This window comes from Cricetulus griseus, chromosome 6, assembly GCF_003668045.3.
Source record: "Cricetulus griseus strain 17A/GY chromosome 6, alternate assembly CriGri-PICRH-1.0, whole genome shotgun sequence".
Taxonomy (NCBI): Eukaryota; Metazoa; Chordata; class Mammalia; order Rodentia; family Cricetidae; genus Cricetulus; species Cricetulus griseus.
In genome coordinates, this window is record NC_048599.1 from 1458891 (window position 1) to 1511488 (window position 52598).

At 51.7% G+C, this 52598-nt stretch overlaps 1 protein-coding gene and 2 long non-coding RNA genes across 4 annotated transcripts; 2 read left to right on the plus strand and 1 right to left on the minus strand.

Moving 5' to 3' along the window:
* Positions 1-8225: 8225 nt before the first annotated feature.
* On the minus strand, positions 8226-27799 carry Slco4a1 (solute carrier organic anion transporter family member 4A1). Of its 2 annotated transcripts, none has more exons than XM_027419895.2 (12): positions 27646-27799; positions 17991-18887; positions 17031-17121; positions 15539-15660; positions 14990-15101; positions 11699-11853; positions 10760-10955; positions 10474-10639; positions 10209-10381; positions 9890-9954; positions 9362-9510; positions 8226-8957 (listed from the first exon to the last, which is right to left on the minus strand). In XM_027419895.2, exons 2-12 carry the CDS (start codon positions 18790-18792, stop codon positions 8817-8819), a joined length of 2172 nt encoding a protein of 723 aa, XP_027275696.1. In that variant the 5' UTR covers positions 18793-18887; positions 27646-27799; the 3' UTR covers positions 8226-8816. The 2 variants fall into 2 exon arrangements, with proteins under 2 accessions (XP_027275696.1, XP_027275695.1); XM_027419894.2 differs by having other exon boundaries at positions 17991-18849; positions 27646-27772.
* Positions 27800-40949: 13150 nt separating this feature from the next.
* On the plus strand, positions 40950-43426 carry LOC118239070. Its single transcript, XR_004770522.1, has 2 exons — positions 40950-41304; positions 42360-43426. It is a non-coding gene; the product is annotated as an uncharacterized LOC118239070 (long non-coding RNA).
* A 5039-nt stretch (positions 43427-48465) lies between these two features.
* Positions 48466-49788, plus strand: LOC118239069. Its single transcript, XR_004770521.1, has 2 exons — positions 48466-48589; positions 49168-49788. It is a non-coding gene; the product is annotated as an uncharacterized LOC118239069 (long non-coding RNA).
* The last annotated feature ends 2810 nt before the right edge of the window (positions 49789-52598 follow it).

The window sequence follows — 52598 nt, forward strand, 5'->3', positions numbered from 1 at the left end:
TGAGCAGGGTCAGGGAGAGTGGAGTTGATGGGTCAGAAGGTGTGTGGCCCGTGTGGTGTGTGGGTCGGATGGTGTGTGACCCGGATGGTGTGTGGCCCGGATGGTGTGTGGGTCGGATGGTGTGTGGCCCGGATGGTGTGTGGCCCGGATGGTGTGTGGGTCGGATGGTGTGTTGTGCAGGTTTAGGGTGCGCAGGGTCAGGGTTACACAGAGGTGGCGTTTTGGGTCACAGCTTGTAGGTGGGAACACACTTAGTCTGAGGAGCAGGAGTTTCTGGTTGGGGCTATGAGTAGGATGGCAGAGAAAACACTCTGGGTGCTGTCCCCTCCCCCTTTCTCCGCAATCCTGCCTGGATCATGGCAACTACGTGGCAAAGGTTCCTCAGTGGGGGGTGTGGTGGAGGGGTGTCCCTACGCCCAGGGGCCTCCTTCCCCCTCTGCCTTGCCCCTCTGTGATGCACTCCCCTCACGAGTCTCTCCTCCCTCTCCCCCTCCTTGCTGTTCAGCATGGCTGAGTTTTCGTCATTCCAGAGCTATAGAACATGACGTTCAGTCACAACTGTGGCATTAGTGGAGTCATAGACTGCTGCACGCCTCTCCACAGTCGACTGCCGTCCTCGGTAAACAGAGGGACGCGCCTGTCTCAGCTGCGAAGGGAGAAAAGGCTCATTTGAGCTGGTGCTTAGAGATAATGTCTTGTGAATAGCTATTTAACCATCACCTGTCATCCTAGCCAGGAAGCTGCACACAGGGGTGCAGGAGATTTATAGCTCGGTTTTCTCAGAAAGAGTCTGTGGGCGGCTCTGCTCGAGGACAGAGCCAGCTCTCCCCAGATGTGGGGGCTAAGATCACCCAGCCATACAGTGGGGCTCTGGACCCAGGAACTACCACCCACCCGGAAGGAAGGAAGGAAGGGAGAGCTCCCCCACCCTGCTCTCTTCCTAATTCTTCAGCTCAGAGGCCTTAGAACTTTCTCCATCACTACAGAGGGGAAGGAAGGAAGAGAAGGGGGGAGAATGAGGGGAGAGGAAGGAGAAGGGAGTGCCAGACAGGCTAGAGAGAAAGGGGGGGAGGGAGGGCAGAGGAGAGTAAGGAGAAAGGGGAAGAGGGGGGAGAGAGGCTCAGCTGGAGAGCCCCACCCAGAACTAGAGTGAATGAAAGCCTAGCCTCCAAGTCATAGCTCACCCTTGTTCAACCAGGGACCTGGGTGCTTCCCAGGTGAGGAACCGCATTTCCTCCAAAGCACAGGCTCAGTGGCCATGTGTGTTCTGGGCATTCATCATGACCCTGGCTAAAATCCAATTAGAGAACTATTTGCAAGGCACAAACTGTATGGTACATCTTTCTCTTCTTTCCTAACAGCAATCAAGACAAGAGCAATCAAACAAGAAAACAACCTGCTGCAGACACATGAAAAGGACAAAGGGGCTTGCACTGAGCTGCCCCGGAGACGGGCTCGCTGGCTCGCTGGGCTGCTGTCTGCCACACTGCACGCTCTGCCACACACCCTCCTGCTGGTCCATTTCCACTCACCATCCTCAATTCCCTGCTGGCCCCCCTCCCCTTCAATCCTCCTCTCACCCTGTCCCCTCTCCTCTCACCCCTAACACCCCACCCCACCAACCCCATTCTGACAAGTCTTTGTTTATATTAATACCATGGCTGAAAAACAAAAGGCTCCTGACTTCGGCTGCCCACTGGCCTACCTGTAGCTCTCTGTGAGAAATTAACAGCAATTGTGTTTCCTAGATGGGCATGGGGCGAGCAAGGTGCCCGGGGCTAATGAGGCCCCTAATTAGTGGCTCCCAGGTGTGGTAATTGCCCAGCAGTTGGGCTGCTGACAGTTAATCACCAAGGGCTCCTCAACTGCTCTCGTGGAACTAAAGATTCGGTGGATCTGGGGACAATGTGGGAGGTATACATCAGAGGCCTTGGCTTCGGTGACAATCTGGGGACCTGGATGCCTGAGACTCTCCTGAAGTGGTGGCTAGCTACCTACATTAGAAGCAGACAGTCTCAATCTGCTTGGAAATGTTGGTACCTAACCTGGAAGACGCTCACACAGTAGACAGAGTGTTTGGGAAGATTGAGGCTCCAAGAAGAGGCTACATGCCTGGCAAGCATCAGCTGATGCTAGTGTGGCCACCACAGGCTCACTGCTTTCTGTACCATTTCTTCCTCTATCAATCAAGGATGAAGATGTCTTTTGTTATTTAATAAAATCTGCATTCAATGGAAACCAGGCAACAGTGTTCTGCTCCAGTGAAGGCAGGACATGGTGTCATCCTTTTCTGGAAGTAGGGAAACTGAGGCAGGAGCAAAATGCCCACAATCCCATGGTCTGCCCAGAGACCATGAGGCCCTTGAATGATTGGCGGGTGTGTGTGGGGGAGCAGAGTATATGGGAAGTAATTACGCTTGGGAGAGAATGTGCCCTGATCTGGAACTGCCATCCTCAGCCTCTGTCTTCAATAAAGAGAGGAGGGGAAGGAGACAGGGAGGGAGGGAAAGAGAGACATTAAGAGGAGGCCTCATCAGTTTAGGCAGAGGAGGAAGCACTCAGTGTGGGCTCCTTCTGAGGAAGTTCCCAAGAGCCTGCGGTCTAAGGCCAACATAACTTGGAATAAATGATCAAGTTATGAATTAAACACAACAGAAATGTAATTACCACGGGAACCAGCTGAGAATAAAATAGATTATCCCTGTAACAGTCATTAAGTTGTTATCACATGAGCCCCTCTAATGTGTTGCTGATTAAAGTCAATCCTGGCACAAATGATCATCTCATGGGGTTGTACTCAGCTCATCTTGGGTCCTCACAGAGCTCCTGTGGATTGAAATCCTCTCCTGCTTGATTCATACGTGGCCTCTGGGGACCATGAACTTCCAGCTTCCACCCACAAACAGCCACCTAGTGGTCCTAGGATTGGGCAGGTCATGGCTGCATGGGCTCAGAGCTCTGTGTGAGATGTTGAAGTGGCCAGCACCTGTTTGCCAAACAGTTTCTCTGCAGTCCTGACCATGGTGTTATTAGCTGATGGCTCCTGGTCCCATACAACATCCAGTAAACACACATTGAGCACCTACTGCATGCCAGGCACTGTTGTAGATGAAAATAGAAGATTACAGATATCCCAGTTGAGGACACAACAGACACAGGAGCAGCATGCATTCTCTAGAAGGTGACACTTTGAAGAAAGTCTAAGTGGTCATACATAGCCCGGGGAGTCCAAACAGTAAGAAGTAAGCTGTGACTGTCCCCAGAATAATCTCAGATGGACAGAATCGCTGAGGGGGTGCCCTGGAGAGGCTGGAAGAACTTATGCAAAAGCCCTCTGGCAGGGGCCAAGAATGCATTGTGCAGACTGGCATGTGTATGTTTAGGCATTTGTATGCACACACCTCTGTGACTGTGTGCGTGGATATACATCTGTGTACATGCACCTGTGTGCCTATGTGCACATGCCTCTGTGTGTGTGTGTCCCCATTCAGAGCGATTCTGGAGGACATGGGCAAGCGTTCACACTAGGCTTGGTGGTCACTTCAGCAAGGGACAAGTGTGACATAATTTCTTAGAGAGCTCCTCCACTGGCTGAGGCAGAGCCTGAGTGGTAGAATGCTGTTCTCTTCCCATACATTCTCAGTCATAGCAATGGAGATGGGATCAGAGAGACACTCTGGACTTGCCTCACAATCAGGTGGCCTCCATTTCCCAGGGGTCCCTCACTCACTCTAGGAGTCACCATTGCTTGGAGGGCCTACAATATCTGCTTCTTCCCCAGCCAACCCTCTGCCTGTCTCAGGCTCCTCTTGACAGATGGCCTCACAGGCTGACGTGTGGCAGGGTTACTCACTGCAGGGCTGGCTGAGCCTGCAGAGCCGGTGGTGGTGTGATATTCTCTTAGCTCATTTTGATGTTCTGAAGCCTGGGAGTTCTCTGCCCATCGTTTCAAATTCTGTTTGTTGTGCCACTTAGGCATTTGTGCCCACAGCTGGTATAAGGAGTTGTTTCATGTCTATGGAAAACATCCCATATTCCAGATTTGCATAAGGCAATCGATTCAGCCATAACTGGAGCCCTTCCTCTTTAGTTTGGAACCAGAAGTCTATTCATCACTATAACGAAATACCAAAGGTTCCTAAGCTCATAATCTGGGGGTTCAAGATTCCGGTGAAGGCATAGACATGGACAGCAGATGGAAATGAGAGAAGCCTGGGTTAGAACAAGGGCTATTTTGGTTGCTTCTCAGGAAACAGGGTGTGAGTGGCGTGAGACTTGCTCCTTCCACCTCAACTCTCATGAAACCATAAAGGGCTGCAAGAGCACAGCCTAATTCTGCCAGTGACCTGAGGATCTTCCAGCAGTCACAATGGACCTTTGAGAGCCTCTCAGACCTCACTCCTGCTGCAGTGACGGGCCTGGTCCACCTAAGTACATGTGTACACTGCAGGGCTATAGGCAGTCTTGAGTTGTGGTGGTTCTGGGTACTGAGGTCTTGCACCTTCCTGTCCCTCTTGGCACTAACCATGATGGCCTTTGCCATATCTGCTCAGAGACCTCTGGGAGTCAGTGCTTCTCCAAAGAGAACCTGGGCACCATGGGGTAGGTGGTTTTTTTTTTTTTTTTTTTTTTTTAATAAGGTCACAGATTTCTGGGCCCGAGTCAGAGGCTCTAGAATGTGCACATGAGTAGCTCCTCAGGGAGATGATGTCCAAGCTTCCAGCTCCATGGAGCAGTCTTGGGCTAGAGCACCAAGCCACATATAAATGGTGTGTTCCATGCCAGGCCTCTGCTGGAGGAACAGGGACTGGCCAGCTGGGGAATGGGTGGAAGATGCTTAGTAGCTTCCCTTGGTCTCCATTGGGTTGGCATGGGGGCACAGAGGGCTTTATGCACCGGGAGATGGACCAGTGTGACAGAGATATGATATGCTGGCAATGTTAGCTTGGCATTTGATAGGGGCCTGACAGGCTAGGTCCATAGTGTGTACAGGCAGGCATGTTACCTCCAGGCATGCAGCTCCCAGGTGTGCAACCCTGGCATGCAGCTCTCCAGGTATACAGCCTCTGTGTGCATGGGACCTCTTCAATTCCATCTGGGGAGCTATGAACTAAGGAGACAGTTATCCCACCAGATGTCTGCTAACCAGGAAAGGGGAGGCATTGTCTGAGGCCTAAAGCATATTCTGCAATTGCTTATTTTTAACCAAATGTAAGAATAAAAGTAATATGACCTGACCACCATTGATCCTTCACCGGCATTTGCTACTTGAAAAGAGCCCCAGACTATAAACTCTGAAGCCTTCCTCAGAGCCTAGTATATCTCAAAGTCACAGGACACCTAATCCTGGGATGGAGCCTGCTTAATATGGTGCTCACTCTGATCCCTAGGATGTTGGAGGGTACCCAGGTGTGGGCTAGGCTGTTGTTGCCTTCTGACACATGCCTGTGCCACTCAGCAGGACTGTCACCTTGGAGCCTGTCTGCAGCAGTGTGTGTGAACACCAGAGAAAGGCCACCCGAACACCACAACTTTGACAGCCCAGCCTTGGTCTCCTGGAAAGATCTGTAGTCAGAAACGATCCTCCACCCTTGTTGACTCAGGAAAGGCAGGGTCTAGGAAGCTGCTGCCCCATAGTGTAGCCCTTTCTGATACCCGCTCAGCTCTGCCCACTTGTATGGAGGATTCTTGTCTGTGCTTTGTCTCTTTCCTTTGCTAAGCCAAAGTGTTGCCACCTGCAATGGATCTCTGATTACAGGGGGATCTGAGGACTCCAGGAAAGCCTGAGGGTACCCAGAGACCCCGAAAGCAAAGTAAAGTAACTTCAGAACTGCCTCTCAGGTCAGGGCCCTGAGGCTTCTGCCCTGATCTATGAATTTTCTCCCTTTGTGATGACTAGCAGGGCAGGACACATGGTCATCTTCAGTGGTCACAAGAACCATTGTATTCCACAGGTGTTCTGTTCTCTGGGTGCTAGCATGTGGGGATTTGCATGGCTTGAGCCACTGAAAGTCACATCCCTGAGGTCCTAGTGCCCTAATGGGATAGATCCTGGGGCTCTGTCTTGGGAAGGAAACCATGAGTGGAAAAGAGCTGGAATGGCCTGAGTCCTGGTAGCTTGGGGACCACCTGGAAGGGTACTGGTGGGATCTGGCCTCTGTCCCTGAATGGGTGATTCTTGAGTCTGCTCTCAGGTTAGACTCACCCACCCATCCTCAGTGTCCTCAGATGGTATATTTTCTGATTTGAGGTCACTCTGTACTTGGGTGACCACACACTAAGGGTGACAAGACATAACAGATAAAAATACACCCAGTTAACGGGAGTCTCCAGCAAGAACATCTTAGCTTATGTCTCATGAAAGGGCCACTCATCCATCTGATGGAATTTCTGCAGTGTCTCTTCTCTAGGTGGGGTCAGCTGAGTATCAGGGTCTCAGCTAACCACCCCCACCCCTGCACAGGAGATATAAAGGTGCCCAGAAAAGAGAGGAGTGAGGCATCCAGGCACACAGTCAGTCAGAAAACAGAGTGAGGCATCCAGACACACAGTCAGAAAAAGCCGATATGGACTTGGTCAGCTCCTCAGTAGGGTGTGCAGGGGTCGTCAGGTGTGAGGTCTGGCAAGAAGTCTATTCAGACCCCACTGTGAGTACCAGGTGGGCCCCTGAACTTGATGCAGGAGACGATATGAACACCTTTCTGAGACAGGTGACATGAAGTCTTCTGTGGAGGAGGGCATCAAGGCACAGAAAAGCCACGCAGGTTGTTTGGGGTCATACAGTCAGTGGGTGGGATTGCCGTGTGTTCGTGTTCCGAGGGCAAGGCTGTGGTGAGAAGTGTTTCACGGCTCAGCTGGTGGGAGCCAGCAGGTTCCAGGGAGGAAAGTCAGGTTGGCCCACCAGGGCATCTGCCTACACAAAGAGCCTCCCTGTCCTCATCATTCATAATCTCCTAGAGTGACTGATGGCCTTGGGAGCCCTGATGGCAGAGTTGGAGTGCCAGTGTGTGTGTATGTGTGTGTGTGTGTGTGTGTGTGTGTGTCCCTCTGTGTGTGTGTGTCCCTTTGTGTGTCTGTGTCCCTCTCTGTGTGTGTCCTTCTGTGTGTGTGTATTCGTCTGTGTGTGTGTGTATCCCTCTGTCTGTCTGTCTGTCTGTCTGTCTGTCTGTCTGTCTGTCTCGGTGTTGGTGTGACTCTGTGGTACTTTGTTCTCTTCCTAAATACCCATCATTTCTCTAGACAGGAATTCTGAGCAAGTCTGAGCTCCAGCCCCAAGGATTATGGGCTGTGACCTGCATGTCTAGGTGTGATAAGAAGGAAGGCAGAGTGTCCTTGGTCACAGTGGAGGTGCTTGCCTTTCAAAATGAAGCTCATGGGCTGGGGAGACAGCTCAAAGTTGGTAAAGTGCTTGCCCTGAAAACAAGAGGACCCGAGGTCAATCCCCAGCACCCAGGTGAAGAGCCAGACATGACCACACAGTTGAATCCCGGTGCTAGGGAAACAGAGGCAGGCAGGTCCCTAGTCTGCTTTGTGAGCTCCTGGCCAGTGAGAGACCTCGTCTCATGAAACAAACAAGGTGGATGGTGCTTGAGGGGTGACGCTGGAGGTTCTCCTCTGACCTCTACATGCATGCATACCCACACGAGTCTTCTCTCTAGCTGCCCCCCTTCAACACAGAGAGGTGTGTGAGACCCAAAACATAGCACATTGGTATTTTCTCAGCAAATGTGAGGGTCTTGGCCATGAGTTGGGACAGAGGCCCTGCGACCTTCATTTCTCTGGATTTGGGTTGTCAGCTGTGGAGTCCATCTGTGTTGTGTGCATGTCTCACACCTCTGCACTCAAACCATAATGCAACCTTCATGTTGCATGTGCTTGTGTCTGCACAGAGCTCACATGGCCACATACCTCATACCTTACTGATAGCAGTGTCTGGCCACCCTGTACTCAAACCCAAAGTTCACAAATGTGTCCTGAGTCCTCCAGGAAGTGAGGGAGGTTCAGAGGTCTGGGATGAAGCCTGTCTACGTGGGGCTAGGGGGAAGGAGCCTGCACCACTGTTGTCTTGCCTCTGGTCACAAAGGCAAAAGGGATGCTCCCTGGGAAGTGTTGTGGGCCCAGCCAATGCCTGGGACAGCCTATTGCTATGGAAACCTACATAAAAGATGGGCAGGCTGACCTGCCAAATCATAGACCCATAGAAATAACACACCACACAAAGATCATTACTTTAAATATTAAAATATATTATGAACACACTCTTAACCAAAAACATAGAAACACGTTGTCCACGAAATCTGTGTGGCACCTCAGATGGGATCACACCCTCACTGCAGTGTGCTCAGACGTGAGTCACATGATCAGGTACAAAACTAATTCCATAAACACTGTTCAGTGCAAAATGTAAGTCCAGACATAACGTTCGATTCAAGTTGCTCCTGCCTGGCGCAGAGGCCATCTGGCTCCAAGAACAGGCAGCAAGAGCAGATTCAAGCAAAGCATCAAGTAGCTGGCTCCACAGGATCATGCCACCCAGGGCACTGCTGCCCTGCACGGGGCTTTTCAGTAGACACAGGAAGTCAGGACCAGGTGACATTCCGTGCAATGTAGTGGTGCCTAGGAGACTCTAGGGCTTGGGAGTGTGTCTGGTTCCTATGTGACACACTCCTTCCTCCTTAGCATCTCAGAGACTGGGGCATCGCAAGACCCCAGAATGCAGTGCAAGGTTTTACAAGGTCCTCAGTGTTGCCGCCCTGTGAGGATGGGGTTAGGGTATCCGAGAACAGACCTCAGAAAGTGTGGAGGGGCTGGTGGTGTCAGACATTGCTCTGGAGCTGTTCTGTGGGGTTGTCGGAGGCTGAGGACTGGCTGGGCAGGGAAGTCTCCAGGCCATCTGAGGACACTGATGGAGACTTGTACAGGAAGTAGGCGGTGACAAAGAAGAGGAAGCCCAACACCTGTGGAGACAGGAGATGTTGTCCCTCGACAGCCTGGGGGCTGCTTTTTGTAGTACTCAGCCGTATTCTTTCTGGACCGAAGACACACATTTCCTGCATAGTTAGTCCCTCATGGGGAACCAGTACTTCAATTAGGGACTGAAAACTGCCATTTGGCTAAAGGTAGGGGTCAAGGCAAGGTGGAAAGACCTGGCACTGGCTGAACAGGGTCCCCCAGAAGACATGTACCAGCCCGGACCCTTGAAACTGTGAAGGACAACACAGCCTCTGGAAAGGTGACCTCAAGATGAGGTCACCTGGATTCAGGGTATCCATAACCCCGTGGCTGTGCCTTTGTAGGAGGATGATGGGGAAGAGAGTCGGTGGTGGCCAGAGTGGAGCCAGACCCCAGAAGGCCGTCTCACCTTGAAAGTGAGCCCTGCAATGAGCATGTAGCGACTCATGGCTTCGTTCCGGTACACAAAGCAGGAACCCTGGTGGCCACACTGGTCCTGCCACAGCAGGCAGGCCTTGTCAATCACCCAGCCAAAGGCAATGGGCCCTGGAATACTGCCTGCCAAAGGAGAGAGTTCACTTAGACCCTGATGGATGAAGAAAGAGTGAGCATAGGGGAAGAACTTTGCAAGGCCATACTGTCCACTAGTGTTCTCAGGGGGACAAAGGGGACTTAACTCTGAAGAGTTGGCATTGGGCAAGGAGTGCCATGGTTTCTCAAGAAGGCCCTTTTGTGTTGAGGCAAAGAAACCTACTGGGTAAAAGAATAAATGACAATGGGGCCCTCTAGTGGGCATTTAGGGAAAAGGTCCATCTCAGTGTGGCCATGGCCTCATGCCTGCATAGTAACACACAGCTTGGTGTGTGTTAGGAACTTCCAGGTTCCCTATTCGTGAACACACTGCACACCTGCACATGGCTTCCTCACCCCACAGTACCTAGTGTTCTCACGACAATCCATTGGATGCCCAGGGCAAAGGACCTTTGCTGATCACAGACACACCTGCAATGCAAACGGTAATGTCAGCCCCATGGGAGCTTGGCTGCAAACCTCACACCCCTACACCAGCAAGAGTCCTGGTCACATCGCCACCTCCCTAGGTGCCAAACACCTGGTTGGGGGACCAGAGACAGACAGCTCCAATGCCACTAGAACGAGACCCATTTCCTGGACCTGCTGCTACCCCAGGGCCCACCAGCATCTGCAGAGCGCCACCTGCTGGTACAGAAAGAGAAAATGTGGTGAGAGCTTCTTACCGTAGGGTAGCAGTCAGGGCTGGAATGCTGCTGAGGAATGTAAAGATAATTACAACGAACACGAGAGCCAGAAGGAGGGGCTTTCTCTGACAGGTGGAAGTGCACTTCCCTGCGGTAGCATTGCCCAAGCCAGAGGAAACATTCTGAAGGATACAGCTACAGCCTCGGTATATCTGGGGAGCCCAACAACAACGCTGATCATACAAGAAGGCAGAGGCTTCCCAGTCCCAGCCACAGCAGGGCAGTGGGCAGTGACCACACTCACCTTCTGGCCACTGGGGCCTGTCTCGGCACCCGCAGGGCAGCCCGCATAGCAGGGTGAGTAGTACATGGTACCATCTGAGCCACACAGGGGGCTGTAGTGCTCTTCCTGGCAACAGTAAATGGCGTTGCAAGCCGCCTTCAGGTCCAAGTGGCCTTCAGGCAGGGGGCTGCAGAAAGGGGGCATTAGATGGTGTGTTAGCAGGTGTGTGGACATTCTGGTATACTTCCCTGCCCCTCCCTACCAGTGCCAGCCCTCCTCAGGAATGTGGGACCTCTACTGAGCTCACCTCCCAACGTAGCTAGTTGTCACGCCTGCCATGGGCATGTTGGGACAGTGCGTGAGGAAGACAAAGAAGGCCAGGAGGCTTGTCAAGGTGCAGAACAGACAGAACCTGATGATCCCAGAGCCACGGAGCTTGAATCTGTTCACCAGGAAGCCACCCAGGAGGGTGCCACCACCTCCCGCTGGCACTACCAGGTATCCTGAAGAAGGAACTCAGTGAGGGCCCAAAAACCCTAGTCCTGTCATGCTGCATCATTACTGTGGACACTGAGGAAGGAGCACCATGGGTGTTTAGGGCTAGCTGTAGGGTGGGAACTCTGAGGCCACACAGGCCACCTGGAAGCCCAGAGCTCGATGACTAAGGCACATGGTGGCTAAACGAGGGGTGGGGGTGTCAGCACAGGAAAGTGCTGTGAAGATGTGCTCCCAAGAAAGGGAGGGAGCCACTAGGCCCAGTAAGGATGTGTCTGGGGAGAGTGGGGTTACCAGTGTGACACCCTCTCACTGCCCAGATGAGGAGATCTGCAGCTGATGTTCTCCATCCACACTGGCCACCACCCTAGGCTAAGCCCAGTGCTGACCAGTGCATGGGGCATCTCCAGCCAAGAGTGTGATCAGTAAGACCGAGTGCTGCCCTCAGCATAGGGAGGCCATGGGTGCAGTTTGAGCAAGGGCTCTAGATGGTACCCACTCTTGCAGTCCCTGCGAGGCCAGCCTGCCAGAGTCAAACTTAGATCCCCAAGACTCTGGGGCACCAGCTGCATGGCTCATGGGGATAGCCAGGCTCAACCTGTTTCTGTAATGGGTGGTGGGTAAAGCGGCTTGTGAGTAGGAGTTGACCCTGCCCTCCCTCTTGGAGCATTGTCCACTGGGAGTTTGAAGGCTGTGGCTAACATGCTCAGGAGACATAGCCCTCTCTGCCAAGGATGCACAGAATCCTTACCAAACAATGTGGCAGCCTCAGAGGCACTCAAGCTGAACTGGGCCTCGAAGAACTTGGGACCAAAGGTGGACATGCCGGCGATGAGTGTGGCTTCAGTGGCCCCTGCCAGGCAGAGCAGGATGAATGTGGGGTTTCTTAGGAGGAGCCAGATGGAGCTGGGTGAAAGGGGAACAGAAGCCAGAGGGTCAGAATGGGCCAGATTGTATATGCAAGGAACCTGCCATTCCTGAGGCTATTCACACACTAAGGGACCCTGGTTTTGAGAAGGCAGTGAAATGGTACCTACATCTACCCCAGAGACACCAGGAGGCTGGGTTTGGCAGGTAGTGAATCAATGGCCTCACTGTAAGCCTTTGGTACACCTAACCTCAAAGTTACTAAAACCAGTTACAGACCCTAGGCACTGCTATGGCTATCTCCAGTTTCAGTGTGGGGACAAGGAGACAGACCCCTAGTGAATGAAGACAGTAATCACCTCTGGTAGCCACTGCGGCAAAGTAGCAGAGGCTCTGAGTGAGAGTGATGACTAAGTTCAGGGCTAGACAGGCCTTGGAAGGGGACTATCAAGGGGTGGGGGTCGCCAAGGGGTAAGAGGTCACCAAGGTATAGAATAGAGATCTAGAAGGCACAGGAGTCATCAAAAGAGGTACAGACTCCTAATCACAAGCTCTGGGGAAAAGGGGCAGGCATCTGCATTTGGAAACAGGGACTTTCAAGGAGTCTCTAGTGGGTCTGACTAGTTCCCCTTCTCTTGGCCTGTACTTAGGGGACAGTGGCTATAGGAGTGATGGTAGGATTGGTGGTCACATGCAGTCTGCTAATTCCACAGGGACTCTTTGGCCTGGAGTCCTGAGAATCTAAGGCCCTAGCACTGCAACCCCTGGCTCTTTCCCTCCCCGTGCCATCCTATCCAGGACATGAAAGGTATCAGCCACACCAGCAGCCACATGGTGAGAAGGTGCCTGACTTGCCTTCCCAGGACCACATGGCAGAGCAGCCAGGGTGCGGCAGCACAGACCCCACCAGGGCAGCACACAGTGAGCAGTGATTCTAAAGGCACCGCCTACCTGCTGGCTGCAAGTCAGGCTTCAGCTTCCCTGAGGGTGTGGCTGGGCTATGTGCTGACTGGGGTTAAATGTGAGATATCACAGAAGAGTGGTTTGTGTGTAACACTACAAAGCCCCTGGGAACAGAGTCTGGGGGACACAGATGGCCATCACACAAGCGACCACAGTGCACCGATCTCAGTCCCAGGTGGCACAGGGGCAGGGCGTTCCTTTGAAGTCAGCTCATGGTGCAGTCACTACACTGTCTTCCACAGCAAAGCTGCTCCTAGAAGTTTGGGGGAGATGCTCAGCTCTCAGGGAGAGGATAACACTGCTGCTTGTCTGCTGTGCTGCATCTATCCTGCTCCTTTAGCTCATCAAGCTGGCGCCAGCTCCCTGCCTCCTGTGTGAGTGACCACCAAATATCACTGCCCACCCTCCCCACCACACACAGGAGTCAATCTCATTGACAGATCTAAACTGAAGAGATGACAGTCCCAGCAACAGCAAGGGAGGTCCACACAGCTTCACACTGCGCAAGGAGAGACATGGGCCAAAAGGTACATCTTGCTCTGAAGAGACGCCAGGATCGGCTCACAGCCCCGCCATCAGCAGGCTCCATGAGCCCCTCCCCCCCCTGCTTCCTAGACACGGACTAGAGATTGGGAGGTCAGACAGGCCCCAGTGAGATACTCACAGGATCTTTTCTAAGGTAGAACACACCCAATTCTTTTACATTTTACTTGTTAACTTGAGTTAATTGCTCAGCCCTGTGTTCTGAGAAAGGAAAGCTGGTGTGGAAGAACCTGGCCCCGACAGGGACCTACAGGCTCAGGGTGGTACCCCTCACAGCCCCTCCCCAGCTGGTGTATATCTGGTGTGGGATGGCCATGCACAGGCCCGTCCATTCCTAAGCTATTGCCTAGACCTGCTTAGCTTCAGGCTGTTGGTTGCCGAGGATAACGGTGGCTCTGCCACGCAGAACGTGTTACGCAAGGTGTCTAACCCCACTGCAGGTTGGTTGGCTGAGACTTTTGAGTTTGCCCTGAGAACTGGCCATGACTTCCACGCATTCTTGTGCTTGTTTAGTTCCAGTGCCTGGCTTTAGACACTAACCCTGGGCATGGACCTCTTAGTGTAGAATACTCAGTAAGAGGCTCGGGTTCCCCAGCTGCTGCAAAGCTCATGCCACGTTATGCTGTACCTGAGGGCTTGACACCAGACAGCTCTGCTGTTGGAGTGAGGAGAGACCAACTTTAAGACCAACTACTAGACCATGGTTAGTAGGCCCTCAGCCAGTTCAGCTGTGCCTGGGGCTCGGCCCTCTTAGGTAGGCAGAGCCTGGCTCTCCTAGGTGAGCAATTATAAGATACAAAGCCTGGGAGACCTTGCATCTCCACCTTCACCAGCCTCACTTTGTTCCTCTGGGCTCTCTGGGGGACTACCCTTGCCCTCCCTGTGTTAAGGACAGTCTGTGTAACTCAGTCCTACCCACAATAGCTCCACTCCCAAGCGGTCAGTTAGATGTTACCATTCATAAGATCAGTTGCAATATAAGTTGCAATATCAGTTGCAACATAAGAAGGAGTTGCAATGTGCCCTTAGGCCTATGGAAATCTCAGTTTTACAAGGAGGAGACAGTAAGTAGGTACCAGGAACTCCTAGAATCCACATTGTTCTCTAAGACCCCAGTAGCTCAGAGACTGTACCTTGATGCATAAAGACAGCAGAGCCAGGACAGACAGAAAAGGGAATGAAGGCAGAGAGCACGGAAAAGACCACGCCAGGGGAAGATAATGGTCAATGAGAGAGGAAAGAGTTGGAAGAGGCCTCTGCTCCTGTGGTTCTCGGTCCTAAGAGGTTCAGAATCCCACCTCCTTGGAGTTTCTGACAGCAAACGCATAGGTGATACCCAGTGAAAAGACAAGAGTGGTCTACACTGCCTGAGGGGCTCTCTGCGGAAGGCCTCAGGGCCTGCAGGCACACAGAGAGGCAAACCATTGGAAAGACATTTGCTCTGTGGGGCCTCCCACAGTGATTCTGCCCTCTACCAGGGGCTGTGCCTTCATCAGGGAGCTTGCTGCACCTGTCTCAGGGAGCTTGGTGGGCCAAGGATGGGATTCGGAGGCTGTGGATGGTGTATGGAGGGAGCACTGACCACCTGTGGGACCCATGGTACAGCACACACGTGTACACACACACACACACACACACACACACACACACACACACACACACTCCTTACAGGGGCAGGTCTCTGACAGTCTTGCCGAAAGCCGGATTGCTCACTGTTCTGTGGCTGTGGTCTTTCAGCTGCTGCTTTTCAGCTGCTCGCATAACAATGTAGCGCTGGGAGCCTGCAGGGATAGAGTCAGAAGACCGCTGCAGCCTCTTGAGGACACCACATACTCCATGGAGGCTGCCCCCCACCCCGACTCCTCTACCCCTCAAGGCCTGGGAACATGGCAGGCTGACACACATGCAGCGTTGCGGTCTAAGGCCTGAGGGTGTGGGCCAGGAAAGGTGAGGCTGTCATGTGACAGGATTGCAGCTATGAGAGCAGAGGGCCATGTGGGCCCAGCAGAGTGGAAATAAGGGGGGGGGGTCACTTCTGGTGGAGACACAGGAGGGGACAGCAGGTTTGCTTGCTCAGCCTTGCTCTCCACAGAGAGGGAAGACTGAGATGAAATATTCCACTCCTCATTAGCTGAAATGGCAGGGCAAAGGGAAAGGATGGGAAAGACTATATCCTGCCCCCCTGGATGGGACCTCTGTACCAGGGCAGGGAACTCACCTGGTAGCTGCCGGGGATAGCCAAGGATGGGGATGGCGATGAGGAATGCAGTGATCCCTGCTCCCACGAAGCCAATCCACCAGGCGCCAACCCACAGTGGGCTGTCAGTGGTCAGATCCGTCCTATTGGGAGAAGCGGTGGTCCTTGGATTACTGACCAGACACCCATGTCCTTTCCAGCACATGCATGGGGTAGCCTGCTCACTCCCCCTAGGATCTCTGTGCAAAGGGCAACAGAGGTCCCTGGGACTACAGCCATATGTTCACCTCTCCCTCAGACTGGAGAAGCCCTCTGATATGGCCATCCCCTTGGGGAGCAGCAGCTCCTCACTCAGACCCTGCCTGTTGGACCCAGGAAAGCGGCATCTGGGTCTCAGACTGAGACCTTGGGAGCAAGGTCCACTGGGGACAGGAGCTTCAAGAAACAGCTGGTGTCCCTCCCCACACCAGCTGGCATCCTCAGGGCCACAGAGCTCAGGGGACAAGGGCTCAGCTGGAGTTCACAGAGCTACCCACACAGGAACCATTAGGCTTCCGACTGCCATCTGCATAGGAGGAGAGAGGCGGGCTCTCAAATTGAACAGGAAAAGTGATGGGAAGAGAGCAACTGGCCAATGGGATTTCATTCTTGGGAAGAAAAGGGTGCAGGGAGAGAAGGGCTGGAGGGATGGCAGGATTAGGGGTGGGAAAAGGATGGAGGGAGGATTCTAGGCAGCAAGGCCAGGACAGCAGTATAAACCCTCTGCTCTGGTATAATAGGAAGCTGCCCCAAGACCTGGGATCATGCTCCCACCCCCATGTGCAGAGCCACTCGGAACCCAGAGCCCAAAGGGCACAACACATCCAGATCCGGGGACACGAGCCTTGACCTACCTCAGGCTCTGCATAGACCACGCACCCTTGACCCCATAGAATCAACCCAGGGCTAGAGGCAGCATTGTGAGAGGGCAGAGCACTAGAAACCTCGCTGGCGCCATCTGCAGAGAGAGTCCCAAGGTGGATTGGTGCCCAAGACCCAGCAGAGTCAGCAGGAAAACTCAACCAGAGCTGCCCTTCCACGGCAGGACACAGGACCAGGCCTCCCGCACAGCCTTACTGGACAGTAGTCATCGCAGGCCACCCCAGCCCCCGAGCTCTGTCTCCCTCCCTCCATCCCTCTCCCTCCTCACTCTCCCATTTACATTTACAAAAATTAGATACTAAAGATATAGACGCACGGCCTGTCACTGCAAGAGAAAAGCCTGAAGATACATGGCCAGGGCTTCAGAATCATGTGAACTGGAGCCCATCTCCCCTCCCTGTCTCCCACCTATCCCTGGTTATGTCCTTGAAGCCACCCAAAGACCCCGAGTCTCTCTTCATACCCCCAGTGCCTGTAGCCAAGAGTAGCCCAGTTTTTCCCTGCTCCAACCTCAAGTTGTGTAGACCTATCCGTTAGGGCCCACAGCCTCCCAGGCGCTGAGGGAGGATGGTGGATACACCCAGTTACTCACCGTTGGCTCACTTCTGTGTAAATATTCAGCATGGCTCCTCCAATCAGGTAGCCTGCTGCAGGTCCAAGGATGGCTGCTGTGTAAAAGATGGCTAGAAGGCAAACAGAGCATGCAGCCGTCACAAGACACCCAGTGGGCCCTCCTAAGAGATGCCTCCACCACGTTCCTGTGTCTACAGCCCCATTGTGGACCCCTTTCGGTCAGAGTGCATCTGTGTGGCCTGCAACTGGGAAGGCCATGTGGGCATCAACTTTTAAAGTGTCCCCTAAAAGTTCACTTTGGACATCGTTTGCACCCACTGTTTTGCATGGTGAGGGCAGTGTCCATGCAGAAGGAACATGAAAAGGCAGGCAGGTAAAGTAGGAGACTAAGGCCACTGGAGGGAGAGAGTTGAGCTTGCAATAATTGCTGAGCTGCTCCCTACAGCCCCCATCCCCAGCAGGAGCCTGAGTGGGGAGGGCATGAAATCCAAGGCCACCTGGGTGGACAGCCAGATTAGCAGCATTGCATGCAGTTGCCTTGAAGGCCACAGGCCGTGAAAAAAGACCTGTGAACTATTTCGTGGCTTTGCCTCAGTCTCAGCATTCCTGAATCTTACTTCCCAACTCATGAGGCCAGGCACAAGGAGCCAGGCTCTATTCCTCTCCACTTACCTTTGCACAGGCTCCTTCTAAACCACACACAGGCTCAATGCCAGCTAGCCCTGCCCTAGCCCTGCCTGGGGACTTGGGGCTCTCTGAGCAAGCTCTACCTAATGTTAGCATCCACTCTCCTGTCTTTGGAGATTCCCCCCCCCCCATGGCTATGCCACTTCAAGTTAGGGGCACCTGGGTCATATGACCAAGGGAGGGTCATAAGGTCACCTAGCCAGGCTCCCAGAAGGTTTCAACTTCATTCCACCAATGTCACCATCTGATCCCTTCTGCTACCCCTCCTGACTCCTTGGCAAGCCCCACTCACCGATATAGATGGGTGAATAGTTTGACTTGACATTCTCATCCAGGTAGGTGACACCAAGTGTGTAGAGAGGAGTGGCACCCACGCCGTGCAATAGCTGGCCCAGCATGAAGACCAGCCGGTAGCTGGACAGGCCTGAGTCCATACACTCCACATGACTCCCATTAGCCAGACACGCCCCTGTTCCCACCCCCACCCCCTCATCCATCTCCACCTCATAGCGGCCAGCAGTGAAATGGGGTAGTGCGAACACCAGGGAGCCAATTCCCAGGACCAGCACACCCCAGCCCAGCCAGCGCGGCTTGTGCCCATTGCCCCCAAAGTAGCTGACAAAGGTGAGGCAGAGACAAGCAGCAATGTCATAGGAGCTGGCGATGAGCCCACTCTGGTAGCTGTGCAGGTCGAAGCGCTGCTCAATGGAGGTGATGACCGTATTGATAAAGCCGTTCACTGTCATGCCCTGAAGGAAGGAGGCTGCACACAGGAAGAAGAGGAAGCCCTTGGGGGTGTTGAAGACCTGCAAGCACTTGGGAGTGAAGGCTCGCCAACCACACAGTGTGTTCTTTGGCCCCGCAGACATGTACTGCACCTCACGGGCTGTCTGGCTTCTCCGCTTCCCAACCTGGGGCTCGAACAGGGGTTGGCTGGAGGAGCCCAGGGGGCTGTGGGCAGAGCGCAGGGAGGCTGGGGACGCTCTGCTGCTGGGCGGAGTGTCACATCCACTGTCTGTAGCTGAGGATGCATTGGTGAGGAGGTGTTTCGGGAGAGAAAGGAAGGGCTTGTCTCCCATCACGTGCTGGGGCATCTCCAGCCTTGTGCAGAGGGCTTTGCAACGCAGCAGGTGAGATTCAGTAGAGGCAGCCTGATGAGACCAGAGAGTGTCCTGTCACTGGGTCTATTCTGTGAATAGAATTCCTCATTAGTGGACCTTTACCCCATCCCTAATCTGTTAAAATTCCTACATGAACACTTAGTTCCCACACAGTCCATCACTGGAATAAGGCTTCTCTCACTCGGAGTGGCCTCTGGCCAGCCCCTCACATCTTGCTTCTGACCACAGCCCTGCTGCCTGTGAGCCACACCTGACCTGGTCCCAGGGAATGGATTCCAGCAGACTTTGAAGGTGTGGCCACACCTGGGAACACTGGAGACAGAGCTAGGCTGGAAGCCACCAAGCAATGAGCAGAGCTGAGACATGGATGGGCCTATAGGCACCCTGTGTGCCCTGGCCTGCACTCCATCCTCCAAGGCTTTGCCTTGCCTGCTGGAGCTGTCCTCTGCTGCAGGAGCAGAAGTGCCTGATGGTTAGCCAGCAGTAATTCAGACCTGAACCACATGGCTGGTTCCAGAGTCCATATAGCACAACAGAGCCATCTTCTGGAGGACACTGTGACCCCCCACCCCACCCCCTGATTCCAGGCTGACTTTTACAAGTTGGCGTCAGTAGTTGTATTTTGAGGCTGTGAGCAGTAGAGATTCTACCATATACATTCCTGGTGTAATTGGTGCCAGTGACCGTGCCAACATTTCTCTACAAGCTGGTGTCCCTGCCTGGTAGAGACAGTGTCAGAGGAGAGCATCTGAGGCAGGGACAGTTTTCATGGTGTGGGAATAAGAGTCAAATCTTCCTTGGGCAGCCAGTGTAGCCAGGCCCCATGTAAACAGCAGAGTCACTTGCATATATGTGTGTATATGCACATATGTGCAGTGTAGAGACCAGAGACTGACATTGGGTGTCTTCCTCAATTAATTTCTATTCTTAAAATTGTATTATTTCAGCCGGACAATGGTGGTGCACGCTTTTAATCCCAGCACTCAGGAGGCAGAGGCAGGAGGATCTCCGTGAGTTCGAGACCAGCCTGGTCTATAAGAGCTAGCCCCAGGACAGTCTCCAAAGCCACAGAGAAAGCCTGTCTCGAACCCCCTCCCCCAAATATATTATTTACTATTGGGGACACACACACACAGATTGCATATGGCAGTCACAGGACAACTTGCTGGAGCCAGTTCTCTTTTTCCACTATGTAAGTCCTAGAGACTGAGTTCAGGTCATCAGACACGGTGGCAAGTGTCTCCACAGCCTAAGCTATGTCACCAGCTTACCACCTTATCTTTTACGACAGGGTGTCTTATGAAACCTAGAGCTCACAGTCTGGCTAAGATGATCTGGCGAAGAGAGTTGCCCAGCAAGTCCTAGAGATCTTTTCATGCAGGCTTCCCTGGGTCTGAGATTACCAGTGAGTGTCACTATGCTTGTCTTTTTACATACATAGTGGGGATCTGACTCAGGTCCTCACATTTGGGCAACAAGCTCTTTACAGCCTGAGTCATCTCCCTGTCTCAAAGCAAGTACATTTAGTCTACTTCTCAAATTGCAGTGGCACCGGACAGAGGAGGGACAAAGAGGATCAGGGTGGGTAGGACCAGGTAGAAGGTGAGAACGGCCACACTGCATGCCAGACTTGGAACCTGGGTTGACACAGAAAGCAGACAGGGGGAGCCAGAAGGAAAAGACTCAAGGTTGCCAAACTCAAGGTCACCAGAGTACTGTTTAGTTTTGCCTTTAATCCAGGCTGGCCTCATGCCCACTGTGTTCCCTCCACTCTATTCCTGGACAGCCGCTGGGGATTATCCAGGTGACGGGCAGATTGGTATACATTGGTGTAATGGAACTCAGATGGCAGTTTTTGTGGTCAGCAGCAGACAGCAGGAAAGAGAGGGATTTCCTTCCTGAAAATGAAGCCACCACAGAAGCATTCTAGGTGTCAGGTAGCACAAACCTCTCCATGGTTTCACCTGAGCTAAGAACACAGACAAATATTTGAAGCACAATCTAAAATTAGAGTTATCTACATTGTACACTGAAAGGAGCGAGCTGAAATCCTACTTTAAATATTAGCTAAGTGGCTTTCTGACGTTTGCCACCTTCCTGCTCTAGGGTGGCGAACTTGGTTAGACATGTGGCACATACCAGTAATGCCAGAATATGGGGGGATGGAGATAGAAGGGTCGTATGTTCAAGGCCAACCTAAGCTAGAGTCTTACTAAAAAAAAGACAGGGCTGTGAGCTGGTAAAGATGGTTCAGCAGTTAAGAGCACTCCCTGCTCTTCTAGAGGACCAGAGTTCTGTTCCCAGCACCCATAGGTGTCTTACAACCACCTATAACTTCAGCTCCAGGAGGTCCAATGCCCTTTGCCGGCCCCCATGGGCACCCACACACAGAAGGATTACACACACAGCCACACAAATAAAAATAAATGCTTAGAAATAGGGCCAAACTCAGCTGGTAAAGTGTTGGTCTTGCAAGCATGAGCACCCGAGTTCCAATCCCCAGAACACATGGTTTTTTGAAACTAAATTTCACATTGCACACTTACAATCCCAGCACTGGAGAGGTGGAGACAGGCATATTCCTGGGGCTCACTGGTCAACTTATTCTACCTGCCAAGTCAGAGAGACCCTGTCTCAAAAAGCAAGACAGATGGTGCTTGCCACACCAGAGGTTGTCCTCTGCTCTTCATGTGTGTGTACACCTCATGCCCCTGCACACACATGAACAATAACGCAAGCACACACCCCGCCATCACCACCAATAAGAGAAAAGGATCTCACTGCATGCATATCAACCTTTGGGTCTCCATGCCCACACCCAAAGCTGCCATTCTTATGTCAGGAAGATGGTGCTGCTGAGGTACGTCCCTGTCACTAACTTTTCTTCCTAGGATCTGATAGGTTATGGGATGGCTGGAGCAGACCCCAGTGTCAGCCTGGCTAGATTACAGGTGTCCATGCATTTGTCATGTGTCACTGTGGGCATGACAGTGGGTGACTTCTGAAAGAGACACCATGGAGTCTATAGGCACCACCCTCTGGAGGACCTGGTTGTGTGTGTAAGGGTCCAGTCCAAGAGATCCTGGCACCCCAGCTTACTGTCTTCATGATCTTGCTACCTTTGTAATCTCATGAGCCAGTTCCTAATAATAAATCCCCTTACATTTCTCATTGTCCTTCTCTGGAGAACCCTGCCTTGTGCAAGGTCATTCCATCCCTTTGGCACTGATACTGCTCTGCTATTGGTGGGAACTCTGGGACCCACCCCCAGGATACAGGTCCCATTACAAGGCTCCCATGGCCACTACACATGGGCAGTCCTTAAGACCTCCTTGAAAGCCATGTGTAGCTGCAGTTCAGCAGGCTCTAGGCTCCCATGGGGCTAAACACATGGAGCTAGGACTTGCTTACCCGTTGTTGTAAGGAAAGAGCCTTTTACAGAATATCCAACACTCGTGCTTCCATGACTAAATGTGGACTCCAGCTATGTGAATACCCCACCATCACCACTACACCGCTGTTGGTGGGAGGGACTCTGGAGTGGAGCCTACCTGTGTGCCAGCCCTGGTCCCTCAACTGCTTCCACTTCTATCAGCTGTGTCCCAGGGAAGAAAAATATCTGCGGCCAGGAGATGCTGGCACCAGGCTCAGAGGGTCTTTCTCAGCCTGAGAAGGTTCAGCTGAACCACCACTGCTCCGGTGGGGAGACGCAGGGGCATGGCTCTTTCACTCAGCCCAATCTCTAGTGAGCCAACCTTGCCTGTTCTGTGTCTCAGCCCGCCAGGCTGGCTCCACCCAGACATCCCAGCAGCCTAACCCTGTGGGATTAGGCCAAGCTGATTAGCCCAGGATGATGAAGCCCCGGGGCCTCTGTTGCCAGCTGACAACTCCACACCTGAGCACTGTGGAAAGGGCAAGCATGTGCACTGGAGTGGGTAATACATGTGGGCTAATTTAGGAGGCTGCAGGTGACCAAGATTCCCTCATAAGTCCCCGACACTGTCTTCAGGGCTGCAAGTGCAGCATCTAGCTGATGGTGGCTTTCAGTTCTGGAAGAATCCAGCTGAGGCCTCCTCCTCAGCGTCTCTCTGAGAGTTCAGTGGTCAGAGGCAGCCTGCCACAGCCTAATCTGTGAGAAAAGACCCGGTTGGCACGGCTGCATGCTCCTCTAGATTGCTTGTTTCCTTTGTCCATCCATTTTCTAAACTCCCAACTGGAGCAGTCCCCAAGGCCTCAGCTCACACTGCAGTTTGGAAGAAAGGATTTCAGAGTAGTTCTTGAACCCAGGTCTCTGCTACCTGGGTCTCTGCCAGTTGTTCCTAGGATGTCTTAAAGTCCTAAAGCTAGTATGTCAAGCATTATTTTGTCCTTGTTTGGGGACACTTTGAGGCCCAAATTGTAGACCCTCCTCAGACCTTGGCAGCCAGCAAAACAGATTAATCTTTCTTCCCCTCTCCTCTCCTCTCCTCTCCTCTCCTCTCCTCTCCTCTCCTCTCCTCTCCTCTCCTCTCCTCTCCTCTCCTTTTTCCTCTCCCTTAAACCCCAACACCCCTCAGATACAGCCAGAAAGAGAAGAAGACAAAGGCGATTCTCTGTTCACTGCACCAAACTGCTCTGGGGACACTGCCAAACCAAGCCCACCTTAATCTTGGGCATTCCTGCTGACACCACATCCTGGTCAGCTGCCACCCCTGTGACCTTGGGACTCTTCTCTGCCTCCTAATTTCTCCTCTTATACATCAGTGGGATGTGTTTTCTCTTCTTCAGGATGAAGCTCAGGCAATGGGGACAGGTTATGGGCCAACAAAGTTTGCACACCTGGTAGCCACATGCAAGTGAAAGCTCCGGGAACTAGATGCTTGGCACAGAAGCTGTCAGGGACTAATTGATGGGGAACTTGAGTATGAGACTCCAGGGCTGGCACCAGAATGACATGTCCCACACACAAGGCTGCTGTCTCAACCTAGGCAGGTTTTCCTTCTGTATGTGGGGATCCTGGAGCATGCAGATGGCTCTTCCAGGCACCGTGCTACAGAGAGAGATGCTAATCAAGCATTTGAGAAGCAGAGGCCAGTAGAGTGGGCCTCCAAGGCAGTCAGGTGCTCCCCACTTTGGCATGTCACAAGCCTCCCTGACACACAGTTTCTCTCCTGTGACATGGTATGAGCTGAAGGACTCAGTCCTCTACACAAATAGGCCCAGCTACCACTAAGACTCATGGGAAACAGATCTACATTACTGAGATCAGAACCCCAACTTCTGAGGCATGGTCACTTCTGGGCTCCAAGAAGGTCCACATACCTCATTTGATGACCCTTAGCTCATCTGATAGTTGGGGACAAAAGTAGCTTGCTTTGCCTCTGCTGCATTGCTGATGATTGGTGTGGTGGTCAGAGCCAGAGTTTTCCTGCAACAGGGGACCATGCGGCCGCTCTCAAGGCAGTGAGGGATTGTGGTGACAACCTTCATGATTTCCAGGGTCGTCTTAGGTTCAGAAGGGGGCAGCTCTAGATAGATAAGGGGCCTTCCTGGCATAGCCAGGCCACTGCCTACAGGTGGCCTCTTAGGGTGCAAATATACCTGCAGAGTAACCTGGCTGAAGGGACCCCAAGTACAAGATTAAAGGCTCCCAAGTATGTATGTGGGGTGGGAAGGACCATCCTCAGGTAATCCTAAGTGTTCTCTGTGACTTGGGTTTGAGGGGGCAGTGCCTGAGGCTTGCAGGTTTAAAAGTGGCAAGGCAAAGGCAAAGACAGGCATAAGAATAGCACTTGGGTGAGGAAGAAGAAAGACCTTGTTGGAGGTCCCTTAGCTCCCATCATTTTGGGTATCTGGTGACAAGGGAAGCCCAGACAATGGCAGCAAAGCCTCTCCCTACACATGGCCCCCAGTTTCTGGCCCACACATGAGTAGCTTCTTTTCTTTTGAGACAGGGTTTCTCTGTGTAGACCTAGCTGTCCTAGAACTCGCTTTGTAGACCAGGCTGACTTCGAATTCAGATATCTGCCTGCTTCTGCCTCCCAAGTGCTGGTATTAAAGTCCTGTGCCACCACCACCACCACCCGGCTTCTGAGTAGCATTATAAAAGGCATGTGGTTTGAGAAAGCACCACCCTCATCTATAGATGTGGTCCAGGATTTTAATTCTTTTTTGTTTGTTTTTGGGTCTCACTATGTAGCTCTGGCTGTTCTAGAACTCACTGCATTGACCAGGCTGGCCTTGAACTCACAGAGCTCTGACTGCCTCTGCCACCAGAGTGCTGGGATTAAAGTGTGAGCCAGGACCCTCAGCTGATTCTAATTCTTTGCAATACTAACAAGAAAGAGGTCATGATACCTGTCCACAGGGAAAGAAGGGGTGTTAGGGAGAACCAGAGACCCTCAATCTGAGAGCAGCAGGTTTGGGGCTAATCGAGGGAAGCAGAGGGGAGGAAGATCCCAGACCACCCTGGCCGAGCTGCTGCCTCGCAGTGGCCCACAAGAGGCTACAACCCAGGTCCAGCATGCTGGGCCATTTCCTCTGCTCCCCACCAGCATGGCTTCCAGGCTCCACCGGTCATGCAGAACCCTGGCCACCTGACACATGGGGACACAATCCTAAGGGCCTGTGAAATTACTCACAGTGACTGAGAACTAGGGTTGTGCCTCCCTGTCTCTCACGTTCATCAAGACCACACCAAGGTCAGACTTTCACCAGAATCCCAGAACAAGGTTGGTGGTGAGGTTCTGAGAACGAACCCCTGATCTCTTCCAGGGGTCATAGGGATCAGGAAGTACTTGGTCTCTGTGCTTCACAAGGCATTGAGTGTACCTCAAGAGGAAACAGGGGGGTCCCCTCCTGCCTGTCAAAGAGCACCAGAGTCAGCATTGGCCCTTCTGAGTCTCAAATGCCTCTCCCTGAAATGGACCCACTGGGGGAAGTTTAGGGACTCAACATGTTCCAGTTTAAGAGATGGCAATGATAAGAAGTCATATGGTGGGGTAGCACCCACGTGGGAAATAGGTTAAGTCAGACGACTTCTGTAATAGAAAACTCACAGTTACGACACCAGAATCAGCAAATTGAGAAAACCTGGGCGTCTGGAAGTCAGTCAGTCATAGAGTGCAAACTGCTGCCGAGAGCTCCTCATACCAGGGGCTGTGCAGGGCAGTTCCTGGGCTTCAGGTGCTCTCCTGCTGGGCCAGTTTACAAGCCTGCCCTACCCTTCTCTTTGCCCAGTCACAAGCCTTTTTCTTGCCTGCCTGACCCCTCTTTAGTATTGGGGAAGGTTCTGGTTGGGACTTGTCCAGCACCTGTTCCAGGGACCACACCCAATGAGCCACAATTAGATCATCCAGGAAGAATTTTCCAGGCAGTACCTATTGGCCTTCCCTAGCAGACAGGCAAAGCAAGGTGGACCCAACCAAGAGTTTTACACATGGCCTTGCAGTCTTTGCAGCTCATGGACAAGCCGAAAGGTGCCTGTTCTCTTTTCGTCACTGGCAAAGTCCCGTCCCAGTAACTGATTCTCTGGAGTTCCTCTTTTCTTGAGAAGAAAGTGGCTGGCAAAGGGTACAAATCTAGGGCCTCCCTGGTGTCATCCTAGGCATTCCAAACATCCTGGTACCTCAGCCTGCTGCTCTGTGCCAGGGAAATTTAAAACACTGCCTGGGACTGCTCATGCCCAAAGCCTCCAGGCATAAATGCCAGGCTCAGCCAACAGCTCCTGCTGTCCCCATTGCCACAAGCTAAGATTTATAAATAATTCTGCCAAACCCCAGGTGCTCTCTCTGCCGACATCCACCTGCCCCAGGCTGCCTAACAGCAGTTGGCTAGACGGCTGCCTCGCTTTACTAAACTAGAAAAACCACTGCCCTGAAATAGGGATGGAGAGCTGGTTCCATTACAAATAAACCACCGTAGTTTCAATGCCTCTGGACAGAAGTACCCCATGGCCCTGTCGGGGCGGGGGATAGGGGGGAAGGTCGGCCGGCCTCATCACACTAAACTCAGACCGCTGAGCCTGAGGGCCCAGCAAGGGGCAGGGTTCGACTGTGTCTCTATCTCACACTTCCGTACACCTGCGGATGCTGACCTCTCCCAGTGAAGAAGGAGGTTCCCTGCCTCGGGTTCCCGGGTTTAGAGCCAAGCGCGCCAAGCGTGCACTGAAGCGGCCCGAATCCTCGCTGGCGGGTTGACTTTCGTTCACCTGAGCCCGGGGGCGCCCGTGAGCGGCGTGGAGGTGCCAGGCCTCGGGGACCCGGACATCCGCGCTTCTCGGATGGACAAAGCCTGCCGCGTGTGAGCAACTTTGGTGCTTCACGTTTTCCTTTGACTTAGCAACAGCCGCCGGTGGCTCGGCTCCTGAGCAGACCAGCAGGGGCTTGCACCGGGCTTGCACCGGGCTCGCACCGGCGTACGCTGGCGGCCGCTTCCCCGGGCCGGCCGCGCAGCGGCTCCCCGCGTGCAGCCCCGTGCCCCGGCCCTCTCCCGCCTTCCCTCTCGCTCTGGCGCAGCGCTCTGCCCGCCGCCGCCTCCTTTTCTGCAGACTCGCAGCTCCCTGGCGGGCAGCTGGCAGCAGGGAGTGGATTCTGCATCCGGCTCCCTCGGTCCCGCCCTGTCCCCACAGAGGGAACCCGGGGTGTCTCGCCGGTGCCCGGGCCTGCTTCCCGCCAGACATCGCACCCCGCGCCGCCCCGCTTCAGGCAGCCTCCGCCAACACCTGCCGCGCTCCTGACGTCAGCAGGTCGGGGTCTGGCGCACCCGAGAGGCGCCCCGCGGCGGCGCCAGACCCTGTCCCCATCCCGGTCCGAGTCCCCGGCGCTGCCCGGGCCCCAGAGCACTCACCTTCCCGCGCACCCGGCTGCCGCGCTGCGCCCTGCGCTCTGGCCTTCGCGCGCTGCCCACTCGTGCTTCATTCATCGCCCGAGCCTCCCCCGCGGGGGTGAGGGCAGTGGCTTCGCCGCCGCCGCCAATGGCAGCGCGGTTCGGGCGGGGCCGAGCAGGAGGTGACAGCCGCAGGAGCGCGCCAGGGCGGGGCCGAACGGGGCGGGGCAGGGGCAGGGCAGGGGCGAGACCGAGGGCTCGACCTACCCGGTGCCGAACCTGCGGAGATTTCTCGCTGCCAGCCCCCGCCACTGGCAGTTGCAGGAGCGGAAACGCCGCGGCAGGCTGGGAAGATGGGCTCAGGCCTTATTGCGCCACAGGTTCCACCTGCTTCGGGGTTCGCCCTCAAGCGTGGAACCGAGGCCGCGGAGGGCGCCGATGGCGATCCACTCAGGCGTGGGGTACAGCTGCAGCCTCGCAAACGGCGCCCCTCAAAACCCAAGCAGGTCAACCAGTGAGCACTCCTCCCGAGGAGGTAACTGGACGCTGGACTAAGTTTCACCCTCACCTAGGAAGCCCGTGGGGTTACTGCCCTGGGGTCTCTTCCCAGGTCTCGATTGTAGCTTTGAAGTTAGCATTGATCTGAGATCGAGAGGTATATATATTCATACCAGTCACCTTCAGATTGAGGTGCGACCTTGAGTGTATTTCCGAACTCCCCCTGGGCCAGTCTCCGCATCTGTAAAATTAAGCGAATGTCTGTAAGCCCATACTGGAAGACTGAGGCAGGAAAATGGTCCCAGTTCCACTGTGTGCTCGAGGTCACCCTGGGCTACAGGGAACTGGGTCTCAGAAGATCAAGCAAACAATGATTAAAAAAAAAAAGTGATCATAACACATCGTTGAAGACATTGAAAACAGAGGGTGAAATGAGTCCCGCTGAGGTTAGACAAGTAACAGCTGGCAGCCACTGGCCATCACCATGGTATCAACAGCTGGGGGCAGAAAACTCTCCACAAATTTCTCCCTTATGGGTTAGTACATTTAATTGAAAAGACATAGGTGAGCCAGGCATAGTGATACACACAGATAATCCTATTCCTGGGGAGGCTGATTCGGGAGGGTCTCTACTGGGAGCCCAACCTGGGCTACCTAATAAGATTCTGTCTGAATTAAAAAACAAAACAACAGCAACAAAAATAAATAAATGAAACTTTCTCCTGCCCCTAATCTGGACTGGGGAAGTGAAGGCAGAAAAAAAGTTTGTGGCCAGCTTGGGCTACACAGCAGGACTGTCTTAAAAAAAATAAAAACAAAATAAAAGTTTACAAAAACCAGCTCTGTAAGTGTGTGGATCCTGCAGTCGGCTGTGATGGCATAACCAGGCATAAGGGTACAGATCCAATGGAGCCTCGGAGGCTAAGGCAGCTAAGGCAGTAGTGAAGGGACTGGGCGCTGGGCTTAGGTCTTCACATCACACTTGGTTGTTTATGACCGTGTCTTCCTTCCTGGAGTGGGTGTGGTGGGCACCTACTCACTCACTTTTTGTCCTGGGAACCTCTGGTGATGTCTTCAGGGTCCAGGGTGTGTCAGCGTGTGAACCTCCACTCCAGAAAGCTGTGTCAGTTCAGTTGCCCCAGGTATTGGCCTCCATATCTGACACTTCTGGTCAGAGAAGACCCCTAGGAAGAACATGTATGCGGCGCTATGGAGTACACCCCTCCTTGCTAGAGCAAATGGAGCTCCCTCTCTGAAAATACCTCTCCCAGGTCTGAGGCCAGAGAGAACTTGCAGAAGATCTTTTGAGAGGTTATGCGCTCCCCACTTCAGGCTGTGTGAGCAGAACTCACCTGCGTCTAAACGAACTCACAGAAACCCTCCGAATGTCAGGAGAAGGCTTGCACACTGTGCTTCCAAAATTTAATTTTGGGTACACCTCTGAAACTAATACTGGCACAATATTTTTCCTTTAAACATCTGGTGTGTTTTATGAAAAGGGTAAGTTTGTTTTAAAGAAGGTATCAGTGTTGATTACTATAGAGAGGTCACTACAAAAATATATAAAAGGTAACACGGTGATATTAAGTTCTAGACAAATAGAACTGCTTGCTGAGGGGCCTGAACTTTAAGCTAGCCTCAGGCTCAAATACGTATTCTTCAGACACCATCTAAAAATGACTCCAGGGTAAACATTCAGGTTTTAATGCAAGACACAGGCCCTGTCCTGCCCTCAGAGGTCAAGCCACGTACCGAGGCCCTCAGGGGCCCTTGAGGTACCTGTGTGCCTGAAGACTTCATCTCCTTAGGCTGTGTCTGGCTCCTCAGAGCATTTGGTATTTCCTGTGATTAAGGACTAGGAACCCTCAGAGATTAACCAGATTGAGATCTCTATCCAGGTGTCCAGGTTCCTGTCACCAGCATGGAAAGAATTTCAGACACCAGACTAAATGAGGAATTTGGAGAGAATTTGTTACAGAGAGAATTCAGGCTTCTTGAGAAAGGTGCATCAGCCAGAAGCTTCGTGTCTCAGGGGCAAAATGCAGTGGAAGGAAGATTACTCATGAGTTGAGGTGGGGGAGAGGTAGGGAATCCCAGAAATGAGTTGTAATTTTGCCTTTCTTGTCTTTGTATGGGGTCTCCAATGTGTCAGATGCATGGTGAGCAGAGACTTTTTGTGGGTATCTTTATAGGTACCTAGGGCTGAGTGCAGTTAGCATTCACTCATTCCATCTCTCAGTCAGCTGTGTTTGGCCTAGGCAGTTTTGGAGGTCTTGGGCCTTGCCTGTCTGAGATGGCAGCTGGCCTTCTGCTTATGGAACCATTTGTGAATTTTTGGAGCAGTTTGTGCCTTTCTAAACTTTCTCGAAAGGAATAGAGATCTGGTACTTGCAGTCCACTGGTGACCTCCTTTCAAAAGGCTGCCTCCCTCTTCATCTTGCCAGGGAGAAATTGGGAGGTCCAGGGTGGAGCCCCCAAGAGGTCAACCCCAGGGTACCACAGCAGCTTGAAACAAGGACTGGCTCACTGTGAGCCCTGGAACATTCTGCACTCAGTAAGTTCTATTCCAGCAGGGTTTTTTGAGAGGAAATAACTAAAAGGAAAATAATACAAATAACCCAAGTCCTGTTGGGCACCCATGGTCCCGAAGCAGGGCATTGCTGTGTGCTGGGGGTCTCAGGAAGCCTCCAAATAGATGTTTATGCTTTCACGTGCAGTCGCTGTCCCTGTCGTAGTGTTGAGAGGGACCCCAAAATGCTGAAATGTGAGCTCACATTATGCTTGTCCTTTCCCTATGGGCGTTGCTGTTGTATGGACCTTGCCAGTGCCAGGACAATTAGTCTCCAGATTAGAAGGAGAAGCAAAAGGTCAGGGAGGGCCAGGTCACTGAGAGGACATTCCTCCAGGGCACAGACAGGGTGGTGGCTAACCGCAAAGGCCTTGGGTCTTAATGCCCCAGTCTCAAACTAGACTACAAAAGTCATCTGTCGCTGGCACTTTGAAGGGTGTGACATCCCCACTGGTATTCGTCCAGGTGTCTGCTTTGGTGGAGTTTGCATATATATTAGCTGAATCATTTAAGTGCCCCAGTTCTTCCTTCTCTGTTTTATAAAAAGACCACTGCACCCTAGCGACAGTCGACCCAAGTCTAGGAAATGATGAAAACACTCTGCCATCAGAGTTGTGGGCTGCGACCAGGCCCAGGAGTCTCTGGGGGATAGTTATTCTTAAACATTTAGTTAGGACTTCTAAATTGTTTCGTGTGGTACACACCTTAATCCCAGCACTTGGGAGGTTGAGGCAGGAGGTTGTCATGAGTTCAAAGGCAGCCTGAGGGTTACAGTATGAAATCTTGTCTCAAAAAAGCAAAACAAATGAATAGCATTAGGACTAGACTGTTTTTATTTGCTTGGTTGTTTCCTGGCTTTTTGTTTGATGTAGTTTGCTTTTGAGACAAGCATCCCCAAACTTACTTTTAAGCTATGGGTAAACTTGAATTCATGATCCTCTGGCTTCCCACATGCCAGGATTATACATGTGTGGCACCATATCAGACTATAGGACTTTACTCAAAACTTTTGAGTGAGAAAGTAAGTCTTGCTGAAGGTTGGAAGGGATCAGGGTCAAAGGTGAAACCTAGCTTTGAGGAAGTTTATAGCTAGGCGTGTAGGTACACACCTTCATGTATTTGATAAGGGGAGCTGTATTAAGTAAGTAGATGCTAGGACGGTCCTGAAGAGATCGTGCCAGAGAAGAGACTTTCAAGGCTGGAGTAGTCTTAGGAGAAACCCAGCTCAGAGTTGCCCAAACTTCTGGGATGGTGACACCACTTTAGCAATTAAGAATGCAGTTCAAGGGGCAGCTGTGGGTGACCATGAAGGTCTTTGGTGGCAGAAGCCCATAGACAGTGAAAGTGTATTCTAATTCTGTTCTGTAGCGCCATTGGGGCATGGTGTGGGCTGAAAGCTCGGCCTTGCCAAGCCTGGCTGCAGACAGTCCATTAGCATCCCTATGCCTCAGTTTCTGGTTCTTCTCACAGCGCCAGGCCATGGCAAGCTGTCCGTGCCAACTGTCATCTTCCTATTTTCTTTCTTGCTACTCTGCGGAACCTTCATTGAAAAGCGAGGCACTGTCTTGCTGGGCGAGGAGTCTCACCAGTTCTGAACAAATGCTGTTGATTAGTCTGGGTGACAGTGACTGGTAGTCATGAGCAACCCACTCCGGGCAAAAGACCTCCGCTGTCCTTGTTCTGTGTCTCCTGGAGCGAGATGACCAAGAGATGAGCTTCAATTACATCTTTGTTTCAGAGAGACTCTGTATTGCATAAGGCAGCCGCAAGGGGCTCAGAGCTGGCACTGTGGAGCTGCCCTTCCTCCCGAAGGCTGGTAATGTTGGCTTGGACTTTCTCAAGAGGTAGATGTTCAGATGACCCACTCAGATAATATTTCATGAAACATAGCCCAGGCTACTGAGCTGGCAATGGAAGCTTTGGCCAGGAGAACATGTGCAAACACAGAGTCCGGCTTATCTTGCCATGTAGCCAGGCTCTAGTACCTACCTAAGTCTATGGTACTATGCTCTAGTACCTACCTAGGCATGTGCTTTTCCCTATGTAAGGCCTTAGGAAAGACCCAAGTTACACACACACACACACACACACACACACACACACACACACACCAAGGATTTGACCTGGGTGTAGTGGCTCATGTCTGTAATCCTAGCACTAGGAAGAGTGAGACACAAGGATTATCATGAGTTCAAGACTACCCTGGGTTACAGTGAGACCCTATCTCACTAATACCCACTCTCATGAAAAATAAGCTCAGTGTTGAGAGCTGATGCTAAAGATTAGGTTTGCAGGAGACTGAGTGAGCCCCACTTTCCTATCTGGACAGACAGAACTCACAGTGGCCACGTGGGGTACCCTAAGCTTCAGGGCAAGGGAGAAGAAGGCCATGCCACATTGGTAGCTGTGGGCACTCCTTGCTTGGAAGAACTGCTCTAGCCCCTGAACCCCAGGGAGAAGAAGGTCATGCCACATTGGTAGCTGTGGGCACTCCTTGCTCGGAAGAACTGCTCTAGCCCCTGAACCCCAGAAGCCTGCTCCCGCTGAATCTCATTCCCGATCTACTTGTGTGGTCTTCTGTATAGCTTTCAAAGAGGCAAATGTCCTTGCCAGCTGGAGGCATTCAGAGTTGTCTGAGCCTGCCCAGCTCTTGCCCTGCCTATCTAGGGTAGAGGTGGGCGAGAATCCATGTGGCTGGGACCTCAAATTTAGTGAGTGATTACCTTAGCGCCCAGATACGTGTGTGCTGTTGGCAGGTCCTGTCAGGCCTTCCTTGCTGGCGCAGTGACTCTCATCCCCAGCCCACCTACCTCCACCAATCTTGTGACAGGCAAGGTTATATTAACACTGGGGTGTTTCATGTTAAAAACATCAACTATAATACTCAAATTGCCAGCAATTACTTTCAGCTATCTGGGCATTTCTTCATGTATTACTTTACCAGAGTTTGAGCAAATGGCAACAGGCAGGGCTTTGTCTTGCCACCAAAACTCTTCGCACAGCGTCTTCTCCTCTCAGCTGCTGCCTCTCAGGGTAAGCCCAAGAGGTGCTTCTTACAACCCACTCACTGCCGAAAGACCTTCTTCCTTGTATGAAAGAGGAATGGTGGCGAATACTGTCTTTTAGAAGCTCCCTGGATGTGAAGGGCTCCTGGGCTGTGTGCAGGCCTCCTTAACTACACACAGGATTCCCTGGCTGTAGAGAGACCCAATCAGCCTCATAAAGCTACCGTGAAATGGGTGACTCAAAAATCCTGCTGGCCTCAAGTGTGAGCTGTGTACAACATCCAGGGGTCCCGGAAGAATCCAGCACCAGCTTGTGCCAGCTTAATCTGAGCTAGAAGATGCTGCCCCAAGGGCTAGCTGTCAGAGGTCTTTAGGAACTGTCTCTGAGGCCGTGCTGTGTGGTTTTAGCACTCTGTGGGGCCCAACGTTTTCAATCTATCTTGGAGATGCACAAGTTTCATTTTTCTAACCTGAGCAGAAATGAATCTGGCTAAACAAGAGGCTAAGATGTCCCAGAAGGGAACTGAAGAGCGAGCTCAGTTTCCTGTCCAGAAGGTCTGCCTCCTCCACAGGAGGGAGATCCAGATCTGAGGGCCACAGCTGGGCTTCCTCTAGGCATTCAATGTAGCTAGTGCCTGTGCCTGCCTCTCTTCTCCTTTGTCCCTTGTCACTTGTCTCAGGCCTGGCACCGCCCCACCCCCACCATGCTACCACAGACACGCCCAAGAAATGGCTGTCTTCAGTCTTCTCCACGCTCTTAGTGGTCCAGCTGTGTTGTAGGCCTTGCCTCAACCTAGGCACTTCATCTCTACCTCGACAGACCTTCATCCTTGCCCCTTAAGACATCTGCATCCCCCACCCCAGCCCTAGTTCTCCTAAGGCTTTCTAAAGCCTTTCTAAAACTCTGTAACCTTGGTTCCCCACCTCTCCTTTGCCACCCTCCAGGTGCCCAGTATAGCAATGTCTCTGGAACTGTCTCTTACAGCCTCCCAGACAAGTGCTACTATGGCCAGCACAGGGCTGTCTTTTCTTTCCATGTGACCAAGAAGGTCACAGGTCTCAGATCTCCCCTGAATCACACTGTAGCCCAAGGACTCCCCCTCAGCTGCCGTGCTCTCTCGAGCTCCATGCAGAGCCTAGCATCTCAGTTCTGTCTGTCCTGCCTGCATGAGTCTGTGGAGAGGTTGCCTCAGTAGCTTCTACAGGACTTGGGATCCCTCCTTGTCTGTGTCCCACCTCCATGCTGAAGTTGCTGCTCGATGCCTCTGCCTGACCATCCTAGGGGATCTCCTGGCTTCATCCATCTGTTCAAAGTCCACTACTCACACAGCAGCAACTTTCTCAGACTGGCTATGGCAGTAGCTGTCCATGAGTGAAGGAGCGAAAGCTACACTCTTTCTCCCCACTTCTTCCCTCCTCTATTCCTTCTCTCCCTCTTTCTTTCTTTTTCCATTTTTTGGGGTGTTGATGTTACACTCAGGGCTTTGTGACTTTTAGGTAAGTACTAAACCACTGAGTTACACCCTTATATTTTGTGAATTTTATTTTGAGATCTGACTGCATTGTCCAGGCTAACCTTGAACCTGTTCTGTAGCTCAAGTTGGCCTTGAACTTTTAATCTTCCTGCCTCAGCCTCTTGAGTAGCTGGAAAGACAGACCTCTGCATAGGCCCTGCTAAGGTCTGCACTTAAAAACCAAGATGAAGATCATGACAGGGGAACCCACAGAGACAGCTGACCCAAGCTCATGGGAGCTCATGAACTCTAGACAGACAGCTGGGGAGCCTGACTGGGACCCAACCCAGCCCTGAATGTGGGTGACAGTTGTGTAGTCTGGTCTGTTTGTGGACCCCTGGCAGTGGGACCAGGATCTGTCTCTGGTGCATGAGCTGGCTTTTGGGGGCCCATTCCCTATGGTGGGATGCCTTGCTAGCCTGGATGAAGGTGGGGGAGGGTCTTGGTCCTGCTTCAACTTATTGTGCCAGGCTTTGTTGGCTCCCCAATGGGAGGCCTCACCCTTTCTGAGAAGTGGATGGGGAGGATTGGGGGAGGGGGAGCATAACGAGGGAAAGAAGGGGAACTCTGGTTGGTATGTAAAATGAATAAAAAATGTAAAATAAAATAATAGAAAAAACAAAAACAAAAACCCAAGGGGAAATGCCTCCCTGCTCTGTCAGTCTGCTGTGCCTTCATGTCTGTACACAACTTCTTCACAAGGCTGACCTGTGCCACCTAGGCCAGCCCACCCTTGTCACCCTCTGCCCCTACTCAAGGACCTGTGTGTCTGTAAGTACCCCAGCTCTCTGTATATCAGCCCCATGGGTGTCGACCCCACTGCGGATGCAGACTTACTCACCTTTAGAGTTTAATCAGTAATCACCTCGCCCTGGGTGGCCATAGGAGCCTTCACCATAGCCTCAGCTCACTGCCACACCTCAGTATATGCCTGCGCCTTCTCCAATGTCTCCTCCTGATCTCCAGGAGACCCAAGCCCCTCCAGGACATTCTATCTTCTTAGCCACAGCCCCAGTCTGTCTCACTCCTCTACAGGCCACTAGGAACCCTCCTCCTCTGCCTGTAAGCAGAAGGGGGCCAATGCCTATGGCTCTCTCCTCCTCCACTGTGTGTCTGCCTCTCTCTCTCTGCTGGTCTCTTTTTAATTTCTTTCCCTCTCTGCTTTCTGTCTTTATTCCAGAAATTTTATTTATTGCAATGGTGACATTACAACAGAGCCTGTGGCCTGTGACAGGGACATGGGGGCTGTTTTCTTATTTTCCTCTGGTCTGAGGTCATGATGAGAGGCAGGCTGTTCCCCGTTGGCTTGTTTGTATTTCTACATCTCTCTGTGTTCATTGCCATACTCTCATGGATGGCTGTGACTGTGTGCTGATTTCTCAATCACTGCAGGGACCCCAGAAGGAGCTGGTATAGGAGACATCAGCAAAGGTGGGGTAGGAATCACCTCCATGGCCTTTGGGGAAAATAACCTGACATTGCCTATTACAGGGGGCTTCTCAAGGCTCCCAGGTCCAGCAGCCTCACACAGGGGAGCAAGTGGGGAGCAAGTGAAAGCTCCCGGGAGACAGAGGTCACATCACAGAGAGAAGAATGTCTAGCCACAGCCAGCTGCCATACTGGGAAGCCAATGGATGACATTAGGAGGCCTGGAAACTTGATGTTTTCTCAAGAACAGGTGGGGAAATAAAGGGAGGGGGACCATATGGGTAGAAGGAAGGTCACTATTCCTTTTCTCTTAGTACTTCTAACTTGGCCCCTCAGTCTGATAACAGCTTGTTTCAAATCCACCCGGAAAGAAAGGATATTTGGAGAGGGATTCCATCCCTCCAGGCAGGGGTATTGTTCTGCTTGAGGGTTGCCCCTGGGCCCAGCCATTGCCACCATACCTAACTACCAGGGCATTTTGGTGAGACTCAGACACCAGCCATGACCCAGTTTCCTGGGGCGGCCCCCATCAGTCAGCCTCTGGAGGGGCTTCTCTACCCACAGGTCCCCAGCGCTTCCTACCTGTCCTAATCTGTGCCCCTCCCTCCTTCTCTGCCAGTGACTCATGCTCCTCCCTGTTTGTCCCCAGCCTATCTCATCCTCCTGTAGCCCCAATGCTGTTCCTCTGAGCTATCCCTAGGCTTGTCCCAAACTGTCCCAGCCCTATATTCCAGGAGGACACTGCCTTCCTTCCCTGAACCTTAGGCCTGAAACCCCTCCTAATCTCTTTCTTGGGGCTGCACCGGGTCACAGGGGTGGGGTTGGGGCTGGCAGCTTCTGGATGGGTGGGCCTTACCTCCCAGAAGAGACATCGCAGAGTGAGGAGGACAGAACAGATTATGGAGGTGAGGTTGAGAACATAGCTGACTGTCTCTGGGTCAGTTACCCTTTCCAGCCTCGGATGCTCGTGTCTGTGGTCTTCCTGAACTGCTTCTCATACACAGGGCAGGTTCTTGGTTTCTGGGGCCCCCGATCCTGCAGCAGCCCTTCTTCCTTGTGCCAAAACCAGTTCCATCCCTCTCCCGACTACCCCGGGATCCACAGAATCGAGCACTGGCCTCCTAAGAGCTTAATGTGATTCCTGGTTGCTTTGTTGTTGTTGCTGACGCAAGCTGGAATTATCTGAGAAGGGGAACCTTAATTGAGAAAATGCTTCCATCTAGACTGCTTGTAGGCAAGTGTGTTGTGGGTATTTTCTAGATTGAAAATTGATAAGGGCTCATCCCACTGAGGGTGGTGCTACCTCTGGGCAGGCTGAGCAAGCCATGGAAGCAGGCCAGTAAGCAGCTTTCCTTCATGGCCTCTGTTTCAGTTCCTGCCTCCAGGTTCCTGCCCTGACTTCCTTTGGTGATAGACTGTGACCTGGGAGTTGTAAGATAATAACTCCTTTCTTCCTCAAGTTGGTTTTGGTCATGATGTTTTTATCACAGCAATAGACAGCATTGTATTGCATGGACCCTTGTCTCCAGGCTGCCTCGGGGTTTTCCAGATTGAATCTGGAAGTAGGACCTCCTTCCGGAACCCAAGTCCTTGCTCTTTCAGGCTTTTCTTTCTTTAAATAAAATAGTAAAATAAAACTTTGCAAACATTGCATGTCTTGACATGTGTAGAACATGGTGTTTAAATGCAAGTATATACCATGAGAGAATTAAACAAAAGAGCCTGTCAATCACTTGGTATGTACATTTGGAACATGGAAAACCCAGTTTCCCAGCAATGTGCAAGCCCTTGCTACACTGTAATGTGCAAGCCTGTGTTGTGCTATTACCAATGTGGGCTCAGGAACTTCCCCCATCTTTCAACGGAAACTTGTAGCCTTCCAGCATCCTCCCCTGCTCCACCCTCCTCTGACTCTGGAAACTACCAAGCTAGGACTTTGCCTTTTATAGATTCCTCAGATAAGTGAGATCATGCATTTATTATTCTGCATCTGGCTATTTCCACTTGCATAAATTCCTCTGGGTTCATTTATGTCACTATGCAATGGCAGGATTTCCTCTTTTCAGGTTAAATACTACTCCATTGTTATATGTGCCACATTTTCTTTACCCAATCATCTGTTGTTGGACAATTGAATGGATTCTGTTTCTTGGTACTGAGAATAATGCTTCTATAAGTATGGGAGTACAAAGGTCCCTCATATATTGGCCTTATTTCCTTCAGTATGTGCTCAGTGAAAGGAATGGTGGGACCACGCAGTAGTTACTAGCTTTAGTTTTTTTGTTTTGTTTTGAGGAACCTCTATAAAAGTTTCCATAATGACTGTAGAAATTTGCATTCAGCCAAGAGCATACAAGAGTTCTCTTTTGTCTACATCCTTGTCAACACTAGTTTTCTGTGTCTTTTCATGGTTGCTATCCTAACAGGTGTAGGCAAGATGCCAGTTTTGGTTTGCATTTCCTTGGTGAGTCTTTTATCATTGCCCTGCTGCCCTGGCTGTGTTGTCTTCTGAGAACTGTTCACAGATGTCCTTATGCTGGATTGTTTGTTTCCTGGCCACAGTCTTGCTTGACTTCCTTATGTATGTCGGATGTCGGCTTGTCCGATGGATAGCTTGCAGATATTTTCTCCCAGTGCTCTGCAGGCCGTTTCTTCGCGCCGTTGATAGGTTCCTTTTCTGTAGGAGCCTTTTAGTTTAGTACAGTCTCATTTCTCTACTTTTGATATTGCTGCCTGTACGTTTAAGCTTATGTTTCTGAGGCCTTCTTAGAAATACACCTGTGGCGATGCTGGTGGGAGTGCAAACTGGCACCGCTGCTGTGAAAGTGACACAGTATTTCCTCAAAGGTTAAAAATAGAATTTCTGTACCCTCTATCAATTTCACTTGGGACACATTGCAAACAGCGCTGGAGGCAGCAACACAAGAGGAGGCTTGCACAATTCTAGTCATAACAGCAATATTTACAATAACCGAAGTGAAGAAATGGCCCAAGCATTTCTCAGTGTATAAACAGATAGATGAATAAGCCAATCTGCCCATTTAACAGACCATTACTCAATCTTACAGATGAAGAAAATCCTGACCAAACTAGAATGTGGATGAAGCTTGGGAATTCTATTTTTAATTTTCATATTCGTTATCATTGTGTGTGTAAGTGAATATCATGTATGTGTGGCTATGTGTGCCCTAGCATGTATGCCATGATGCGTATGTGAAGTCAGAGGGCAGCTTCTCTTTTTCTCCTTCTATGGAACCCAGGGATCAAACTCAGGCCATCAGGCTTGTGTTGCAAGTGCATTTACCCACAAGCCACCTTACTGACCCTTGCGGGTCCGTCATAAGAGAATCATTATGGTGTGACACCATTCACTGGAAGTCTCTGAGGGTGGGAATTCCAATACCTTAAGGATAATTTTGAAGGAATGCACACGGCAGTCATGTGACTGCTGTAGGCTGGGGTGGCGTGCACAGATACCATGAGTGCAGGATCTGGATGAGCAGATCTGTGATGTGCTGGGCTACTGACTTTGAGTGAGACCCACCGTGTTTCCTGAGGCTACTGTCTGAACTTCTCTAACCCTTGGAATTTTCACGTTTAAAATGAAGATTACTAGGAACATTGGCCTTATAGAGCTTTGGGAGAACCAAATGAAATAATACACAGAAATGGCTTTGTTACCACCAGGGTTAGGACCAGGCAGTGCATCATAGTGTGTGTTATCCCAGCAGGTGTCACACCTTGCTGTGGGCTGGGACCTAGGCTCTGAGAATGTAGGTCTCCCACAGAGCTCAGACAGATGGGAGAGCATGACACAGAACAACTCAGAGCAATGAAAATGGCACACTGCAAAAGACAGCTGGATCACAGGACGTTGGTGGCTATTTAGCAAGAGCCCGGGAGTGTGGTTAGCTAGCCAAGGAATGCTCTGGGATAGGAAATGTCAGCAAAGCAGTAGCCCTGCAACCGGAACCGTCCCGGAGGTGATGCCCGCTGGGCTGGAGTAAGCCCTCCATGGGCTTAGATGCTTGCCTGCACTTGGAGCTTGGCTTTGACTGTCTGAGAAGTTAGCACTGGGCAATGATGATGGGTGGGGTTCCGGACAGCAGGTTTCATGCTCGGCTGAGGAAAGTGGGAGCCGAAGCCCTGGCCTGATTAACTCAGCTGCTAGTGACCAATGACTCACAGCTGGTCATGTCAAATCAGGGAAATGGAAAAACCCCAAAAGGGTTCATAAATATTTCCATCATAACCTTCATTAACTATGTCTCTAAATGACTGGAAAAGTCTTAATTCCCTTCTGGTAAGGGAAGCAAGGGTATCTCTCCTTCCTGGCCACTTTTAGGGGATGAGCTGGGGCTACCAAAGTCTGTTTATACTGAACCGAGACCCTCTCTTGCTTTGTAGGTGGACTGGGACTCCTGGGCAGGAATCGGCAGGGTGGGTGGGGTATCGCTAGGGAGAAGGTGGGTGGAGATAGAGGAGGAATGCCAGCACATCATATGTGGTCCTGGGGGCCACCAGAAGCACCTAAGATGAGTGGCAGCCACTGGCCTTACCAGTGCCTCTGTCAGGAAGCACAGGATGGCAGCCAACACAGTTCACCATCAAAGGGAGCACCTGACTCCACAACCTCATGGCAGCCAGACCCAGGCTGCATCTCCAGGTGATATTGCTCAGGGATGGAGGAGAATCGAGTAGTCTCCTGCCCTATGCCAGCTCTAGGGGGCGGGATTGCCAGGTGGGCTCACAGCATCACCTCCAGAGTTTGTTCTCCCTCAGACCTCCCACTCTGAACTCCATAGATCTGTTCTGTCTTGTGGTGCCCATGAAGTACTCTGGGCCAGACAGGCAGGTGACTTTCTGTCGAGAACTCTCATGTCTCTGAGACCTGTCCCCTGTTTCTCTTCTGACCTCCTGGTTCACAGTCTAATTTCTCCACCCCAGATGCCCTACTATGTGCTGTATGTACATGCCTTGTCGGGGTTGGGCACCATTAGTAGGTCCTGCCCCCACCCCCTGAGTGACTTCCTCACACTGAACAGACCTATGGAGGAAGCAGATCCAGAAGATGCTACCTGGACCTTTTGAAACATGGCCTGCCTTGGATGCCGTTCCTCAGCAAGGGTTGTTTTGGTTTTGTTGGAGGCAACATTTAACCTATCGATAAACAAAGGGCAAAGAATGTTTGGAATTTCATTGTGACTAAGGATAGGGATACCCTACAACTGGTTATGAAGGAAAACATCTGAGGCCCCAGGGAGAGTGACCTAGCTCACTGTCACTCATGCGTCCCTGGGCTTGATGCACCTTGGCTCCCTGGCTCAACTGCTCATTGTTAACAACCAGAGTGAGCCCAGCAAGTGTGGATTTACATGAACTTTCCCCTCCTTTCTGGGGAGGGAAAGGTGGCTTCTACCTGACTATTCCAGAAGAGACTGCAATCCAACCTGCCTCCCCTCAGGCTGGGAGACACATTCTGTTCTAGTTCTCTTCCTGAGAACTGCCAAGGCTCCTAGTGTCCTCTCTCCCTCCTGAAGGAGCCAGAAGACAGTCTTCCTACCTGTCTAGACAGCAGGGTTTGTTTTGATCTCTCATGCACTGTTTTGACATGATCTGCTTCCCCCCCCCCCCAGAGCAATGGCAGTGTTGTTCATTGGTTGGTCACTTCCCTTTTCTGATAGTGACATATTTGAATAGTCCTAAACTGTCTCAACACAGAATTCCTTGCAGTGGCTGAGAAGACAGAACTGGGTTCTTGGTGTCTCTAGACCCTTCCCGTCTGAGAGGAGGGACCATCGGCATGGACCAGGTTCCCAAGGATCAGGAGCGACCCAAGTTACAACCTTTACCCTTGTGGGCACCATCTGAGTGCTGAGCTGTTGCTGTCTGGGCACCACACTGATCTCCAGGGTCATGCCAGATCCCAGACAGCACTTCCTGTTCCTTGCTGTTGGCTGACAGCCACACAGGGCCCCTGCCATGAAATACAGCCACCTGTATGCCAAGAAGGCATCAGGTCCAGCAAGAGACTCAGTGTTTTGACTTTGGTTTGGTGCGATCTTCATTTGAGGTGCGCTGTGTGCCACAGTGTTTGCCTAGGAACTGGATTCCTGAGACCTCAGGCTGAGAGGAGCTCCTTAGGTGTTCACATCTGTGTTTCTTCACCCCCATTGGTGCCTCTGTGACTGGGTGCTACTCTCCAGCCGCTCTCCCACACACACTGGTGTCCAGGGCCCTGAGTCCTTGCCCCCTTGGGCCTCCCTCCTCCGGAACTTTCCCTGTCTTGTACGGGCTACACACATGTGCCCAGACCTGTACCTTCAAAAACAAGAGTAGACCTAGCAGTCTACCTGCCTTGAATCTCATGCTGGCCTTGAACTCTCTAGGTAGCTTGGGATGACCTTGAACTCCCAATCTTCCTGTCTCTACCTGCCCAAGTGCTGGGATCATATGTGTGTGCTACCATGGCTGGCTGGCATGGAGTGTGGCTTCTGATTGGACAGAAATAGTTCTTTGTGCTGTCAGTGGCTACATAATATAAATGCCCCTCACACACACACACACACATACTTAAGAGGAAAGTTTCAACTCTGGAAAATTACATCCAGGAAATGAGGGAAGTTTCTGCCTTGGGGACATTTGAAATCAGTTTCCTGGGTTGGTCTCAACCTACAAGGAGAATTACTGGCTCCGGTGACTTTTACTGCAACCATTTCTGGGGGCCTCTGGCAGCCAGGAATGCTTGTACAGGCTGTCCTGGTGACAGGAGTTACAGCCAGGGTACATTGCCCTCAATGACACTTGTGTCAGGAGCAGACTCCAAGCAGCATGACTATAGGACACGCCAACTCCTTCCAGAAAGCACAGTCTAGTCCTGTCTGCCTAGGTGGGAGCAGAGTCCCTCCCCCTCCCACCTTGGGCAAATTCCTCTCAAAGTGCCTGGAAGCCAGGTAACTGTGAGGGAGGGCTAAGTACCAACTAAACCAATAAAACCAAGACATAATTGGCCACCCTACCTGCTGGTAAAGGTCTGGAGGTCTGGAAGGGACAGGCCCAAGCATACCCAGGTCCAGCCTGCCAGTGCACCATTGCCCAGCCCAAGTGGAGGCCTTGTTTGTCCCCAGCTTACAAGGTAACACTATTGCCCAACCTGCTGGTAATGCCACTATTGGCTCTTCCTTTTGAGACAGGGTCTTGGGTAGACAAGAACTGTTGTCCATTCTCCTGCCCCAGTCTTGTTAAGTGTTATGATTGCAATCTTGAGTTACTATGGCAGACTATTTTGAGCCTGCAGCCATTACTGACTTGAGTCTTCCACTCAGGCCTCCTCCTCTCCGCTCTTCTCTGAGTGAAGGAAGAACTGACTCTTCCTCTGGTGGGTGGGGCCTACATACCTGTGTTATCCCCTACCAGCACACATGGTTTTGCACACATTCTTTTATACAAATGGATGGATGACCTGGAAGACTTCCACATAGCCAGAGGTTAAAGCATCTCTCCCATCTCACATACCCAGGATTTTAGCCCATAGAAAGATAGTTCACACCCAACTGTCTTGGAACCTGATAGTACTCTGGAGCCCTGTGAGGACCTACAAGCACCGGGTGGTCCCACCATCATATTCAAGGACTTTGTTGGCAGGCTGGCAGCAGGCTGGCTTGGGTGTGGGGATTCTAGACTGTTGAGCCTGGTCAGCACCCTCCTCCTGCTTGGGGTCAACACTATGTCTTAGGCTGTGGTTGCAGTGGCACCAGGAAGAGTCCTTCATGGAGACTTAGACATAGACACCAGCAGGTAAGACTGGACAATCAAAGACCGTGCCAGTATGACATAGATACAACCTGTGATGGTATGCACCCAGGAATGACAGAGCCAGTCACATGTCACAAGGACTAGAATGAGACCCTGTTGCAAAACAGCAGCATTTTTTTAAACCAATCATTCCACTTTTAAAAACATCTAATGCACTTCATGCATTAAGTGCATGGGTGCACTTTGTGTGTGTTCTTGGGTATTAGGGTGCACACGTGCAAATGTTTGTGGAGGCCGGAGGTCTCAATCTGATCTCTTATTGGCCTGGAACACACCAAGTGAGCTAGACTAGCTGGCCAGCAAGCCCCAGGGATACTATCTCTACTTCCTCAGTGCTAGGATTACAAACTTGTGCCACTATGCCCAGCTCACCTCGCCACACACACATTTAGTGTGAGTTCTGTGCATTAAACTTGTGTCTCTGCTGACTGAGCTGCCCCTAGTCCGTTTGAATGTGCTTTGTTGGCTAAATTTTGTGAATTCTGTCTAGTCCAGGATTTTTTAAAAACTTTCATTACATCTATCTATCTGTCTGATCATTTATCTATCCGTCTGTTAATCTAATCTATTTATCTATCCATCCATCATCTATTAATTTAATCTATTTATCCATCCATCCATCATCTATTAATCTAATCTATTTATCTATTAATCTAATCTATTAATTTAATGTGTCTATTTATCTATCTATTAACCCATCCATCCATCCAATCTATCTGTGTGAGGCTTGCACATGCCACAGTGTACTAAAGGAGGTCAGAGGAACACTTGTGAGAGTTGGTTCTCTCCTCCACCATGTGGGTCCTAGGGATTGAACTCAGGTGGACAGGCTTGGCATCAATTGCCTTAACCCACTGAGCAATCTTGCCAGCTCTCAGTCCAGTAGTTAGGATAAAAATTCAGTACCTGAACTGACCACAGGCAGTGGATGCAAAATACAAACATATTTTAAAGACATAGAAGCTAAAGGGAGTAGAATATCTGTCATTCCTTACATTGCTTCTGTATTGAAGCTGTGACTTTATGATTCTGTTAGGGTTAAATAAAAGATATCAAGGTTAACATCACATCAGACCTGGTGGCCCCGGGGCCTAAAATACCCACTACCCGGTAGGCTGTGGCAGAGGAATTATAAGCTAAACACCAGACTGGACTCAGAATAAAAAGCAAAATGAAGGCTAGGGATGTAGGTGGTGGAGTGCTGGTTCTGCATGCTTGAGGGATCGATCCTTATATGCCACAAACAGAGAGAGACAGACTACACAGGCTTTCTCCTTCTTAGTGTGCTCGCTACCCGAACACAGACAATCATATTTGTGCCTCCATTTTGTTCTCACTGCTGAGCAGAACTGCTCACACCAAACTTGAAAGACCCATAGGTTAGGGATAGTCCCACTACCCACGGCAACCAGGCATGGTGTTTATCTCCATGGGGAGAGGCAGAGGTTATGTGGGCTATGATGGGTATGGAGGGGCTGCTGTGCCCTGAATGGTGCCCAGGAGTTTTGTTTTGTACCAGAAAGTTTGAGACCAACTATGTCTGATGTCTGGGGACAGTATGGACAGTCCCTACTCTGCTCAGCAACCAGGAGCCCAGGTAAGGGTGGGGCTCTGTACAAAAATAAGGCCCTGCTTTGGGCTCTCTACCAGGTTCTTCAGCTCTAACGATAGCTGGAGCCTGGGGGATTTCCTGGGTCCCACAGTCTGAGATCCATGTGTCTGTGTAAGGGATTCCCAGAGTAGAGTCCTGAGGAATGAGTATATGGGGGTTCCTGGGACCAAAGTGTGGGGTTCTTGGGGTCAAGGTGTGGGAATATCTGGACCAGGGTGTGGGAATAATAGCCTTGACTCCTAACATCTCCATCCCAGGCACCTGGGATTCCCACCCCCACCCCAGCCCTTCTGTTAGGACAGCAGTGTCCCAGACTCTTCTCTGGTCTCTGGTTTGGCTGGCTGTAGTTCAAACTTTATATAGGTGCCTCTGACATCGGGATTACTCAGAGCTCTGACCCTGCTCAGGAAAATGGAGGTGTTGGGAGGCCACCATGATCTGTCATGAAAGTCACAGAGGAAGCAGTTAGAAAACCACCACGCTTGTCTTGAGTGACACCTTCCATCGTCTGGGCGCACAGGGCACTTCCCCAGAGCTCGGCTTGGTAGCTGGGGGTGAGCATGGGAATTCCATGAGGCTCAAGATGGACCTCAGTTCTGATGGGAGGAAGGAGACTCAGGTCTCGTCTTCCTGTGCAGAACGCATCCCGTCCCTCCCTTTCAAGGTTACAGTGAGGGTGCGGAAATGGTCCCCGAGATCTGCCGTCTCAGAAGCTTGTGGTGAGGCTCAATGTGGGCTTCCACAGGAAGTCTGGGGGGAGTGGTGAGCAGGGGCCCAAGGGCCCCTGGGCCACAGTGGAAAAGTTCACCGATAAGGCAAAGAGCCACCCCTTCCTCTTGTCCCCAAATAGGAGGTCTGGTCATCCCAAGCAGGGAGGATGTGGCTGAGTCACAAGGGAGACAGATGTGCCTGTGGAAAATTCCAGGTCCCAGGAGAAACGCTTGGTTTTCTGGTCCTTGGAGGCTCACATCCCCTGGTCTCATGTTTCTCTTCGAGGCTCTATTCCTGCTGGTGCAATCATGTGGATGAACCAGGCTTTGCAGGCCACTAAAGCCACCATAGGGGGTAGCAGATCACTGTGGTACTCTGGGCTGCAGGAATGAGGTTCTAAAAAGCAAACCGCTGGAATGATGCCTGGGGTTGTTTACAAAGTCCTCACAATTAGATGGACTTACTCCACTTGGAGGCTGCAGTTGACTTGGGTCCAGGAGGAACCCTGAGCCCCTTGTGCATAGCGCTCACCGCTTCCTGCTTTATCACGTTCTGGAAACATTAAACACCCACACATGGAACACACACCGACCATCACCAGTCTCTGCAGGTTCCACCCCAGCCCACCCAGGTTACTTGTGGCCAAATCTTGAATGACCTCATCCATTCCCTCTGCCTTGCTGAGCAACTCTTTTGCATGCTTAAAACACAAACACAACTCTGCTGTCACACCCACCAGGAGCAGCTCACGCAAGGCCACTTGACTGGTGAAGTGTGTCTGAACCAGCTCAAAGCTTGGAATGTTTGGGGCTAGGGAAGCTGGGGCCTCTCCTGACTCCACATCCGTGCAGATGTCTTTCCACTGCTGTGGGAACCACAGCCCTGTGTTTGAGATTTTGCCAGATCGGCTACTGATGGGTGGCTTTGCTGTTTCAGTGTCACAAATAAAAGAGTCAAAAAGTTTACTACTTCACCTTGTGGTGCTGGAGCCCAGCATTCTTCCATTTGAGACGCATTACCTCCAGCCCAAGCTCAAGATTTCATTTGTGTGTTTCTATTGTTGTTGTTGTAGTTGCTGGGGCTTTTTTGTTTGGTTTGTATCTGTTGTGAAAAGAGTTCCATGGTATTTATTGAACTTGCCACTTAGCTGAGGATGACCTTGGACGCACGAGGTCTTCTTATGTCTACCTCCTAAGTGCTGTGATGACAAATGTGTCACTACCAAACCCAGCCCTGTTGACTATTTAAAAGTATAGAATTCAGGGACTGGGAAAGCGGCTCAGTGGGTAAGGGCCTGAGTTCTGTCTCCAGCACCTGTGTAGATGGTGAACAGGCAGGGTGGCCTACCTGGAATCCCATGTGCTCCGGAGGTGGCAACAGGGGACCCCAGAGTAAGCTGGCTCCTGGCAGAGAACCAATGAAGAAGACATCCAATATTGACTTCTTGCACACATGTATGTATGAATACCTGCACCCACATACACACATACATGCATGCTTGTGGAGGTCAGGGGACAGCTTCTGGGAGTCTGTTCTCTCTTTCTATCATGTAAGTCCCATGGAACTCAGGTCACCAGCGAGCAAGAAGGCAGCAGCACCTCTACCCGGCTGGGCTGTCTCCTAACCCCTGTCCAAAACATTCCGTAAGGTAATGGTCCAACTGCTTGAGGCCCATATGTGTGTGTTGGTGATCCGCCCACCTATGACAGGAAGACTGGTCATTGTATGCACAGTGGGGGACTCGGGCAGTGTCTGTCTGATCATCTTACTTGCTGTGACATCACTGCCCACGGATCAGAGGCCCTCAGTGCTGGTTAGTGAATTTCATCCCATCCCACCTTTCTCCATGACATGCTTCTCTTTCTCTTGGCTGCATGGAGACTTGGCTTGTGTGGGGATGGCCCTCTTGCCTCCTGTTATTCGCTTTGTAACCCATGTGTTGCCTCCTGGAGTTTTATGTGGTGACCAGTTACCATATCTGGGTATCTCAGTGCTCACCTGGAGGTCAGATGTGGCATCTCAGTGACCGGCATTATTGATGCTTCCACCAGTCCCTCCTTGGGCTCAGCCTGAGCTTGTGTTATAGCTGGCACCTTAGGAGAGCTCCATTATGCCAGCCTGGGCTTCAGGTGGCCTGGGACAGGACTTTTCACTCTCCCTTCTCCTATCCTATGCCTCACTTCCTCCCTATACTGGTTCATCCCAGTCTGTGCCAGCAACTTCTGCAAGAGCTACAAGCATCCCACGCAAGACTGTATCTCTGACAGCATGAGAAAGAACAAAAGGAGACACTAGTTGCTTAGCCTCATTCCGCCCTCTATCTTTAACTGTCCGTAAAAAGGGACATTATCTGGGTCCCTTTGGTCCTCATCACACGTTCCTGTTGCCCAGGAGGGAGGAACCAGGAAAAGCAAAGCCAGACGTGGGCAGTATCCAGGCTGGGGCAAGGATGACCCTCATGGGCTGATGGAGGCAGGGAGGTCTGGAGTAGACACACAGCTGACTGCAGGCGCCTGTGCTTCATGAGGTTGGCCGAAAGTCACCACAGGAGTCTCACCCTGAAGACCCATCCCAGGGACATCTTCTCTGTATCCTGGTTCAGCTGGGATCCAGTGAGATCCGGTGAGGACCTTTCCTTCCAAGATGTTTTTCAATCATTCTCAATAGCGGCCACCCTACTGCCAGCAGAATAGTAATAGAAACTGATATTTAGGGATCTATTTTAAAAGTCTGCCAGGCGGCAGTGGTGCACGCCTTTAATCCCAGCACTCCGGAGGCAGAGGCAGGTGGATCTCTTCGAGTTCAAAGACAGCCTGGTCTATAGAGCAAGTTCCAAGACAGGCTCCAAAGCTACAGAGAAACCCTGTCTTTGGAAAAAAAAAAAAAAAAGTCTTTCAGGCTGGGGATGTGGTTCAGTGCTAGAGCACTTGGTTCATAGACACAAGGCCCTGGGATCTAGTCACAAAACTGTGAGAGAAAAAACAATTTTAATTAAATTTCTCCTGGATTCTATGCACTGGAAAGTCATATGGGTCTCACATTATCGCCAGACACTGGGGCTTGTGGTAAAACAGCTGGCGCTGTTTGGTCCTGGATCCTGTGGTATCCTGGTGAGGCTGGAGTCTGGCCCAGGCATGCTTTAGTCGTATGGAGATCCAGCGGCCAGTAGGAGCCGGTCACAGGATACTGGATGCTCAGAACTCTGGTGCTTCTGGGAGGCCAGGGGTGGCAAGGCAAGTATGTGCATGCCAGCTCCAGAAATAAGCTGGGGACACGATGGATCCTGGATTTTGAGAATGCACTGATGGGCAACACCTGTAGGCCCCATGATTCTCTTAGGAGGATAACCAGGGCTTACAACCCAGGGAAACCTTGACTTTAAACCAGTCTTGTTTACAGCAGAGGGACTGACAGCCATGCGCAGTGTGGGCCCTGTGTTCTCATGTGTGGGTGAGGGACTCATACGGGCTCTATTGTGATCAAGCTGAGGCTCAGGGCTCTGCTTGGCCTAGAGTGAACTTCATGGAGGCGGGCTCTGCCATGCATAAGGCCACAGTGAACCCTAGAACCTGCATGTCTTAAATACCGCTTTGTCTCCATGAGAAGGACTCCAGAGTCAGCTCTAGACGTCTGGCATGGCCAGTCCTCTCCCAGGGCATCCTGACCTGTGCTGCTGTCATGCTGTGGGAACGTGGCCCCAACAGCGGCAGCCCCAGGGTTAGCTTCATCCCTGGCTTATTGCTATTGTTGCTCTCACTCCTCCCCAAGCCTGTCACGGGCCCCAGAGTGAGCTTCAATCTGGAACCCACAAAGGCACCTGCTTCTCAACGTCCCGGTTTCTCCAACTAGAAAAATGTTGTCCACCTTGCCACTCGTAAGAAAGTGGGACTCTAAGTGGCACAGAGAATCCCAGCCCTGTAGGCTACTCTTGTTCCCTTTTCTGGCTCTGGGACCCAATAAGTTCCCCCAACTTTCTCCTTTGTGCCTCAGGGCTGGGTCTTGTCGGACCTGGTAAAGCCCTGAGATTCCTGGAGGCTCTCAGTCTCCAGCACCTGCAGGCAGCTTTTCTCACTAGTCCTTCCCTGTAGTACCCATATCTGCCAGCAGAGGGCGGAAGTGTCTCAGCTGAGCCCGGGCACTCCAGCCTTGCTGGAGGGAGCCAGTGAGAGTGTCTACACTGCATGGAAATCCTGGGGCACCTGCCAGAAACTTTCCTGGGACTCTCTCTGATGCCTCATCACTCAGGAGGAGTGAGAAGATCTGTGGCCCTCAGGATTCTCACTGGGCACCCTAAACAGAGTAGATGGGATAAGCAATAATCTCAGAATGCCAGGTGGAGAGAGGCTCCAGTCCAGCATGGGCATGTCAGACCCTGGTGCACAGGCTGGGTAGGCCCCAGAGTGCAGAAACTCCACTGTCCTGCAGAAATCTCACAAGAGCCTCCTTTCCCAGCTTCCGATTGGCCTAGCCATGCCGTGGAGTCCCTGAAGCCTTATTCCCCTGCGGCTAATAGAGGATGTGTCCCTCGGGCAAATATACTCTAACTAGGATCTGGGGCAGTGTTCTGCTCACCAGCATCCACCAGGCATCTGTGTTGGCATGTCTGGGCTAGATGGAGCCTAGATGTAAAAACCGATTCTGGGCTTGCCAGGGTAGACCTATTAGGAGGGTCCCAGAGCTACACAGACGGCCAAGTATTCATGTGAGTCTCAGGGGACCCCAGCAAGGTCTCATTGGATGGCTGTCTCTGTATTCAGCCCCCATGTCATCCCCTCTCACTCTTACATTTCTCGCTCTGCTGGGAAGCTTGGGGAAGGCCTTCCGGAACACCAACAACAGACGCCCCCAAGCTTCTCACACATGGGAATTCTGCGCTGGCAGCTTTAGCTGAGATGCCCACTTGGGTGCCCAGCACTTGGATACAGCAGCTGCTGGCCTGAGGTCCTTGATATCTAGGGCCCCCTCTGACTCATGTGGAAGCCCTTCCTTTGCAGTTGGTGTCTTCTATCTTCATCCCATTTTGACATGTGAGAAGCACATGCTAAAATCACCTCCCCTGCCACCCTATCCCTGGTTTCTTCTAAGACCTGAGTTCACAGATTCAGAGCAAAACCCACTGTCTTTTACTGGCTTGCCAGACTGAGGCCATAGAGCCTGGAGTCCACATGTCCAAGGGTCAGATGGGCCATGGAACACAGCGAGAACAGCTGTACAGTGGGAGCTATGGCCTCGCAAGCTCAGCACATTGCATGTACAGTCGGGCTCTGACCTTTACAGCAAGCTGTGGTGTGAGCCCTTTCCTCCTCCACACAGATGGATAACAGGGCTTCAAGAGCTGAGAAATCTGACCCAGAACCATAATCAAGTGCTCTGCTTTGGTAATGGCATCATCCCCCCCCCCCTAGAACACAGCTAAATCTGGTTTTGAAATGCATCAGCCGCCTGTCTGTGCTTGGGTTTTGTTGTAGTTAAACCATTAGTGTAGGTTTTTATTCTGGGGAGACATATATAGTGCTAGGCTTATGCATCTCATCATTTCTAATGCACAGCTGAGGGTACTCAGTTCCTGTTGTGAAACCCTCACCACCCTTTAGCTCCAGAGTGATCACCTTCCCTCACTGAGGCTCTATCCCCACTAGACACCAGTCTCCAACACCTTCTCCCTAGAGCCTGGACACCAGTCTCCATCACCCTCTCCCTAGAGCCTGGACACCAGTCACCACACCCTCTCCCTAGAGCCTGGACATCAGTCTCCATCACCCTCTCCTAGAGCCTGGACATCAGTCTCCATCACCCTCTCCTAGAGCCTGGACACCAGTCTC

Bases quoted from the DNA above. Each gene is read 5' to 3' on its own strand.
- Slco4a1 (XM_027419894.2), bottom strand. From the start codon at position 27,720: ATGAATGAAGCACGAGTGGGCAGCGCGCGAAGGCCAGAGCGCAGGGCG. The intron at 15,102-15,538 runs GTGAGTTCCCTG...CTATCCCTGCAG, and splicing joins CTATCCCCGGCAGCTACCAG to GCTCCCAGCGCTACATTGTT. The intron at 10,956-11,698 runs GTAAGGATTCTG...TTCCTTCTTCAG, and splicing joins TGAGGCTGCCACATTGTTTG to GATACCTGGTAGTGCCAGCG.